Here is a 72089-nt window from a genome sequence, read left to right on the forward strand (position 1 = left end):
ATTTATGCTTTAAACAACTATGCAGACATATACCGTATACTGTATATCACAACAAGATTTAGGTACAGTCCAAGCTAAATTTATAAACACAGTTCTCATTTGTGAGGTTTTCTACTCTATATAGTGTGTTCAGATCAGTTTCTTAAAATTTGTCATTCTCACTGAAATAGCAAAAGTTTGTAAATCTTTCCTACTGGTTATGCAAGGTTTGTTAGCCAAGGATGATGTTTCTTTTGCTGACCACCCGAGAAATAAATCAAAATACTTAAACCATAAAGCAAACAAAGAGCACCTCAAGAAAACAATTAACTTGATTTCTTTCTTTGGATAGGTGATGTATAACAGATTGTAAAGGTTACAAATGAGTATAAGGTAGACAAGCCATGGAATATATAGACTGGGAGTCCTGCCAAAATAAACAGAGCAAAATATTCAAGCGTAAAGGTGTGGTACAGATCGACAGATGGAGACGAGTTAGGATGTGAGCGTAAACAGCCTTATCAAAACAAAATTGAAGTCAGTGACTAATCACACAACAATCAATTGTCAGAGTTACCAAAAAGCTCCTTTTTCTCCATTTGTATACTGCTATGTGATGCTCGGTGTTCTTAAATGTGTACATTTTGGAGAAAAGATGCACTTTAGGTCAGTGCCTGTAGTGGAGACATGTAAGTGTTGGTACTCTGTGTATGGCTGATTTCTTAATAGAATGGGGGGATGTAGTAATATTAGATATTTTTGTTTGTCCCCTTGGAGTTTCTAACATGAACATTTACATACATAAGAGCAGAGATTGGGAAGAGGAAGGTCATGGAGCCTTATGCATCTGGTATGCAGCTGTGAAAAAGTAGACGTACCAGTGCGCACTGGCCCATTTCAAGCTGATTTTGGGCTGTCAGTTTAATGCATGCTAAAAAACAACTTATTATTCAGCAACTGTGTGTTCTCTTAAAAGTGTAGGCAAGATCATTTAAAATCTGGATTAAACCACGGTAAATAGTGAAACACAGAGAATAACATGTGAATGTCCAGGCACCAATGTCCAAACCAATTAAATCAAAATTTAAAACAGCAAACACAACAGTACATTAAAAGTTATTGTAAAGGAACTGCAAAACGCACAGAAAATTGTTTTGGTAGGAAAGACTGGATTTGCTGGACTTCAATTTAGGGCACCCATTGTTTTACCTTTAAAACTTACTAAAAACATCCCAGAAAATGGCCAAACATGTCACACGAGCAGCAGTGCACAATGCTCACACATGCATAATACAACTATAACAAATAAAGCAAATGATGGACAAGGTTCCTCATGGATGCTGGCCTCGCATCCCAGAAATAGGCCATCCAAAGGAAAATGCATAAAATTGTTTGCTATCTGCCGATTTATTGTCCAATATTTCAAAACTATAATTCTTGTGATCTTAATGTTATGTAGTACATGTTACTGCATTTATCACATCTTGAAATCTCGGTATGTCATATTACAATGTAACTTCCTGATATGGCTACATTACTTCTTTATATGTTGTCATTTTCCTCCAGGACTTTTACAAGGAAATTACACACAACATACATAACCACTACACCCTTAAAAATGATGGTTCTTTAATGGCAGTTTGTGGTTCTTTACTGGTTTGTATGGTTCCTTGTGTAACCATTGCTTGAGAAGCAGCACTTAATTCCAGGAATGGTTCTTTGCATATGAAGTTGTTCCTTTGTGCTTTTAAAAGCTTCCTAAAATGTAGAAAAAATGAAATCTTTAATTTTTGGTAGGCAGCCTAGCCGGAAGCTAACATGTTTAGAAAACCTGGACTATGCCTGTGTTATTGCATGCAGCACGACTCCTTACAATATCATAAACCATTGGTATTTCACAAATGTGTTGCCATCTGTTTATGGTTATCTACTGTATGGAACCTATTATAAATCTCTCTAGAACCTTTAAATGGATAGGTCTTTTGGGAAATGAAAATGGTTCCCCTATGGCACCTTTATTTTTAGGAGTGTAGTGTTCTTGGTGTGACTTGTATTGCCAAGACCGTTGTTATTTTTCCAACAGGCCTGTAGAATGGCGCATCTGAGTGACCGTGAAACAATATCATGAAGAATATAGGCACAGTGTCATACTACTGTGGACTCTACCGAATTATGAACGCCAGCATCAGCTGTTGACCATGAAGTTCTGTGCAACCTTAGTCTAAATCAGCCAGATTTTGTATTCCCCAAAAAGAGGTTTTATTTCTCGAGGAACTGTGCCAGCTGGAGCTCTGGCTTTCCTTGCCTTTACTACCAGCTGGCCCTGTCTTGTGTTATTATACTTTAGAATTTTACAGCTATCTTAAAACCATTCAGACAAATTCAGGATCACAGAAAGGGGGTTCTGGACTTACCCTGGCTATTCTAGGCACAAAGCAAAGTACAGCCCAGGACCGGGTGCCAACTCATCACAGGGCACACTGATGTGAACACCTTCGCAGGGGCAACCTAACCTACATGTCTTTGGTAATGTGGAAGGAAAAGCCCTTGGGGAGAATAAGCCTGATGAACGGGCATGTGATTTCAACTAGATGACTGGATCTATGAAGCTGCAGCAATAGCCACTGCACTACCATACTGCCTTATGATTGATTTTGCCTTACATTTCCTCCATTGTAAACAATATAAAAGAATATGGAACTTGATATTTATTAATGTGAACTTATACCTACATATGCAACCACAGATGTATGCATAAATACTGTATATGCATGTGCTATATGTATTGCATATATACAGTACATTATCTATCTATATATAAATTATATACACACACATATATCTGTCTATGTATAGACATACACACACACACACACACATTATATATATATATATGCACACACAAACATACATACATTTGTTGCATGGGGATTTATTTCTATTTTAAATATGTACATTTCTCCTACACTGCCTTCTGATATGTGCGCTTTATACGAATACGTTTTAAAACACGTCCGCATTAGCCTTAAACCACCATTCCTCAACGGACAATATAACAACAAAAAGATCATCAAAATGTGAACCACGTTCCATTATGACTCCGAAGTCTCTCTACCTCTTCCTCTTCCCCAATACCTTGAAAACCAAAGTTACGCCAATATTGTAAGGCAGCCTCTGTTGTTAGCAAGGCACTATATTAAATAAAGATGAATTAATTGAAGCATCACATCCTTGACTTAGAATATATAAAATCTGTAGTTAAAGATTTTAAAAATGTATTTATATTCAGATAATCATTCGCAAGACCGTCATAATAGTCTCTGAAAATAATACCAAAGATTCCGCGCTATTTGAGAATCGTTAAAGAAAAAAAGCAAGTGCTATTTGTTTTATTATTATTGATGCGCGCCTAACGTGGCAGCATTAAACGACTACATGACACTAATTAAAAGTGCAATTTATAGACAGCCAATACGACTAACCACCAGCGAAAAAAGATCAATATTTTCAAGCGGTAAGGGAAGCCAAATCAATTATATCGCAGCGGACCTGTCCATCCACACTGTACAATTAATGGCGCGGCCGAGCTCAAAACAGCCTTGGTGACTGTGGCCGCTGACAAGAAACAAAGTGCCCAGAGAGCAGTAAGCGATCGGGCGATTTTGTAGGTGGATGAACACAAACAGATTACGATTGCCACCCTACCCACACAAGTCTGGCTGGTACACTGCAGCGGCGCCGAGTGCCAGTGCCAGCCCCGCTCCGCGACACAAGCAATTCCGATCGTGAAATAAAGCCAACCAGAACTAGGTAATCCTCCCCGGCGGGTTCATTCAAAGCTTTACTAGAGGAAAGACGCAGAGGGCACTTTGCAACGCATTAATTCGTTTATTTATGATAAACTTTTCATACCGTTTTAGTGCGATATGTGTGCAGAGGGCAAGCATATTTAAATGCCAGCACACCAGAACTCGTGGGACTGCGTGTAATCAATACACAAACTGGAGCATGTACCTGTTAATTGTATAATAATACGTGCGGGAGTATTATTTAAATTTGTCACCAGCCGATCACGCATAAAATACAGTACGTGGGGCGTATCGATGCCGTCTACTGAAATGCACCCCTACTCCTTTTTTTTTTTTAAAGCCTAGAACACCCCCACCCCCTCCAGTTCAGAATGTCAACTAAAGCAATCCAGAGAGCCCTGGCTAAACTCTCGCAGCGATGAAGGCGCCGGGCTACTCTTGTCAGTTCTCAATGAGAAGGCACGGATGCGCCACCTGTTCCATGGAGTTTGTGTGCCCGCGGCTTCTTAACAAAAGAGTCAACAGAGCAAATTGAAAAGACGCCCCAACCCCCTCGAACCAGCCGTATCTCCTTTTTCCTACCTGTTAAAGACTTTCCTCATCCTCTGCAGCAGGGTGGGAGTCGTGCTAATGCTTTCGGCAGGAATGTTTTCGATGGTAGCCACATGATTGTGCTGCTCGGGGATCATTGCTGGCATGAAGCGTGGCGATCAGAAAGATGGGTGCATGGTGCGATGTCCAGACACAGGGCGCAATCCGAAACTGCAGGCAAAGTGCGCGCAACTGCCCCGCTCAATACTCCATGCCACTCGTGCCTGTAAATCCAGTCGATCGATCGACGCGCCTGTATGTCTGTGTTGGGATCAGAAAGAAACACCCACTGCACCTGCTCGTCGCGTCTTCCTAGGCGTGTGTAGCCCCTCACTGCCTGCCTCACACTGCAGCGATTGTTACCAGGCTTTCTGCTTTCCTCTTTTCTTGTCCCCCTTTGAAAGCGTTGCAATTTCCATCAGAGGGAGCCGTTTCCCACGGCACAGTGTCTCACACGGATTCCTGGGAAGTGTAGTGCAGCACTTCCCACAGCCGCAGCTGCCCCAAATCCAGCGCTTTTCGGATCAATGGATCGACAAAATGCAAGCGGCAGCAAATTAATGAGAACGCTGATAAACTATACGAGCACATATAAAAAATTAATGAAATGCTGATCTGATTTACTGTCAAACAAAAGCCATCCCTGGTAGGGCAGATTAAACAGTTCAACAAATAGATATGTCTTTGTTTTTATATATGAATGTAGAGAAACAAAATTAGCGGTTATTTGCAAGAAACTTCAGCAATGATGAAGGCTCCGAAAATGTCTAGTTTGATCGCAAAAATATAGGGTGAAAGTAAAAGTGAACAAACGTCTCTGCTGTGTAACTTGTAAAAATGATGAGGTTTAATGCTGCAGAACGTTTTAAGGAACTTCTGCGTATTCTCCGACTCCGTATAACGTTTAGTAAAAAGCTTGAGAACACGCCTCGTGATTTTTGTTGCACCAATAAAAATACAGATCACACCAAAAAAGTCAGTTTCACGTGTTCACCTCTGAGACTTTTATTATGAAAACTGAGGAGGGGTCATACCAGAATTTTAGTATATTAAATTCAGCTCAGCTTAGTGTATTTTTGTGTCGCGCTCCTACGTGTGAAGACTTAAATAAAGTAAACATTAACTTACCTAACTAATAATATCTACCAATTTTTTTAACTAATGAAGAATATAGGCACAATGTCATACTACTGTGGACTCTACCGAATTATGAACACCAGCATCAGCTGTTGACCATGAAGTTCTGTGCAACCTTAGTCTAAATCAGCCAGACTTTGTATACCTCAAAAAGAGGTTTTATTTATCGAGGAACTGTACCAGCTGGAGCTCTGGTTTTCCTTGCCTTTACTACAAGCTGGCCCTATCTTGTGTTATTATATTTTAGAATTTTACAGCTACCTTAAAACCACTCAGACAAATTCAGGATCACGGAAAGGGGGTTCTGGACTTACCTTGGCAATTCTTGGCACAAGGCAAAGTACAGCCCAGGACCGGGTGCCAGCTCATCACAGGGCACTCTGATGTCAACCCATCACTTTGCAAAAGCAACAGGATACAGATGACCGGTTTGTTTTGATTGGTATCAGACCATTGTCATACCCCCTGAAATCGTCATCACCTGACAAAATACAGTAATAATACGTTATCAATAATAATACGTTATCATATTATAACATCGTTATTTCGCAATAAATATTTCGTTATTTACAATAATATTGTTCGCGTCATATCATCGGGCATGTAGCGTCCAATCATGTAACAAGAACGGCACAGATGTTATAGGCATGTATTGTACATTTAATCCCATATATCCTTAAGGGTACATTTAATCTGCAAGAATTAGTGTCCCTGCAGGAAACCAGTGATTATCGCAGCAACCCTGGGTGTAAAGCAAGAAGCAAACGTGGTTGACAGTATGCCGATTCTTTAGGAGAGTTCATCCACACTGCCAATCGGAAAAGAGTGTGCGGTCTGTATTCCAGAAACCAATAAATAATGTGTTATTCTAGTTTTAGTTGTAATACAGAATTTTGCTATAGGTATTTAGAAACAGAGTGATCTGAAAAAATGTTATGGCTTTTATTTACTTCAAAGCACACGACGGACTAATCATATTTTCTTGATTGAGAAGTATTACTGACACATATCCAGTATTCAAACATGTAATTGTAAACAGTTAAACATTCACTCAGTGTTACTAATCAACATGCAATGCAAAAAACAATGGAGACCCCGGTACTTACTTACAAATTCTAGTTCCGTTCTATAGCTCTGCCTACATGTTAAAACATCTGCAATAAACTTACTGAACTTTAATTTGATGATTAAAACTACACATGTACCCAAAACTTTGTTTACTTCTTGTCACTTGATTGCACGCTACGTGCGTGGTTAATCTCTCAGTCGACAGCCATCACTAGACGACGCACGATGAAAGCTGCAGCAGTAGGCACGATGTTTGAGTACTATATCTTGCGAAATAACTCTTTTTTTTTTTGAGTGACGGCAATAAGCTTTAGTACAATATAGATTTCAACGCTTTGAAAAAAAATCAGATTCTCATCCCTGTTTAGGAAGATACTGTATGTTTGCGAACAACTGTCTAAACTGTAATGGAGGGGGGTTTGAGCAATAAGTGTTATGCAAGTCCTGTGCCACTGGCCCGCAAAAACGTAATACAGTACAGTACAAGCCGTGTCCTAACTCCGTGTTTTGCTACCAAAACGGCAACGACGTTTACAACCTAATGCTTTTGAAGTGAAAAATGTCAAACCAAAATACCACGGAAAGGGCACGCAAGCTACACCGACCGCACAATTAAAGCTGCAACCTGCTCTTCCGATCGCTACATCAGTGCCGGATTAACCAATAGGCACATGTAGCATATGCTACGGGCCCCGCAATTTCAGGGGCCCCCAAATGGTGGACCCAATATTTAATGAAAAAGTGTAGCATTGAAAAACTGGTCTTTAAAAATATTTTCTTTACGTTTTTAAACTGTAAATTTCTTACACAACAAAACTTTAGGGGCCCAACACATAAAATTCACATAAATATTATAAGATTCTTATTATAATCGAGAGTAAAATAATTATTTAGTCCGGTTTGAACTGTTCAGAATCTAAACTTCAGATGATGCAGACCAAAAGGGCCCCCAAATTTGAAATGTGCTACGGGCCCCCAAAGCTCTTAATCTGGCCCTGGCTACACTAATTGCTGTGAGGACAGTCAACGCGAGGCCAGCTAACAATATCAAAACGATTTGCGCGTCACATACCTGCTCCTTTCGTACCAGGATTCTACGCTTCTTTGAAGCAGGAAAATCATACTGCTTGCTTCTTTTCCGCTGAAAGGGAGGCACTGTTGTTGGATTTTTCAATTTAGCGTGGTCCTGCCTTCCGCCGGGGTGAAAACCAAGAGGCAGCGTAATGTCTTGTGATTGAAACATTCCTGATGCTAATCTCCTTTTTTCCAAATTATTGTGACAAATGATACTTAATTTTTCGTACTTTTTCGCTGGAGTAGGCCTATGCTTCATTGCCTGGCTGTTAGAAAGTCAAACCAGAAGTGTTAACACTCAAGCGCAACAGGTGGTCCTCGTTATGCCCTTCAAAATCCGTTGCACATGCCTGCACCCACCGAAAAGTACAGACAAACACTGCAGGGCCATTTGGTCTAGTCCCTTAGCCAGGAACATGCTTACAGCTCCTGGCATGACAACACTTTCACATACTGCAAGAAATGGCATTTTTCTAGTTAAGTAATTATATTGAAAAAAATGTAAAAAGTGTACGAAGACAAAGCTGTGTGTTGTTATAAAAAAATAACAAGATAAATTACTGAGTGAAACTTGTTACTTATTTTGTGCTGCATATTAATACAGAAACACTGCTGATATCTTCTGATATTCATTCAGCTACTCATTAGTTACAGGACAGTTTATATTAAAACTAGTATACAGTAAATGGTTTCTGCATGCAATTTGATTGTTCTCTCTGTATTTGTATAGGATTGTGCTTGGGTTTTGAATTTTGTACTATTGTCAGAAAACATGCTGTTAAGCTAGTTATCAGCACTGAGCTATTCCCTATGAAGAACTAACTTCCCTTCCAGGATTCTTGGATTTGAAGAAGCTCAGTTTTGCCATACACTTAACTAGCAAGCAGGGTGAAAAATGTATTCTTCTTTCGGCTGCTCCCGTTAGGGGTTGCCACAGCAGATCATCTTCTTCCATATGTTTCTGTCCTCTGCATCTTGTTCTGTTACACCCATCACCTGCATGTCCTCTCTCACCACATCCATAAACCTTCGCTTAGGCCTTCCTCTTTTCCTCTTCCTTGGTAGCTCTATCCTTAGCATCCTTCTCCCAATATACCCAGCATCTCTACTCTGCACATGTCCAAACCAACGCAATCTCGCCTCTCTGACTTTGTCTCCCAACCGTCCAACATGAGCCGACCCTCTAATATACTCATTTCTAATCCTATCCATCCTCGTCACACCCAGTGCAAATCTTAGCATCTTTAACTCTGCTACCTCCAGCACTGTCTCCTGCTTTCTGGTCAGTGCCACTGTCTCCAACCCATATAACATAGCTGGTCTCACTACCGTCCTGTAGACCTTCCCTTTCACTCTTGCTGATACCCGTCTGTCACAAATTACTCCTGACACTCTTCTCCACCCATTCCACCCTGCCTGCACTCTCTTTTTCACCTCTCTTCCACAATCCCCATTACTCTATACTGTTGATCCAAAGTATTTAAACTCATCCACCGCCAACTCTACTCCCTGCATCCTCAACATTCCACTGACCTCCCTCTCATTTACACATGTGTATTCTGTCTTGTTCCTACTGACCTTCATTCCTCTCCTCTCTAGAGCATATCTCCACCTCTCCAGGGTCTCCTCAACCTTCTCCCTACTATCGCTACAGATCACAATGTCATCAGCAAACATCATAGTCCACAGGAACTAATCTCGTCTGTCAACCTGTCCATCACCATTGCAAATAAGAAAGGGCTCAGAGCCGATTCCTGATGTAATCTCACCTCCAACTTGAATGCATCCGTCACTCCTACCGCAGACCTCACCTCGGTCACACTTCCCTCATACATATCCTGTACAACTCTTACATACTTCTCTGCCACTCCCGATGTCATCATACAATACCACAGCTCCTCTCGAGGCATCCTGTCACATGCTTTCTCCAGGTCCACAAAGACGCAATGCAACTCCTTCTGGCCTTCTCTAAACTTCTCTATCAACATCCTCAGAGCAAACATTGCAACTGTGGTGCTCTTTCCTGGCATGAAACCACACTGCTGCTCACTAATGATCACCTCACTTCTTACCCTAGCTTCCACTACTCTTTCCCATAACTTCATGCTGTGGCTCATCAATTTTATCCCCCTGTAGTTACTGCAGTACTGTACATCCCCCTTATTCTTAAATATTGGCACCAGTACACTTCTTCTCCACTCCTCAGGCATCCTCTCACTTTCCAAGATTCCATTAAACAATCTGGTTAAAAACTCCACTGCCATCTCTCCTAAACACCTCCATGCTTCCATAGGTATGTCATCTGGACCAACGGCCTATCCATTTTTCATCCTCTTCATAGCTGTCCTTACTTCCTCCTTGCTAATCCGTTGCACTTCGTGATTCACTATCTCTACATCATCCAACCTCTTCTCTCTCTCGTTCTCTTCATTCATCATCCTCTCAAGATACTCTTTCCATCTGCTCAACACACTCTCCTCGCTTGTGAGTATGTTGCCATCTTTATCCTTTATCACCCTAACCTGCTGCACATCTTTCCCAGCTCGGTCCCTCTGTCTAGCCAATCGGTACAGGTCCTTTTCTCCCTCCTTAGTGTCCAACCTCTCATACAACTCATCATACGCCTTTTCTTTAGCCTTCGCCACCTCTCTCTTCACCTTGCGCCTTATCTCCTTGTACTCTTGTCTACTTTCTGCATCTCTCTGACTATCCCACTTCTTCTTTGCCATCCTCTTCCTCTGTATACTCTCCTGTATTTCCTCATTCCACCACCAGGTTTCCTTTTCCTCCTTTCTCTTTCCAGATGTCACGCCAAGCACCCTTCTTGCTTTCACCCTTACTACATCTGCTGTAGTTTCCCAGCTGTCTGGTAACTCTTTACTGCCACCTAGTGCCCGTCTCACCTCCTCCCTAAACTCAACCTTGCAGTCTTCCTTTTTCAACTTCCACCATTTGATCCTTGGCTCTGCCCTCACTCTCTTCCTCTTCTTGATCTCCAACGTCATACTACAGACCACCATTCTATGCTGCTTAACTACACTTTCTCCTGTCACCACTTTGCAGTATTCAATCTCCTTCAGATCAACTCTACTGCATAGAATGTAATCTACCTGTGTGCATCTTCCTCCACTCTTGTACGTAACCCTATGTTCCTCCCTCTTCTTAAAATACATATTCACGACAGCCATGTCCATCCCTTTGGCAAAATCCATTATCCTCTGACCTTCTTCATTCCTCTCCTTGACACCATACCTACCCATCACCTCCTCGTCTCCACTGTTCCCTTCACCAACATGTCCATTGAAATCCGCTAAAATCACCACTTTCTGTACCTGTTCATCACTTCATCCAACTCACTCCAAAATTCTTCTTTCTCACCCATTGCACACCCAACTTGCGGTGCATATGCACTAACAACATTCATCATCACACCTCCAATTTCCAGCTTCATAATCATTACTCTGCCTGACACTCTTTTCACCTCCAAAACACTCTTGACATACTGTTCCTTCAGAATAACTCCTACCCCATTTCTCCTCCCATCCACACCATGATAGAACAATTTGAATTCACCTGGCCTTACTCCTCTTCCAATTAGTCTCTTGCAATAATAATAATAATAATAATTCATTATATATATCAACCTTCCTTCTCACCACCATATCTGCTAACTCTCTCCCCTTACCAGTCATACTGCCAATATACAAAATTCCTACCCTCAGTTCCACTCTCTTTACTTTCCTCCTCTCCTCCTGCCTCCAGACACGTCTCCCCCCTCTTCTTGTCCTTCTTCTTCTTCGGCCAACAATAGCCCAATTTCCACCAGCACCCTGTTGGCTAACAGTACTGGTGGCGGTTGTTGTTAACCTGGGGCTCGACCGATCCAGTATGGAAATTTGTATTGTTTTCCGCATATTGATTTGGCAAAATTTTACACCGGATGCCCTTTCTGACTTAACCCTCCCCATTTATCTGGGCTTGGGACCGGCACGAAGAAACACACTTGGTTGTTCATCCCCTGTGGCTGGGTTAAGGTGAAAAATGTATTAAAGCTAGAAAATGTGCATTAGTTAAACATTTAATCTTCAGAAATGTTATTGAGGTAAAATATAAAATTCCAAACAACTGCTGTCAATCCTTCATCAGCCCAGAGCCTCTTACCTCTGTGGTATATCCACACATATCCAGTAAAGCATTCTGAACAGAGTGCGTAAGTGAGCCAGGTGTTGAGCTGTAGGCCACAAGATTACAGCTTTGTTATAAGTCATGTACTGTGTTTTGCATGTTGAGATGAACCGTTCCGGCAGGCAAAGTTCAGAATTATTTCTGGAAGGTTCTCATAATGCATTTCTTAAATTCTGTGTATTACAATAAAATCAAGCTTTGTAGCACATTGTCCTGTAAGAATATTATTAGATAGATAGATATTAATATTTCCATTACTTTTCTGACAGCATCCTTAAATGAAAACACTAGCACTGAAGATCAAAACAATGTAATTCTCGATCTTGCCATGAGACTGACACTTTATCACTTGTCATCTGAACAATAATATTTAAAAACACAATCTTTTATCATCTTCTCAGTGAGATACTATGGAAAATTTTAGCTGTATTGTCAGATTTTAACTCTGGTGATCACATTCAGCATCTTGATAAATAATTTGAGTTAATACTGATGTTCAAGCAAAGAATTCTCAAAATATAAAATAAACAGAACCATAAGGCTAAATTGATAAAATGTCAGACAACAATGCCCGCTTTCCTGAACAATGCTTTGTACTTGAAGCAGCTGAGAAGGCAAGTGGTTTGCACTGCTGCCTTACCATTTCATTGTCTGGTCAATGTCAATGTGTGTGTTCATGTGTATTTCTTCCAAATACACCATTTTTCTCTGACATCCCAAAGATTTTCACATGTGGGAGTTGATATTTGCATGAGTGGCATTTGGTCCAGGATTGATTTCGACTTTGTGGCCAGTTCTTCATTTTTAGGGTCAGGTTCTCCATTGCTATGTGATGCATTAAGCAAGTTCAGAAAATTAGTGGGTGTATAGATAGATTGTTTAGACTGTAATACCAACCCATATATGTGAATTCTAACCATGATACAATGGTTTACAAGTGTTTTCTCAATCTGCCAAAGCTCAATATCTCTTAAGTTATTTTGTTCATTCAGCATTAATTGCTGCACAATTTTCTCAGTTTACATCCTGATTTGCTGGCTGTGATCAGATGTGAGTCACTTGGATCACAGATTGAGCTGCCAAATATGCCAGCTACCAGGATAACAGTGTTCACCTCATTACTATGAAAAAAATTAAATGAGATTTGCCTAGCAGCATTTGAACATCTGGGTGTATAAAACTAAAGTGGAGAGTAATGGTTGTCTTCTGAGGGTTATGGGTAGTGTTTCACTCTGTGGGAGTGACTGAATGAGTGGGAGCACCACGAAGGAGAAAACAATAGAGTCATTGCCCAGGAGGTGGCAGAAACAGACACAAGGTGGTTGTTATATGTATTTAGAGCTGTAGAGGGATCAGTTTTTTGAGCTAGTGGAGTGGACGAAGAAGAGGTTTATGCTGGGAAGTGGGCACACAGTCACCAGATCAAACAGAACAAATGCAAGAATTACATGAAACAATAAATGGTCATTATTCTTTTGAATTACTTCTATGTGTTCAGTAAGAAGTGATTAGCTACTCACATTGATTGATAGGAAATGCACTGTGTAAAGGTTATTCAGCTAACAGTACTGCCTCAGCCATAATGGCAGCAAAATAACAGCATTAAAAAACAATCATAATACAAACAGTAATTTTATACATGCATGCATTAAAAATAATTCAGTGTACAATCCATATCAGACTATACCAGGAAAAACCTATTGCAAATTGTCAGAGTGATTGCCACTGCAGCAGTTAGAATAATCAATTTCTCTCTCTCTCTCTCTCTCTCTCTCTCTCTCTCTCTCTCTCTCTCTCTCTCTCTCTCTCTCTCTCTCTCTCTCTCTCTCTCTCTAAGGATTTTGCATATAATCAAAAGACCTGTCATGACATCAGGAGTTTGTGTTTTGGATTAGGGGAGTTGATTTCTTGAGTGTTAAGTGTGGATGAGGGTGCTATGTTAGCACTGTCAACACTGGTAAATTGTGATGGGCCATGGACACTATTATTTCCATCACTTGCTGCTTGTCCATCTCTCCTCTTACTATTACAGTTTTCATGTACATCAGTTGCCCTGTTTTCTACGTCATTTGTGTGGTCATTTTCTTCACTAGTCAATCCATCTCTCTGCCTCATCACTTTGCTCTTCTTTGTGCACTTTGTCATTACAGGTAGAAACTTTGAATGTTGGCAGTATGACTAGTAAGGGGAGAGAGCAGATATGATGGAGAGAAGGAAGGTTGATATATATTGCAAGAGACTAAATGGAAGAGGAGTAAGGCCAGGTGGATTGGAGGTGGATTCAAATTGTTCTATCATGGTGTGGATGGGAGGAGAAATGGGGTAGGAGTTATTCTGAAGGAACAGTATGTCAAGAGTGTTTTGGAGGTGAAAAGAGTGTCAGGAAGAGTAATGATTATGAAGCTGGAAATTGGAGGTGTGATGATGAATGTTGTTAGTGCATATGCACCGCAGGTTGGGTGTGCAATGGGTGAGAAAGAAGAATTTTGGAGAGAGTTGGATGAAGTGATGAACAGGTACAGAAAGTGGTGATTTTAGCGGATTTCAATGGACATGTTGGTGAAGGGAACAGTGGAGACGAGGAGGTGATGGGTAGGTATGATGTCAAGGAGAGGAATGAAGAAGGTCAGAGGATAGTGGATTTTGCCAAAAGGATGGACATGGCTGTCGTGAATATGTATTTTAAGAAGAGGGAGGAAAATAGGGTCACGTACAAGAGTGGAGGAAGATGCACACAGGTAGATTACATTCTATGCATTAGAGTTGATCTAAAGGAGATTGAAGACTGCAAAAGTGGTGGCAGGAGAAAGTGTAGTTAAGCAGCATAGAATGGTGGTCTTAAGAAGATCTTTAAATAAATAAATAAATATATAAACAGGTGAATATGATAAAAGAAAGAAAAATTCTGACTTGGCTGTCACAGTCACAGACGCATTGCTGTTGGTAGAAAGGAGCCCCAGTACTATTTCTTGACACAGTTCTGCTGAATAATTCGTTGGCTGAAAGACCTGAGTGTTAGTGTTCTAGAGAGACTCTGGATGGGCAGTATGGTTCATAATGGCACTCAATTTTATTTTAACTGTCTCCTTTGCTACTATTTCTGTAGGAGTGCATCCTATAACTGAGCTTGCCCTTTTAATTAGCTTGTTGATTCAGTGGGCCTCTCTTGAATTGATGTTACTAGCCCTGATCACTACAGCATAGAAAATTGCACTGGCCATCACAGAGTTATAGAAGATGTGAAGGATGTCAATACCCACATTAAAGGAACAAAATCTCCTAAGATAAAAGAGCTTGCTTTGCCCTTTCTTATGTAGTTCCTCTGTTTTCCAAGGCCAGTCCAACCTGTCATTAATGTGAACCCCCAAGTACTTGTAGGAGTGGACCTGTACATCCACTCCCTGAATAGTGATTGAACATAGAGGCTGTTTGGTGCAGCAAAAGTCAATAACCAGCTCTTTGGTTTTGCTGATGTTGAGATGCAGAGAATTTCCTTTGCACCAAGAAACAAAGTTCTCAATGTGAATCCTATACTCTGTCTCATCCTCTTTATCAATAAACCCTATAAGTGCAGAATCATCAGATAATTTCTGCAAGTGACCTAACCTGATGTTATATTAATAGTTAGAGGTGTACAGAGTGAAGAGGGAAGGAGACAGGACTGGTCATTGTGGTGCTCCAGTGTTGCTCACATCCGTAACAGAAACACAGTCCTTGAGTCTCACAAACAGCGGTCTGCCTGACAGTCTATTATCCAGAATACCATGGGCTCATCCAACTGCATATATCTCAGCTTACCCCTTAACAGAGATAGCTGGAATGTACTGAAGGTGCTTGAGAAGTCAAAAATACATTCCCCACAGTGCTGTCAGCTTTGTTCAGATGAGAATAAGCCTTGTGGACCAGATAGATAATTGCATCCTTCACTCCAATCTTTGTCTGATAGACAAACTGCAATGGGTTCAGGTGGTCTAATACAAGTGGACTTGTATCATCCAGGACCAGTCTCTCATAGGTCTTCATGATGTGAAAAATAAGTGCCATTATTCTGCAGTCACTAGATGAAGAACAGGAACAATGCCTGATGTTTTCCAAAGCAGAAGCACCTTCTGAAGCCTTAGGGACAGACTGACAGGTGACAGAGGATAACATTTATCAGCATAGGCCGTAGGAACTCGAGGGTGCTACTCCATATGGTCCCACAGCTTTTCCTGTGTGTAGCTTCTTTAGTTGTCTCCTTACTTGGTCTTCAGTTATGGACCTCCCACACTGAGGTGGACACATTACTGGTCATTCCAGTTGACATGGTAAGAGTTGTTGATGTAAGTAGGGATGGTGTTGGGAGACTGGTAATTGGAAGGAGTTGGCAATGAGAAAGGAAAATCTATTAAAAATGGGTTCAGTGCTTTAGCTTTGTCCATATCCCCTTCTAGCACATCTAGGGGAATAGTCCTGCGGTGATATGATGTGTTGTTTGCGTGATATATATTATTTATATGGGGTGTTACACTGGAATGTACCAGACTGTGGCTAAATAGATTTTTTTCTGTCATGTTTATGGGCCCACCATTAGGGTGGGGCCTGGAGCAAACAGCCCCATCGCACCTGCTGGCTCTGCCTCTGGCCAAAATGCAAATTTCCCAGAATTCCAGTGGCCAAAGAAGAAGAAGGAAAAGAGAGGGGGGAGACATGTCTGGAGGCAGGAGGAGAGGAGGAAAGTAAACATAGTGGAAATGAGGGTAGGAACTTTGAATGTTGGCAGTATGACTGGTAAGGGGAGAGAGTTAGCAGATATGACGGAGAGAAGGAAGGTTGATATATTGTGCATGCAAGAGACTAAATGGAAGGGGAATAAGGCCACGTGGATTAGAGGTGGATTCAAATTGTTCTATCATGGTGTGGATGGGAGGAGAAATGGGGTAGGAGTTATTCTGAAGGAACAGTATGTCAAGAGTGTCTTGGAAGTGAAAAGAGTGTCAGGCAGAGTAATGATTATGAAGCTGGAAATTGGAGATGTGATGACAAATGTTGTTAGTGCATATGCACCGCAGGTTGGGTGTGCAATGGGTGAGAAAGAAGATTTTTGGAGTGAGTTGGATGAAGTGATGAACAGTGTACCCAAGGGACAGAAAGTGGTGATTGGAGCGGATTTCAATGGGCATGTTGGTGAAGGGAACAGTGGAGATGAGGAGGTGATGGGTAGGTATGGTGTCAAGGAGAGGAATGAAGAAGGTCAGAGGATAGTGGATTTTGCCAAATGGATGGACATGGCTGTCGTGAATATGTATTTTAAGAAGAGGGAGGAACATACGGTTACGTACAAGAGTGGAGGAAGATGCACACAGGTAGATTACATCCTATGCAGAAGAGTTGATCTGAAGGAGATTGAAGACTGCAAAGTAGTGGCTGGGGAATGTGTATTTAAGCAGCATAGGATGGTGTGGTCTGTAGGATGACGTTGCAGATCAAGAAGAGGAAGAGAGTGAGGGCAGAGCCAAGGATCAAATGGTGGAAGTTGAAAAAGGAAGACTGCAAGGTTGAGTTTAGGGAGGAGGTGAGACGGGCACTGGGTGGCAGTGAAGAGTTACCAGACAGTTGGGAAACTACAGCAGATGTAGTAAGGGTGACAGCAAGAAGGGTGCTTAGCGTTACATCTGGAAAGAAGAAGGAGGAAAAGGAAACCTGGTGGTGGAATGAGGAAATACAAGAGAGTATACAGAAGAAGAGGATGGCAAAGAAGAAGTGGGATAGTCAGAGAGATGCAGAAAGTAGACAAGAGTACAAGGAGATAAGGTGCAAGGTGAAGAGAGAGGTGGCGAAGGCTAAAGAAAAGGCGTATGATGAGTTGTATGAGAGGTTGGACACTAAGGAGGGAGAAAAGGACCTGTACTGATTGGCTAGACAGAGGGACCGAGCTGGGAAAAATGTACAGCAGGTTAGGGTGATAAAGGATAAAGATGGAAACATACTCACAAGTTAGGAGAGTGTGTTGAGCAGATGGAAAGAGTACTTTGAGAGGATGATGAATGAAGAGAACGAGAGAGAGAAGAGGTTGGATGATGTGGAGATAGTGAATCAGGAAGTGCAAACGGATTAGCAAGGAGGAAGTCAGGACAGCTATGAAGAGGATGAAAAATGGAAAGGCCGTTGGTCCAGATGACATACCTATGGAAGCATGGAGGTGTTTAGGAGAGATGGCAGTGGAGTTTTTAACCAGATTGTTTAATGGAATCTTGGAAAGTGAGAGGATGCCTGAGGAGTGGAGAAGAAGTGCACTGGTGCCGATATTTAAGAATAAGGGGGATGTGCAGGACTGCAGTAATTACAGTGGAATAAAATTGAGTTATGGTTAAGTTATGGGAAAGAGTAGTGGAAGCTAGGTTAAGAAGTGAGGTGATGATTAGTGAGAAGCATTATGGTTTCATGCCAAGAAAGAGAACCACAGTTGCAATGTTTGCTCTGAGGATGTTGATGGAGAAGTTTAGAGAAGGCCAGAAGGAGTTGCATTGTGTCTTTGTGGACCTGGAGAAAGCATATGACAGGGTGCCTCAAGTGGAGCTGTAGTATTGTATGAGGACATTGGGAGTGGCAGAGAGGTATGTAAGAGTTGAGGAATGAAGGTCAGTAGGAACAAGACAGAATACATGTGTGTAAATGAGAGGGAGGTCAGTGGAATGGTGAGGATGCAGGGAGTAGAGTTGGCGAAGGTGGATGAGTTTAAATACTTGGGATAAACAGTACAGAGTAATGGGGATTGTGGAAGAGAGGTGAAAAAGAGAGTGCAGGCAGGGTGGAATGGGTGGAGAAGAGTATCAGGAGTAATTTTTGACAGGCAGGTATCAGCAAGAGTGAAAGGGAAGGTCTACAGGACGGTAGTGAGACCAGCTATGTTACATGGGTTGGAGACGGTGGCACTGACCAGAAAGCAGGAGACAGAGCTGGAGGTTGTAGAGTTAAAGATATTAAGATTTGAATTGGGTGTGACGAAGATGGACAGGATTAGAAAAGAGTACATTAGAGAGTCAGCTCAGGTTGGATGGTTTGGAGACAAAGTCAGAGAGGCGAGATTCCGTTGGTTTGGACATGTGCAGTGGAGAGATGCTGGGTATATTGGAAGAAGGATGCTAAGGATAGAGCTACCAGGGAAGAGGAAAAGAGGAAGGCCTAAGCAAAGGTTTTTGGATGTGATGAGAGAGGACATGCAGTTAATGGGTGTAACAGAACAAGATACAGAGGACAGAAAGATTTGGAAGAAGATGATCTGCTGTGGCAACCCCTAATGGGAGTGGCCGAAAGAAGTAGAAGTCCAGTGTCCAGAGGTTATGGGTTTTGTCAGGTGCCAGAGTGAGGTAATGCTTCTTTATAATTTTAAGATAACATTGTTTTGGTACATTAAACTAATCAGAGTGTCTTAACTTTTTGTAAGAAATCTCTTTAAATAAACTAATACAGTACAAAAATGGAGACAGAAGTCAAGGATGTAGAAAAAATGAAAATGCAAGCAATATAACATGCTGATGATAATAAGTACAAATAACAAATGCAGTTTATATGAAAAATAATATTTAGCTACTGCATATACCTGTTTTCCAATATAGTAATCCATCCATTCCACCATCTGTTCTCTGAACCAGCTAGTCCAATTTTGAATCCTGGAGATCCAGAGTCTATCCCAGCAGCACTGGGCACAGAGCAGGAACTGGTCCTGGGCAAGGCACAAGTCTAGACCAGGACATACTAAAAAAAGAGTCTATTGGGGCCATTTAGAGACACCACTCTTTCGTCTGCATGTCTTACGGATACTGAAGAAAGACAAGACTAACACAAATTGGGAAATATGCATTTATTACACACAGTTACTAACTAGGCTGATGATCCATGAAGTATGGAGCTTTGAAGATGTAGCATTGACAATTGTAATATTGTGTCACATGCAGTATTACAATTTAAAATTATTTTATTTTCCAAATGTTATATACATTTTTTGTATTGTTCTTTACAATTTTATTCTTACTCAGTTAGAAACAAATTTAGTACAGGATGCTTAGCAAATTGTGGCACAAAAGCCATCCATTTTCAAACCAAACCAGCAGCAAAGGAGTAAAATAGAAACTAACTGCAGAAGTGATGCTAGTCCACCATAAAAATCCATAAAAGATGCAAATGATTAATGCAGAAATAAGTCAGCAAATCTAAAAACAATCAGAAAAATGTCTATGTTCTAATTTATTCTGCACCTTGTTAGACTTATTATACTACTTTGCAAAAAAAAAAAAGGCATTAAACATTCAATGATGATGGCAGCAATGTGTGATCAGAATTAATAAAACTTGGTAGGCCTACAATGGTTGACATTAAGAGCTCCTTGATGCATCATGAAACTGCTCCTCACAGGTAATGTAGCCAGCTTCTTGTCAATGCATTTGTCACTGAGGTGTTTCAAAGTAAACTCAGGTTCCACATTCAACCTTTTATAGTTTGTTCTATAAATCTTTTGAAAACACAGAAATAGGCCTATCCTGGTTCTGCTTGGTTCCAAGTTCAATTGGAAAAACAGCATTAAGTATGACTAAAATTGTTCATGTAAGCATACAGTATACAGCAGTTTTGGGTGAAACATTTTTGATAAAGGATTACTTAATTAAATAAATGGTAAATATAATCATCCTCTGCGGTGGGTTGGCACCCTGCCCGGGATTGATTCCTGCCTTGTGCCCTGTGTTGGCTGGGATTGGCTCCAGCAGACCCCCGTGACCCTGTGTTTGGATTCAGCGGGTTGGAAAATGGATGGATGGATGGATGTATGATACATTGCCCTGAGTTGGCTGGGATTGGCTCCAGCAGACCCCCCGTGACCCAGTAGTTAGGATATAGCGGGTTAGTCAATGGATGGATGGATTGACGTACGATACTACATTTCTTGATGGTGTCTCTGTAGAGTTCTCTGGCTTGATTCCATTGTTGATCTTGCTTGTCCCCCATGTGTGGAATTTATCCAGTAATTCAGTGTTCCTCTAACTATCCACAGATATGGTACCAGATTTATTGCTTACTCTGAGTTAACCCGCTGCAAGTCCTTTCTGTTCCAGTTTTGGTTTCAGCCCCGCAGGCACTGATGCTCAAAAAGCCCATGTCAGTAGGAGATAGGGGACTTAAAGCATGGAAAGAATGGTGGATTAGCTGCAGACTACACTGCATATAGTATATATAGTATTGTAGCAACCTCCACATCAGGCTTGAAAAAAGAAAAGGTTAAAAAAAAAAAAAAACAGACAGACATCTCACAAAAGTCTCACAAAAGTTTTACTTGGACAATCAAGAAAAAGAACGCAGATTTTGTAACCCCAAACACAACATTCTAGCACCCTTTCCAACCCATCTTCCTGTCCCGGGTACCCGCCAATTTACCACATCAATCAATACCCCGCTGTCAGTCATCTGTGCTGTACTCTGCCCTCCCTCAATCAGAACTAACAGTCACTCAAAAAAAAAGGCTTCAACCTGGCTGGGACACTACAGTATACTACATACAGTATATACTGCTATATTTCTGTCTTTATTTTGTAAGTGCCTCCTTTTAATTGTAAGACCCAATTAGAAAGGCCCAGAAACAATGAAGATCCCAAAGGGGCAATTTTTCTACAGCCTGATGAATTCAATTTCGATTCATTTATCATCCTCTATTATGTCCTAGTAATTGATCTACAAATAGAAACCCCAAAATAAATATCAGCACCTGATTATGTTCTGAAATTTGTTCAGTCTTTGGATAATGCTATGAGTTGCTGAATATTTATAACTTTAAACACATTGAAAATGATTGCTTAGAATATTTGCCCTATAGAAATATTTCTGTTCTCAAAGAGGCTAAAATTAGAAAATTTGCTACTCTGTAGTGAATGGTGCTATGACCCTCTTCAGGGACTTTAGCAATTTCTGACAGAGCTCCTCTACAAGCTGCTACTGGAAGTGAACTGCTGCTACTTTATATGGTATCGGGGACACATGGTGATTCTCTCCTTGGAGACCTTAAGGGACGTGTTTCCTTCCCTTCACTTCCATAGACTTTTTTTGTACCTCCTTTGCTTGTCCTGAATACAAAGCAAAGCACACTTTGAGTCATCCTGAGATTTTTTACATTATCTCTAGTTTCAGACCTTATGTGAAGACTGAATGATCTGACAGCAGATGATAAAAGAAAAAGTCACTCTAAAAAGGGCAGTGGGAAAATTACTAAAGTCCATATTAATTTCAATCAGAATACCCAGAATCGTATTAAAATAAAACAAAAAAGTTTGTGAAGATATTCTGTGTTCAAATAGACTATAATTAAAGGAAAATGAAAAATAAATGAGTAAAAAAATGAAACAAATAAACATAACTTTTGTGCTCCTGTTTCTCAAAATACAAAATTCCATAAGCAAAGAAACATGGCTGAAAATTTCAAAAGACACTGAAAGATATTGAAAGGATTTGGTTTGGTGAAGCCCCGCATAGAGTATAATGACCATGTCTTTTAATAGCACATGCATTGACTCTACAATATGTTAACTCTGATGTGATTTTGTGACATTCTGTTGCGTAACAATGTGAAATCTTAAAGCGTTTCATTATTAATAACTCTGTAATGTCAAAGTGAAACACAATTCGACCCACTCTGCTGAATTAGTTGTAGTGGACTTGACACTATCAATATGCAGACAATGTTCAGAAGCCATTAAGAAGGCTAACAGAATTTTAGGATATATAGCACAGTGTGTAGAGTACAAGTCCAAGGAGGTTATGCTCAGGCTTTATAACGCACTGGTGAGGCCTCATCTGGAGTATTGTGTGCATAGGCTACAAAAAAAAAAGGCACAGGAAAAAATCCAGAGAAGAGCAACTAGGCTGATTCCAGGGCTACAGGGGATGAATTATGAAGAAAGATTAAAAGAGCTGAGCCTTTTCAGTTTTAGCAAAAGAAGATTAAGAGGTGACATGACTGAAGTGTTTAAAATTATGAATGGTGTAAGTACAGCTCGATCAAGACTGTTGTTTTAAAATGAGTTCATCAAGAACACAGGGACACAGTTGGAAACTTGTTAAGGGTAAATTTCTCACAAACATTAGGAAGGTTTTCTTTACACAGAGAACCATAGGCAAATGGAAGAAGTTACCAAGTAGTGTGGTAGACAGTCGGACTTTAGCAACTTTCAAAACTCAACTTGACGATATTTTGGAAGAATTAAGTGGATAGGACTGGCAAGCTTTATTGGGCTGGATGGACTGTTCTCGTATAGATTGTTCCTAATTGTAAGTTAAAACCAATATGACTGATTCTGTAGGTATTTACCTTCTCTGCTATAAAATGCCTAAAATGGTTATCATGCAAGGTACAGCGTTCAGAAGCCAAATAATGTGTACCTACCTACCAAAAAAGATATTTCATGAGAAATACGGCTATATGTCACTACACCAAGCCAGCATCAAAATACCGTACTGCTCCTCACACCTTTTTGGGCACCTATCATTTGCTTTTGGTAAGTATGAATCGTTTGTATCAGAAGAAGGCAAAAGATTTGCTAGAAATTTTGCTTAAAGGTAGATTTAAAGATGAGGCATAAGCTCACCCAGGTAGGTGAAAAAATGCTTAAGTAAAGGTGAAAAGTCAAACACACAGGTCAGTCAAGACCAGCTGGAAAAAGTCTAGACAAAAAGGCCAAAAACACTGCATGCAATGTATCTCTTTTCAATTGTAAAATTCTACTTTAATTGGGTGTTTGGGGGTGGAAAAGAACGAATATTTCTCCCTAAGAATTATTTTGCAGACAAAATATTTTGTTCATTTTCTTGTTAAAAAGGCAAGTAAATATACATATAAGATTAACCTATGTGATCATTTATTTTGTACTATCAGCTACACCTGGCGTTGCCTGGGTAAGTAATTTTAAGGCAGAACCATCTAACATCTATAAATAGCATTTCTTAAATTGTATTCTCCCAGAGACAATTTCATTTCATTTCATTTATTCCAGGGCTCAAAATCCGGGAAAAGGCATTGACCTTAAAACTCATTGTAGTAAAGGAACTCTGCCTTCCAGGTATCTCCCAGGGTCAAACTTTTGGATTCCAAAGTAGTCCACAATCTGTTACTGACAAAGTGGGTTATGTATGGAAAAAGTTTGTTGAGACTGGACCAAAGATTTGGAATTGTAACACAGAGCTTTTTTTTTTTGCAAGATTAAATGTATTCCGTAGCATTTTCTCTAATTCTAATTCCTAAAATAGTAACACATTATTGTTAATTTCAAAAGAAAAATGCAGTCACTGCTTTTATTTATAATTGAACCAAGTAAATCAATAAACCCCGAAAAAAAGCTGTAAAAGAAAATGTAATACTGTCATTCTTTTTAACATGTAAAGCAGCAGAAGCAACAGCAAAAAAACCCTAAACTGTATTATAAGCAACTAGCCTTATTATCAGTCAAAGACAAGTAATAGAATGAATTTAAATATATTTGATATATGTTGCACTACATTTATCTTTAGATTCTTTGATCTCTTGACTGGCGCTACCTTTGTTAAGTTTGTTCCCGTAAAGCACCATGCACACCTCCTGTCCACTTTAATGCTTCACCATCTTCGAAGACAACTCTCTTGCATACATCCTACACTTTTATTCCATCTCATTTGTCTCACGCTCACACTTCCACCTTTGTTTGCATTAACCAATTACAAAAAATGTGAAACTGACCAATCAGATTGGACCGGACACACAGACCTCAGTGTTTTATTATACTGTACAATAGATTAACAGTAAAGCTGCATTTTTCAGCTTTATTTTCATGTGTTATTTCAAAATTTCATCATGACTGGCCAGTTATCTCTTTTAAAATGGGAAATTCACCTGTTACCTCTAAGTTCACTGAACTGCATATCGATCACAACAGAGCACTGTCTCTGACACTGATTTTAGTAGATGTACATGGTGTTCATTTTCTGTCCAACATGACTTTCACCTGACTGTTTGGCTTTTCAGTAGACTGAGTACAAACTTTGGCTCTTTTGTATGCAGCTTAATGACTAGTTTTGTGTTCATGCTTGCCTAACTTAACAAATGGAGAACTGATTAATACTCCCATGTGCATCCTGTCACTTTCACTTGCAAAGAGCACGACTGACACAAAAGCACCTTCAAATTTTGTGCTCTACATCAACCAGAAGCCATATTTTCCAAGCCAACTGAATCTGAACAACCACCTTCAGTAGAGTTGCCTAAAATAGATAAGTTGATAAGTGCATAATTTGTGCTGACTGCTAAGTATGTAGCCAGTGCCGGTGCTAGCTGCTTTTGCTCCTTAGGCCAAGCTTTTTAATGCACACGCCAACTGTTCGGTAGCTAAACCCGTGCAGCTGGGTTTCCCCCCTTAAGATGTGTGCCTTGGGCGAATGCCTATTTTTCCTTAATGGTGGCACAAGCCCTGTATGTAGTGTGACAAGGATGAGACTTCAGACATTATAAAAGTTTGGGGCAGCCACCCGTATATTATACCCCGGCTGCAAAAAGTCTGAAAAAGTTTAACAGAGATGTTCGCACAACTGAGTCCAAAACAGAACTGATGAGGTGGAGATAAGATGGCGGATATAAAGGCCCAGAGAGGAAGTGATGTCATCGGGGTCGGAACCGGAAGTGACGTCATCAAAAGTACCGGAAGCGATGTCATCAGTGGCACCAGAACCTGATGGGATTTCCTGGGAACGGTCTGCAAGGAACTGAGAAAGACAGTCAGCACACTCTGTCGCCCCCTGGTCTGATATGGCATTACCAATACTTAAGCCCTTTAGCTGCCTCCTACTTGCACGTGTGTGACAGTAGCCATATCAACTGTACCAGAAGCTTACTCAGAGCATTATCTGCATAAACCCACCTGACATCATCTTGCCAGGCAGGAATTGACTGATTATTAGATTCATGAGTGTCTGAAAACATGATTAAGCGTGAAGTTCATATTTTACCTTAATCACATTCCTGTGGTATTTTTGTTTATTCAGTATTTAAAAATACAAATGTAACAGCAATGTTGCAATAGACCTATTAGGTCAAATAATAACTTCTCCTTCTCTATTTACTTGATTATTCAACTGTATCAGTAGCATTGCCTTACAATTCAGACGAATTTCCTATTGCACAGCTGCCCAAAGCTGCTCCTGTTTCAATTATGAAATAAATAATCACAGGAAAAGCTGCTGTCATATATACAAACAAATTAACTTTTGAAAAACTGCAACATTATATACAAAAAATTTATTAAAGTGTGAAAAATGCATGAATAAAAAAGTTGCCTACACTCTTAAAAATAAAAGTGCCAGAGTGATTCTTCCATAAAGCGTCTGTTAGTGTCCTGCTTGGTAAACTACCGTGCATTAAAGATTTCAGCTTTTTTTCATATTGTCAAGCACTGGTGCTAAAAGGAACCACACAACCCATTAAAGAACCATAAAGTGCCATTAAATTACCACTATTTTTAAGAGTGCACTTATCACGAAATGCTATATCAGCATTGCATTCAGTTTCAGTAATGTACTTTTGGTTTCACAAAAAAAATTGGTTAACCAACTGATGCAGCAACATATTTTTCCGGCATTTGGTATGTGCAGTGACTTCAATTTGTATGTTTTGTATTTTTTAATAGTAGGTCAAATGACCTTCCCGAAGTCCTAGTGACTATGCCCCTGTTTTTTTAGTTGGACTTGTTGGCCATCCAACTTATCTTCCTCAAATCAACATCTGGTATTGGCCTCATTCTTCTGGAATGAAGATGTGAACCAAGGTTAAGCTGAAAACAAATGTTACTTTCACCTGCCTTTTCACTTGTTTTATTTATGAAATATCTGTAGCTCACCTTGTCTAATCTTGTCAGCTTGCCTATCAGTGTGCAACTATAGCCGCTGTAAATTATAATAGAAAATGATCTAACAAGATGATATCATGAAATGTAACGTGGCTATTCTGCTTTAAGAAATTGAGATTTGGGGTGGCTTTTCCTACTGTATCCAACCTCCACGTGTTTTTGTACTGCAAATAGAATTGAGCCACATGGCATTTTTCATAGTGAAATGTGGCCTAATTTCAAGAACACATAATTGAACATAACAAAGTCATCCAGATTTTAACTCAAAGAAGAATTGACTTGCCTAGTGGAATGAATACTGTAAGTCTTTCCTATCCTGAGCTCACTCAACCTCTTCTTCTTTCGGCTGGTCTTGTTAGGGGTTACCACAGCAGATCATCTTTTTCCATAATCTCCTGTCCTCTGTATTTTGCTCCTACCACCTGCATGTCTTCTCTTACCCCATCCATAAACCTCCACTTAGGCCTTCCTCTTTTCCCCTTACCTGGCAGCTCCATTATTAGCATCATTTTCCCAATATATCCAACATCTCTTGTCTGCACATGTCCAAATTAAAGCAATCTCATAATCTCTGACTGTCTCCAAACCATCCAACCTGAGCTGACTCTTTAATGTACTCTTTTCTAATACTGTCCATCTTCGTCACACCCAATTCAAATCTTAATATCTTTAACTCTACAACCTCCAGCTCTCTCTCCTGTTTTTTGGTCAGTGCCACTGTGTCCAACCCATGTAACATAGCTGATTTCACTACCGTCCTGTAAACCTTCACTTTCACTCTTGCTGATTCCCATCTGTCACAAATCACTCCTGACACTCTTCTCCACCCACTCCACCCTGCCTTCACTCTCTTCTTCACCTCTCTTCCACACTCCCCATTATTCTGTACTGTTGATCCCAGGTACTTAAAATCATCCACCATCACCAAACTCTACTTCCTGCATCTTCACCATTTCCGTGACCTCCCTCTCATTTACACAAAAGTGTTCTGTCTTGTTCCTACTGACCTTCATTCCTCTCCTCTTAAGAGCATATTTTCACCTCTCCAGGGTCTCCTCAACCTGCTCCCTACTCTCACTACAGATCACAATGTCATCAGCAAACATCATAATCCACAGGGACTCCTGTCTGATCTCATCTGTCAACCTGTCCACCACCATTGCAAATAAGAGGGCTCGGTGCCGATCCCTGATGTAATTCCACCTCCATCATGAATACATCTATCACTCCTACCACAGACCTCACCACTGTCACACTTTCCTTGTACATATCCTGTATAGCTCTTACATACTTTTCTGCCACTCCCGACTTCCTCATACAATACCACAACTTCTCTCTAGGCACCCTGTCATATTCTTTCCCTGAGTCCACAAAGACACAATGTTAATCCTTCTGACATTCTCTATACTGTACTTCTCTATCAACACCCTCAGAGCAAATATTGCATCTGTGGTGCTCTTTCCTGGCATGAAACCATACTGCTGCTCGCTAATCATCACTTCCCTTCTTAACCTAGCTTCCATTACTCTTTCCCATAACTTCATGCTGTGGTTCATCAATCTTATCCCCTTGTAGTTACTACAGCTGTGCACATCCCCCTTATTAAAAATTGGTACCAGTACACTTCTTCTCCACTCCTCAGGCATCCTCTCACTTTCCAAGATTGCATTAAACAATCTGGTTAAAAACTCATCTGCCATCACTGCTAAACTCCTGTATGCTTTCACAGTTATGTCATCTGAACCAATGGCCTTTCCATTCTTCATCCTCTTCATAGCTGTCCTTACTTCCTCCTTGCTAATCTGTTGCACTTCCTGATTCACTATCTCCCCATCATCCAACCTCTTCTCTCTCTCATTCTCTTCATTCAACAGCCTCTCAAAGTACTCTTTCCATCTGATCAACACACTCTCCTCGCTTGTGAGTACGTTTCCATCTTTATCCTCCTGCTGCACATCTTTCCCAGCTCGGTCTCTCTGCCAGCCAATTGGTACAGGTTCTTTTCTCCCTCCTTAGTGTCCATCCTCTCATACAGTTCATCATATTCCTTTTCTTTAGCCTTCATTACCCCTCTCTTCACCTTACGCCTTATCTCCTTGTACTCCTGTCTACTTTCTGCATCTATCTGACTGTCCCTCTACGTCTTCATCAATCTCTTCCTCTGTATACTCTCCAATTTCCGTCAGCACCCTGTTGGCTAACAGTACTGGTAGTGGTCATTGTTAACCTGGGCCTTGACCGATCCGCTATGGAAATCTGTATTGTTGTCTGCATATTGATCTGGCAAAATTTTACACCAGATGCCCTTCTGGACGTAACCCTCCTCATTTATCCAGGCCTGGGACCAGCACAAAGAAACATACTGGTTTGTGGATCCCCTGTGGCTAGGTTCAGATTCATCAATATGAGTTAAAGTGTCCTGAACTAATCACAGCCATTTACAAATGTGTGCCATATAGGCTGAGTCTGTTGAAACATTACCTTACTGCTCTATATAGCACTCTAAAACTCACATTTAGTCTTAAACCTCTATTTAATAAATACATTTTCTGAAATTGTTTTAATTTGGAGTAGCATTGTACAAATTTAAAACAAAGAAAATCTAATCACCAATGACCCTATAGCCTGTACATCTTTGGGATTTGAGTGGAAAATGAACTGAGTGGAAAATGAAAATGAAAGGTAATGGGGAGAGCTGGACTCTGGAACAGTGAGGTGGCAGCACTATTCTGTGCCACCATGCCGTCCCCAATGTTCAACATGAAGATCAGAAGGAATTTGCCTAATTAGTGTTCAGTCTTGTGTTGTTCATCTTGAATTTAAACATAAAATACCTCTTTCTACAAGGTTTAATTCGTAACTCTTTAAACATAAAAGTTATGCAACAAATTGTGGTTTGCTTTCAACACAGTATAATAATAATGGAAGATGAAATAAATGGAAAAAGTGATTCTTGAAAGACAATACTACAGAATGTGAATGTCAGTATTGAAGGAAAAAAAACAAGAAGGGGGTCCAATAATTTGAAATGTCAGGTTCTGCTGTGCAAAATTTTAAAAATGAAGGCTTCTTTTCACTGCTGAAAAATTGTCACTTACAGTATTTGACAAAGCCAGACTATTGACAAAATACAGCAGATGACTTCTGTAACCCTGTTGTCTTATATTCCTCTTAACAAGAGTCCTTAAAATGTACCAGTTCAATAAAGCCTCTGAAACAGAAACCTCTCTTTGGCAGCCAACAATTGATACATTTTCCCCAGCTTACTTTAAGCAAAGAAATCAATACTAAGTAATAATACTTTTGGTTAGTTTTTAACTATTTAACTTCACAGACAAAAAATGTTTTGTGCCCAAATATCGATTGCAAGAGGACACCCATACTTCTCTATGATAGTTGTGATTTCATCCAGAACTTTGTTCCCGTAGGTTCTGCTCCCTTTCACCCACATGTCATTATATTGATTGACAATTATAGCTGCTCTGTTAACCAAGTTCATCATAAATACAGTAAAACCTTTGCTCATTCTTTGATTGTTTAATTTTTAGGTAACTTGACACTTTTGTGTTTGTAGCAAACATCTTAGTTTAGTTTCTCCTTTAACACTGCATGAGTGACGTCTTAGACCTGAGATGCCTGACCTCATAGTACTGCTTAAATGTACAAACAGGTATCACAGCAAGAAAATAACAGATGATCTAAATTCTCATCAACCACCACAAAAAATTCCATGTTACAGATTTTACATTGGTTATTTTACTGGCTTTAAAAGTCCTTCCAAAATTACTGATATTTATTTTAGCTCCCTTAGTCAGAACACAGCTTCACAGTAAATATATGACAGGAACATTTCCGTATGTAGGCCACCTATAGAATATGCTGTAACATTTATTTAACAACTGAAAAAAGAAACACTTTTAAGGAGAAATTATTCCTTGACCATCTGCTCCAAGATGCAAAACTAAAATTATTACAGAATTAGAATTAAGTTTGGTCTCAATGGACTATCGCAGGAATGCAGACATCTATTAGGGACCCTTCTAGATTTCACAAAGAGTATTGAATGTTTTTGCCCTTATAGTGTTATTTCCAGGTCCCCATGCAAATTTCAGCACCAGCTAGCTCTCTCTTTTTCACTTGTCCTCATCTACACTAATGCTTTTTCTCTTAAAAGCGTACACATTAGTCTTCGTTTGGCCTTTCATCCATACTTCAACCAGCATTTTCAACCCTCTAAAACTTAGAGTTTTGAAAATGCTCTCCAAAACCACATACTTCTGAAAACTCAGCCTCAATATTGTAATGTGGATGGGCAAAAAAATGCATAATTTTGAAAATACTGTATGGTCTATAATCACATTCTGATTGGTTTGTGCTCATTATATGACCCTTCCCTGATTGGATCCTTCTTATTTCAATGTCTCATTCCCTGACTGGTCATCCATCATGGAAGAAAACCATACAGCAACATAGTGGACACAAAAGTGCTTTCCATGGCACTTGTTGTGTTGGTTTCCTGTATGCACCTTAATTGCGCTCTGTTCTGTTTAATTGCTGTACGCATGCACAAAAGGCAAAAAATTCACTGGTCACTACAGTTTTGTGATACATCCCATGGCCAGCAGAGTGACAGCCCCATCAGGGATTATTCTGCTGATGCACACATGGCCAGCATGGTTGAATGTCTATGTTATATGCGTTTTAGTGAGGCTGGAGATACTTTGGTAAATAATGTGAAGTATGCTAATATGGAGATAGTTTTTGTTTAAAAATGCTTTCAACTTGAAAACAGTAGTGCGGACATAGACTTACTCTCTGTTAGCATGAGGTTGCCTGTAACTGTTTTCCTAGGTAACACTTTACTATGCATACTGTAAAGCCCTGGGCATGTACTGCTGCCCTAACCCGACACAGACAGGCAGGACACAAGTTCAGCACACAACACATGTTTTATTCCTCCATGGGGAAGCATTTTCTATTGCTCCCCACTTCTCAGTACAGTACATAAAGAGCTAACAAACACAGCACAGTCCCTTCGCATCTAGTCCTCCATACAGGCTTTGTTCTTCTTCCTCCCAACTCTGGCTCCCCGAATGGTGTGTACCTGGTGGCTCATTAATCGAACCTGGAATCATTGCCAGGAGTGGTGAGAGCCCAATGTAGTGCTCTGCAGCTCCTCCTTGTGGCCCCCATGGAACCCAACAAAGCTGTGCCAAACTCCAACTCCCAGCATAACCTGCGGGAATCCATGGTGCCACAGCTGCCCAGGAGAGCTGTCCTCTAGCATCCCAGGAAAGGTATTGCCTGCTGATGCTCTCTCCCCTGGTTCATGCAGTTGGTGTTCTGGCCAGGTAATGGCCATGGCCACTCATCACAATACATACATTTTCACAATGCTGACTTGATATATTCAGGAAATCATTGTATTTGCCTGTGTGGCACCCAATAATATACATATATAATAGTGCTGGGCAGCGATTAAAATTTTTCATCGCGATTAATCACAAACAATCACAACAATCACATGGTTATGTGCAAAATTCATTAATGAACTCCAAAGTAGTGTATTGCATGTATTTGGTTTGCAGACACTTTAAACAAATAAGGTGTTTTTTAACAGCAGTATTCCCTTTACATAGTAGCAGTTAAAATATTTCTTGTAAATCTCAACTTAAACATTAATGTAATCAAATCAAATATAAAACCAAAGCTATTTGCTACTGCCAGGGCCGTGACGTTTTATCTAGTTTGTTAAAGAAAAACAAGTTACCCTCAGAGTACAGGGCCACGATCATAACATTATAACAGGTACCTTCCGAGCAACAGCAAGTTAACATTTCTAAATCTGTTTTTTTTTTAATTTGAACAGATACCAGCAGAAACATTTTCTTTTATCAGGGAGCAGCATAAACAGTCTATGTTCAGTAGCAGCTCTTTGAGGGCTAATATTTTTTCCAAAAACGCTTCTGAAAAGAGCACAAAGCAATGGTTTCACACATAAATCAACATAAAACATCTGTTGCTGCCTGTTGTGCCTGCTGTCTGCGCCTGTTTGCAGTTTGCAGCAGCAGCGACTGAGCGGGATGGTGGCTCGACGGCCAGCAGGAATGAACGGTGGGCTGGCTGCCTGGCTGTCTTTGTGAGACAGGTGTGTGGGGTGGCAGTTGCAGTGAGACACAATACGGTTTGTACCTTCTGTCATTGTAAGTGTCTGTCCTTCCAGGTGAACGTTGCCATAGGTGTATCAGCTACACAAACATGTTCAGCACAACGATCAGCTGGGGACCAATCAGCCGATGCCGGTACTTGCATCAAAATCAGAGTCTGACAAATCATAGTCCGATTCAGCGATCATATGAAAAAATCATCCATGGATTAATTTGCTTTGAGCATTCACTTTGGTATCTCTAGCTCTGAGCTCATGGCTGCCTGATAAGACTTTGTCTCCACCCCATTGTATGTATGTACTTAGTCTATTCCAGATGTGAAATACAAGAAAAAAAGAACAACAACAAGATAAATAAATAAATAAACTACACTTCTGTGTGTCAACTGCAACTGAAGGCAGAATAAGATGTGTGAAATGCAACACAATAACCCCAGTCTAGTGTAGAATGTATACATTTTTTTGCTGTTTCTAATGGTAAACAGAAATTGTTTTCAGGACTAACACGAAAAATAATTTTGAAAGTAAAGGTATGGATGAGTCTGTAATTATACTTGCCTAGTTACAAACTGTTTGCTTTAGGGTGATACTATGCAGTATAGCGTATATGTGTTTGTGTGTCTATACAAAATAAAATAACTATAATATTCCAAAACGGGACACAAGGTTTCCATAAAGGAGGACACCTTGTGCCAAACAGTTTAACTTTGCAATGCTATGGGACACGACATCTGAACCTGGTACTATGATAATTGACTGGGGGACAAAAGAAACTTGATTCCAGGTTTGGGCATTATAAAATACCTTGGTTATGTACTGTAAAATACAGTGTTTTGAAAGGAAATCTCTAAAGCACAATTTGTTGTGTGTTTTATTTAGTTGATATTGGTGTAAACAAAGGTTTTTAATAATATAAATACTTTTCTTTTAAAAATCTGAAGTGTTGTACTCACTTCAGCCATTTGCAGCTCCTTTATTACATAAGCACAGTAATAGCCGTTTATTTTTGGGTTTGTAATTTAGGCTCAATAATGGCAAAAACCCTTTATTGCATAAGGGCTTGATATAGCACTTAGTACTTTATGATTTACTGTTTTATTATTGTGTTGCCTTTTTTGTTTTGAGTGTTTAACCTTTTAATATTTTTTAATGGGTATTATTCAGTGTATTGAACCAAATACAATAATCACTTATGTTATATTTTATAATCATCATCAATGCTATGTGAAAAGATACTTAAATAAAAGTAAGATCATTAATATTAGGCCTCTGCTCTTCCCACTGTTTTATATTTTTCTCATTTGTAGTAATCTGCTGACTTCAGCCATTTTAGGATGTTCTTGATATTGTAGCTTGGTGATTTTACAAATTCCCACTCTATTCTTCTCCCATATCCTTATCTCTTAACAGCAGCACTGAACACAATGAAGTGAAATCTCCGTTTTGCAACAAGTGCTTTTGATCACAATCTAATAACGGAAAATGAAAACAACAAGAAGAATATCCGCCAGTCTGTAACAACATCTGCTGTGTTTTTTCTTTTCATTTTTAACTTGAATTTCATCTGTGCTCCAATTAGATTGGTCGCAATGCATTCTTAAAGGGAAAGCTTTAAAATAAGTCTTCCCAAAGCTTCAGAAAACTATTTTAGAATTGCATAAACAATATTATATTGAATATTCACAGAGCATAAATTTTTCAATATTTGCAATACAGGCAAAATGGAATGATTTTTTAAGTGCACGGTCCTAGAAAATGACATGTTGTGAGTATTGTATTGTAGAAATATTATGCTAGCACAATCCACCTCCCATGGCTTATTTTTTATCTTAAATTTGCTCAAACAGTTTTTTTTTTGGTATCCATTTAAGTTTAATTTTCACAACATTCTATTGAATCTGATTGAGTTTGAACCCATTTTTATGCAGATCTAGTGGGTGGTAGCAGCTGCAGATTGTTTAATCACAGGCTCTTTCATGTCTGCTGTCACAGGTCATTCTGCCTCCTTGTGTGAAACATACTGGAAGAACAATTACAGAAAATGAGGTTGAGAACTCTGAGTGTCTCAGTGCCTGTTCTGTTCTCTTTAAAGGAAGGAACTGGACAATTGTTACTTAAGAAAAAACCCAGAAAGGAGGCCGGACATTGCATGGAGTCAACCCACCCAAGAAGGTCTCAGAGGATTAATGAGGATAGCTACTCAAGTCATAACTCCCATGGAGTGGATATTTAAAGGAGCTAAACTAAGAAATATATTTAATTGTGTAAAAGGTAACTGTTAAAGTAAAAGAGTGCCACTCTGCTAACCAATCAACATTAATAAATGAGCCAGGGAGACTGGTCTCCAAACTATATTGAGACATCTTGAGAATTTGTTCCCTGAGCTCCCTGTAGTGGTCACAGTGTACACTAACCTGGTACTTACCGCAAAGTGTTTCAGAATAGGACACCTTTTAGATGGATACATTTTAAAGGTAAATTGCAAAACAATTTGGGGTGCAACACAGGCTCTTACCAATGTGGTACAAAGTAACACATCCCTGCAATCTATTTACATCTCCCAATAACAAAGTAGTGTAATGAATTAAAGTTCAGGTTAGGTGAGGTTGGGGGAGCATGCACTGGTACAACATGTTGCCACCCCCCACCACATGACAAAACACCTCGGGAACCTGGTTGGTAACCCCACAGGCAGACACGTGGTCCAGGCCCACCTCCTGGAGCCAGGTGTTACATGGGCCCCCCTTGGCCTGGTACAGCTGCTCAGATCCTCAATAATGAGGATTCTATGAGCCGAATCACCCTCAGGGAATTGCGCCACATGGTCATATTGCTGTAACTATTTGATTCAATTCAGTTAATTTTTATGTAGCGCTCTTCACTTATTGTGTGCCAAGTTCTCAGTTAAAATGCAAATTACTAAATACAGAAATTGTACATATAAAGACACTGATTTGTTTAAACACGCAGGAAAACAAAACAGAAACGGATTACCATAAATGTCCTGCTGAAGCTGTAATCTAGGTATGGTTACAGACTTTCATTACTTGCATTACACATATGTTTCTAAGTAAATAACATGCAAATGTCATAAAAGGGCAGGCATTCCATCACACATAACATTTGAGAAGGAAAGTGTGGCTTCTCAATGTGCATGTCCAGCTTGCACTGCACATGCTCACTATTGTCACACAGGCATCATGCATTTGTACCAGAGATGTTTGTTATTTTGTGACATTACATGATAGTTTGTTTTACTTCAGTGTTGTATTGAGATCAGCTTAGTCTTTGTTAAGAAATAAAAATTTTGAGTTTTTCTTTAAAAGATAACAACATTTCAGTCTTGCATCACATTTAAAGAAGATGATTAACAGAGAGAGAGAGAGTTTAATTCTAGGTTGAAGCGGAATGAACTGCAGTGTATGTCTGGGAACTATTATAATTAAATGTATGGTAGTGTAAGAAGGACACAAGCAGAGATCATAAAGGTTTGGAGCACCTAGGTCATCCCCATATAATTGAAAATTGCATAGAGCAAATAGAAACCAAAAGAAACATGAGTATGTCTTCTCAGATGCGAGTCAAAAGATAGATTGAAGTCATTATGGTGGTGGAGCCAATTACCACAATGACAAGGCAGAAAACGGAGGTGACGTCATACATAGTATGTCCGGCGATCATTTTCTGCAGAGGGCAGAAAAGAAAAGGTATTAAAGAACAGCGTCAACTTCTGGCTCAGAGTGTTACTACCATTAGATCAATCTTGAAGTTTTCTCAGATGTGCACGTGTGACAATAGCTATATTCATACATTATCTATTTAGATTACCTTACACTACCTTACACTACTACAAAATACAGCAATAAGAATACAGCCTAAGGTCAAGGTTATGTACATGTGATTTCTCAGTTTTTTTATTTTTAATAAATTTGCAAAAATCTCAGGTAAACGTTTTTCACGTTGTCATTATGGGGTTCTGTGTGTAGAATTCTGAGGAAAAAAATGAATTTAATCCATTTTGGAATAAGTCTGTAACATAACAAAATGTGGAAAAAGTGATGCGCTGTGAATACTTTCCGGATGCACAGTATATGTATGTGTACATGCATGTTTTTGTTGGTTTAATGATTTTATTATGATTTTATTTATTTATTTATTTATTTATTTATGATGTTTGCTGATGACATTGTGATTTGTAGCGATGGTAGGGAGCAGGTTAAGGAGACCCTGGAGAGGTGGAGATATGCTCTAGAGAAGAGAGGAATGAAGGTCAGTAGGAACAAGACAGAATACATGTGTGTAAATGAGAGGGAGGTCAGTGGAATGGTGAGGATGCAGGGAGTAGAGTTGGCGAAGGTGGATGAGTTTAAATACTTTGGATCAACAGTATAGAGTAATGGGGATTGTGGAAGAGAGGTGAAAAAGAGAGTGCAGGCAGGGTGGAATGGGTGGAGAAGAGTGTCAGGAGTAATTTGTGACAGGCAGGTATCAGCAAGAGTGAAAGGGAAGGTCTACAGGACGGTAGTGAGACCAGCTATGTTATATGGGTTGGAGACGGTGGCACTGACCAGAAAGCAGGAGACAGAGCTGGAGGTAGCAGAGTTAAAGATGCTAAGATTTGCACTGGGTGTGACGAGGATGAATAGGATTAGAAATGGGTACATTAGAAGATCAGCTCAAGTTGGACGGTTGGGAGACAACGTCAGAGGCGAGATTGCGTTGGTTTGGACATGTGCAGAGAAGAGATGCTGGGTATATTAGGAGAAGGATGCTAAGGATAGAGCTGCCAGGGAAGAGGAAAAGAGGAAGGCCTAAGCGAAGATTTATGGATGTGGTGAGAGAGGACATGCAGGTGATGGATGTAACAGAGCAAGAAGCAGAGGACAGAAAGATATGGAAAAAGATGATCCGCTGTGGCAACCCCTAATGGGAGCAGCCGAAAGAAGAAGAAGAATGATTTTATTAAATTGTACGGTGTTCTTGGAAATTTAGAAAGGTGCCTTGAATTAAAATGTATTATTATTCATATTTTTCTTCCTTGTGATGTACAACATCTTGATCAAAGAGCTATATAAGGAATTATATTTACAGAGGCAAAAAGTTTTCAATATCCAGTTAAATGAAAAATGTCATGAAATGTTGTGCCAGACCTTACCATATCCTTTAACATTTCCATGAGAATAAAGAAGTTTGTTTCCAAGCAAGATAGCTATATTCTTTACCATAACTGTTGGTGAATGAATGATGGTTACTTATAAAATGTAAAACTTTCTTTTTGATCTTTTTTGGGACTTGTTTGCTTTGGATTGCCTTTGCCTTTTCAGGCAATTCTTTTTTTTTACTTTTTGTGCTCCAAGAAGCTTACATTTTGTTCGGAGCATTTTTTTAAGAAAACATCTTTGATTTTAGTAAGATCCTGTGCTTTTGCTTTTGTTATTAGTCAGATTTTGATGATCTCCCCTTCTGTTCCACATTTTGAACAAGTATTAGGACTTTCATGTGGGGGAACTCTTGAGATCATTACAGAGATGGGGCAAAGAACAAAAACATACATTAGTAGCTGAAAGCTGAATAGGAAAATAATTAATACACAATATGATAATCCATAAATTAAACACAGAAAATTAAAGCAGCAACATATTCAATAACAAAAAAAATACTAATACAATTTAAAAGACATAAAAAATTTCAAAAAAAGAGAAAATTTACTTGAGCCAGTGATGAGACCCTGGCTAAAACATAACAGCTATGGCTTTGAGGTAGCACGGTAACTGGAATGAATTGCCACAGTGTAATTTACATCATTGCACCCAGGTCCATCTGAAGGAGCTAGTTCTCCCTGCTGGGCATATACTCTATGCTCTAAAATAATCTGTCATGATATTTCCCCATTAGATAATTTAAGTATTGTCATTAGATCATAGCTCCTCACAGGGTAATGAAGTAAATATACTTCTAGATGATTTTATTTGCTCTAATTGAAGGTGAGAACTGTTAGAAATCAGAGTTCAAATCCCTTACCCAATCTCTATCACTCGGTTGCCATGGATAGCTTTCAGAATTACTGCTCTGACACAGACAATATCCATCCATTATCCAACCTGCTATATCCTAACTACAGGGTCACAGGAGTCTGCTGGAGCCAATCCCAGCCAACACAGGGTGCAAGGCAGGAACAAACCCCGGGCAGGGCGCCAGCCCACCGCAGGGCCCACACACACACCAAGCACACACTAGGGACAATTTAGGATCGCCAATGCACTGTAATAAATGAGACCACCCGTCATAAAGGTTTGGGGTTTTTTAAGCCCCGTATACTGTAATAAAAAAGGTCTTGGCATCCTCAAAACAAAAGAGAAAATACATTAGACATAGAGTGATGGTTGGAGGGACATTATAAAGAGCCGGACCGGAAATTAGTGACGTGGAATGCTGGGAAGGCATGGTGGTGGATGGGTGGTGGACGTCATCAACAGGGGACCAGAGGGAAGAAAGGAACCCAGAAGTGATGGTGCTTTGTTTATGTGTAATGGATCATGGCGGCAGTGCTTTGTCCTTTCTATGGAAAAAGAGAGAGAGAGGTTAGTACCCCGCCTTTGTCCCTTGGCGCGAGTTGTCACGATGTGCGTCAGTCCCTTCAGCTGTTCCCCATGCGCTCATGCTTGACATGACCCCCCCTTCAGCCCAAACCCGACGGGTTGGGTGGCCCGAACCAAGAGGTTGTGTGCCCAGGAGAGGGCATCAGCGTTGGCCTGAAGGTTACCCCGGCGATAAGTGACAGTAAACTTGTAGGGCTGCGAGTCCTAAAACCACCTGGTGACCCGAGGATTTGACTCCAAGTGCAGAGCCATCCACTAGAGGGTGGCATGGTCCATCACCAGTGTGAACTCTCGGCCCAACAGGTAGTACCGCAGATACGTTACTGCCCACTTGATGGCCATGTCTCCCAGTCAAACAGTTTCCGGCTGAGGTATATCGCAGGGTGTTTGACACCTTCGATGCTCTGGCTCAACACGGCACCGAGACCTGTGTCCGAAGCATCGGTCTGGAGGAGAAAAGGAAGAGTAAAATCAGGGGTTCTCAAAACAAGTGCCGTCATCAGGACCAACTTTAGGTCACTGAATGCCTGTTCTGTCGCGCTATTCCACACCACTTGGAAAGGGGCCCGTTTCTTTGTCAGGTCGGTCAAGGGTGTGGCTCTCTCAGAGAAATGAGGTACAAACCGGCGATAATAACCCGCTAACCCCAAGAAGGCTTGCACCTGCTTCTTGACTATCGGACGGGGCCATTCAAGGATGTCTTTGATCTTTGAGCACTGTGGTTTCACCAGTCGTCCCCCCACCAGGTAGCTCAAGTATTTGGCTTTGTTCAACCCAAAAAAGCATTTCTGGTGGTTTATACGCTAGTGCCAGGAGGACGGCGTATACCATGCAGTACATGTTCCTCCCTCGTCATCCAGGTAGGCGACACAGTAGGAAAGTTGCTGGCGCCCCGTGCAGCCCAAATGGGAGTACCTTGTACTGCCAGTGCCCGCTAGGGGTGCTAAAAGCCGTTGTCTCTTTTGCAGATGCCGTTAAGGGAATTTGCCAGTATCCCTTTGTCATGTCAAGGGTAGTCAAATACCTGGCCAACCCCAGCCTCTCAAGGAGTTTGTCCATGTGGGGCATGGGATAGGCATTAAACTTGGAGACCTGATTAAGACGTCTGAAGTCATTACAGAACCTCCAGGAGCCATCCAGCTTGGACACAAGGACGATAGGAATGGACCAGGGGCTATGGCTTTCTTTGATGATGTCCATGTCCAACATACATTGTACCTCTAGCTCCACCTCAGCACGTTTTGCCTCCGGGAGGCAATAGGGTCACTCCCTGACTACCACCCCTGGGTCCATTACAATGTCGTGCTGAATCAGCGCAGTCCGACCTGGTGCTTCACTGACCACTTCTGGGACCAACCGGATGGCTCCTTCGAGCTCCCGTCTCTGGTGGGAGTTCAAATTGGGTTAGAGGTTAAGGTTGATTTTCTTCAAAAAAAGGGAGAGGGCCGGTCCGGAGGGGTCTGGATCCTCCCTATCCCTCCAGGGATTGAGCAGGTTCACATGGTAGACCCTCTCACTCGGTCGACGATTCGGCTGGAGAACCAAATAGTCAATGAGCCCTTTTCTCTCTTTAACCTCGTACGGGCCCTGCCAATGGGCCAATAATTTAGAGTGGGAAGTGGGCATGAGCACCATTACACGATCCCCTGGTTGGAACTCGCATAAAGAGGAGTTCCTATTGTAATTCCGGGCTTGCACTGCTTGAGCCCTGGACATATGTTCTTTTAGAAGGGGCCGTATTTTCTCCAATCTATCGCATAACTGCGCAATATGTTCTAAGATGTTGGTGGAGGGAAGCACCTCCCCTTCCCAACCTTCTTTTAAGACATCTAATATGTCCCAGGGCTGGCATCAATATAGGAGTTCAAAGGGGGAGAACCCAGTGGAGGCTTGTGGCACCTCCCGTATGCGAAAAGCACCAGCGGTAAAAGTTGGTCCCAGTTCCTACCATCCGCGCTGACTACCTTGCGGAGCATCTGTTTCAGGGTCTGGTTAAAATGTTCCACCAAGCCGTCTGTCTGGGGGTGGTACACCAACGTCCTGAGATGCTTAATGCGGAGTAACTTGGCTACCTCCCTGAACGTATCCGAAATAAAGGGCGTACCTTGATCTGTCAGGACTTCTTTAGGTATGCCCATTCTGGAAAAAAGACCTATCAGTTCCCATGCGATATTTTTTGAGTTGGCAGCTCACAGGGGAACTGCTTCAGGGTATCAGGTTGCGTAATCGACCATCACCAAAATATATTTATGGCCTCGCGTCGAAGGCTCTAGGGGTCCCATGAGATCGACACCGATCCGTTCAAATGGTACATCAATAAGGGGAATCAGGATGAGAGGATCGTGGTCCCTCCTAGGTATCTGACGCAGCTGACAGACCAGGCAGGACTGACAGAAGCATCGGACCTCCTCGTTGATCCTGGGCCAGTAAAACCGGAGCTTCAATCTCTCCAGCGTTTTTTCGGCCCCGAGATGGGAGCCTAAGAGGTGGGCATGTGCTAGTTCACACACTTTCCGCTGGTAGGTCTTTGGGACTAGCAACAACTTCCACACCTCGCCTTCATGTTCCGCAACTCGATATAACAACTCATTGTCTAGCACAAAGTGGGATCCCGGTGGTGTGGAATCAGCTAATGAAATGTTGTTCGTGGACACGACAGCATTCCGGGCAAACTTCAGGGAATCATCATTCCACTGTTCTCTTTTAAACGATGCCGGTGTGAATCAAAATTGATATTCCACACCGGCAAGCAGGTCGGGGATAGCTTCATCTCGACCCAGAACCTCCTCTGGTGGCACTTCCGGGTGGAGGTCCGTCTCTGAAAACAGCTCCCCCGGCCCGGTTGCATCATCAACAGTCGCTGCGGAGCACGGCATGGGAGCAGCTGGGAGGGGCCCTAGCCCATCCATAACCAGGCCCCACTTGGGTTTTGGAGTGGCAACAGTTTTACCGTGGTTACTTTTTGACTAATCTTGTCCTAGTATAACCGGGAAGGGAGGTTCGGGTAACACCACCACAAACATCTCTTTAGGTTTCCCTTCCCAGGTTATGAAGCACTTTGCGGACTTGTATGTCTTGGTCACCCCGTGTATACATGTAACTTTCGAGTTATGTGCCCGCCACTGTCGCGGTAAAACATAACGATGAGCAACAATGGTAATGTTACTCCCGGAGTCAAAAAGAGCCACCACCGAGTGCCCATTTACCAGTACCACTCCCGTATTGCGGACCGCCAGAGGATTAGACAGAGCACAGTACCTTTCACCCCTGATCCAGCTGCAGTCCATTGGTTCCAGGTTGAGGGACAGGAGTTGACGATATGCCCCACCTCGCCACACTTGAAACAACGCAGTGGGGTGGGCAGCCTGTCCCTTGGTCTAGTCGAAGCCTCTGCGGTGCGGTGGGTGAGCTCTGGGGTGGCCACCCATCCCTGTTGGACCCCACGAGTTGGTTCACTGCCAGTTGTTTCTCGAGTACCTCCAAAAGGCCGTTCATGTCCTTAAAAGGATGCCTCTGGACCTGCTGAGCAAGATAATCAGGCATGGTGTATATAAATACCTCGCATACGACCTGTTCCACCACCTGTCGAGCCTGGTTGACATCTGGCCGTAGCCAGCATCCGATTTTTCCCCAGAACTTGAAGGCCTGGGCTCTTGTCGGACCGCTGGGGTCAAACCTCCAGTGTCACCATTCCCTTGCCTGCTGGCTGGAGGTCAAGCCGTAGCGCTTGAAGATTTCGGCCCTAAGGAGGTCGTATTGGGCGGCTTCCTCCTCGGGGAGGTCTTGATAGGCCCGCTGTGCCGGGCTCTTCAAGTACGGGGCCAGTATGGAAGCCCACTCTTCCCGTGGCCACTGGTTGCGGCTAGCCGTCCTCTCGAATATCGAGAGGTACGACTCGATATCGTCCACCTCCGAGAGGGGAATAATAGGAGGAGGCGGGGGTCGTGCGGGTTCCAGTCTTACTGCTTCTGCCACTGCCAGCCGTCTCCGTGCTTCAGCGAGTTCCGCCATCATAGTCGCCTGTTCCAGCTCCAATGCTTGGAGTCTGCTGGCCATGGCGTTGAGGACTGCGTTCAAGTCCTGCCCTTCTGACATCTTTTACGGGCTTTTTGTATCCTGCTGACTACGCCAGTTGTAATAAATGAGACCACTCGTCATAAAGGTTTGGGGTTTTTTAGGACCCGTATACTGTAACAAAAAAGGTCTTGGCTTCCTCAAAACAAAAGAGAAAATACATTAGACATAGAGGGATTGTTGGAGGGACATTATAAAGAGCCGGACCAGAAATTAGTGATGTGGAATGCTGGGAAGGCGTGGTGGTGGATGGGTAGTGGACGTCATCAACAGGGGACCAGAGGGAAGAAAGGAACACAGAAGTGATGGTGCTTTGTTTATGTGGGATAGATCATGACGGCGGCACTTCGTCCTTTCTAAGGAAAAAGAGAGAGAGAGGTTAGTACCCCGCCTTTGTCCCCTGGTTGTCGCAATGCGCGTTGGTCCCTTCAACTGCTCCCCATGCGCTCGTGCGTGACAGCACCTAACCTGCATGTCTTTGGACTGTGGGAGGAAACCGGAGCACCCGGAGGAAACCCACACAGACACGGGGAGCACAGACAATATAACTTTGTCAAACCTGTTTTATCCAATTCAGTGTCACGGGGAGCCAGAGCCTACACTAGCTGCATTAGACACAAGGCAGGAATGAGCTGTGGATGGGGCAACATCTTTCCCCAGAGCCCACTTATGCGCACCCTATACAAGAACAGTTTAGAATCGCAAACTAACCTTTGAGATGTAAGAGAAAAACTTCATACAGACATAGAAAAAAAGTGCAAACTCCACACAAACAGCAACCAGGAACAGTAAACCACTTTGCAACCATCAAAGCTGCTGGGTCCTCGTGATACCACATTGTGATACATTTGATAAGGTGCCACATGAGAGGTTGGGCATCAAATTAAAAGAAGTGGGAGTTCAGGGTGATGTTTTTAGATGGGTGCACAATTGGCTCAGACATAGGAAGCAGAAGGTGATGGTGCGAGGAACCTCATCAGAACTGGCCGATGTTAAGAGTGGTGTTCCATAGGGGTCAGTGCTAGGGCCGCTGCTATTTTTAATATATATAAATGATTTAGATAGGAATATAAGTAACAAGCTGGTTAAGTTTACAGGTGATAACAAGATAGGTGGATTAGCAGATAATTTGGAATCCGTTATATCACTACAGAAGGACTTGGATATCATACAGGCTTGGGCAGATTTGTGGCAGATGAAATTTAATGTCAGTAAATGTAAAGTATTACACATTGGAAGTAAAAATGTTAGGTTTGAATACACAATGGGCGGTCAGAAAATCGAGAGTACACCTTATGAGAAGGATTTAGGAGTCATAATGGACTCTAAGCTATCGACTTCCCGACAGTGTTCAGAAGCCATTAAGAAGGCTAACAGAATGTTAGGATATATACAGTAGCACGATGTGTGTAGTACAAGTCACAGGAGGTTATGCTCAACCTTTATAATGCACTGGTGAGGCCTCATCTGGAGTACTGTGTGCAGTTTTGGTCTCCAGGCTACAAAAAGGACATAGCAGCACTAGAAAAGGTCCAGAGAAAAGTGACTAGGCTGATTCCAGGGCTACAGGGGTTGAATTATGAGGAAAGATTAAAAGAGCCAAGCCTATACAGTTTAAGCAAAAGAAGATTAAGAGGTGACATGATTGAAGTGTTTAAAATTATGAAGGGAATTAGTACAGCGAATCGAGACTGTTATTTTAAAATGAGTTCATCAAGAACACTGGGACACAGTTGAAAACTTGTTAAGGGTAAATTTCACACAAATATTAGGAAGTTTTTCTTTACACAAAGAACGATAGACACTTAGAATAAGCTACCAAGTAGTGTGGTAGACAGTAAGACGTTGGGGACTTTCATAACTCGACTTGATGTTTTTTTGGAAGAAATAAGTGGATAGGACTGGCGAGCTTTGTTGGGCTGAATGGCCTGTTCTTGTATAGAATGTTGTAATGTTCTAATGTTCTACCACACAGTCTATTAGAGCAAGATTATCTTTAAAATGGAAGAAAAATTTAAATAAAATGCTTACACTAATTCTATACTTTTTTTGGAATTGCTGCAAAAAACCATTATGCTGTTAAAAAATGTGATCTCATTAAAACATCTAATAGCAGTTTACAGTTGGCAGCCCACATAAGCAGTAAGGCTCAAAATGTCCTAAGTATCCATCCATCCATTTTCCAACCCGCTGAATCCGAACACAGGGTCACGGGGGTCTGCTGGAGCCAATCCCAGCCAACACAGGGCACAAGGCAGGAAACAATCCTGGGCAGGGTGCCAACCCACCGCAGTGTCCTAAGTATTCTGGCACTAATTGGAGTTTAGTGAATAAGACATGTTGGTATAAGGCTTCAATTAATGCTTGTGGATTAAAGAGTCACAGGTCTTCTTACATTGCACAAAATGCACCAGTTCAGGGTAAAATATACACAGTATAACAAACTATGGGGCAAGAATAACACTAAAGCAGAAATTTTGACAGCTCTTAAAAAGAATCCGGATAAGACATTGGGACAATTTAGCTGTTAGATAACCAAAGAAGCTTGATGAACTGAATGATCTCTTGTTGTTAGTCAGACTTGTTATGTTCTTATGTTAAAATTAGACACTTTGGTGTCCTACAGAAGCCTGCACATCTGCAACACTGCAGAGGATGGCATTACTGAAGAAATGAAAGGAATTATAGGTGAAAGTTTGTATATGGATCGCAAACTTTGGATTTATGGAAGTGCACTGTAGACGCTGTCCCCATGGCTGAAAGGGAAAGGAGGTACAGGGTTTCCATTTTGTAGAAGACCCTCCAAGGGGTCCTCAACGTTTAGCACTTCTGTTATGTTTTGCCAAAGTCACCAGAAATGCTACAAAACCTGTGGGAAGAGGTCCTTCCTGTTCAATATTGTTTGTGTGGGTCAGAGTGAATGCAAAGAGTGAGGCGTCTAAAATGAAATATTTTAGGATGTAGCCATGCTTTCCAAAGTAGCCTAAGACAAAAACTACTGGCCTCTTTCCTTTCAAGGGTAATACATGTAGGCTCCACAGAGTGTTTCCCATGAGTCTTGAAAAATTGTAGTGAAGTCACAACAGTCTAAATATGGAGCAGCAAAGAAATATGTGGGCCAGAGAAGAAGGATTGGGCAGACTTGGAGAGACATGGTGGTATTCATTTGTTAGAATTCTTTCTGTAGTCCCATGACTTATTTAGCAGTGAAAAAAGAAATCTTTAAATTCAACTTAAGGTCAGCTTTTACATTAAAGGGTGTCTTTCATATTTGGTATCTCAAAGTGAAATACTGCATTGCAATTTCAAAGGAATTCATTACTGGCTTATGAAATGAAATGATCAATCAACTTTGAAATTCCATCTAGCAATTCACTGAGGGACAGAAAAATACACATAAGTTAGTTTACACAGCAAAGATTCCTGATTCCAGAAGTTACAGGCCATTAGAGATGTACATGAAACTTAAGTAATTTAGTAAGTATGAATAGCTGATTATTAAATCTCAGAAGGTGTAGCTCCATGTCTCACCCTTAGCATGCTTGAATATTGTCTATGTATTCTGTTTTTCTCCCAAAGCCATATTGTTAATCTAACTGGAGGCTTTGAATTAGTTGTAATTTTGCCATGTAATGGACAGGTGCCATGAGAAGGGTTGGTTCCTGCCTTACATCTGATGCTGACTCTGTTGCTGGAGCTTAAAGTAGAACTGCTGCATTTCCAGGTTATGATGACCCACATAAGATGGTTTGTACATGTAGTACAGTTGTCTACTGGTTGTCTCCCAAGAGGGATTGATTTAGTCACAGCCCACTGGGAGAAGCCCAAGTAAGCAGACCCAGAACATTCTGGAGGCATCATATCTGTCAACAATCCTTGGAATGGCTGGGTATTCCCCAGAAAGAGCTAGATGTAGATGATGGGGATAGGAAGGCCATGTTGGTCCAGTGCAACATGTTGCTACTGTGACTCTCACTTGGACTCTCACTTGGAAAAGTGGAAAGAAACATGATGTTGTGATGATTAGTATTTTCTTATAAGAGGATTTTGAAGGTCAAGGAACCTTGTGGTCACATTTGTTTTTGTGCTTTATGTTTTTTGCACAATAATGAAAATTACTAATGTTTCTTCACCTACACCATTTTGTTTTCATATGATGTTGCCATTTTGTGCATTTTTGTTGATTGGCTGTTATGCCATTTCTACACAGTGTCAAGCAGAAGTGTGCGACGTGTGACTGCATTGGGTCATAGCTATAAAGGCTAGTGTCACACATTTCCCATTTGTACATGATTGAATTCTCAAAAACACATTTCTCTGCATTTAACTTTATTTTTTAGTCTCTGGTTTCAAAAATTCTTGTTCTGCTTTTTTACTACAGTTAATGTTTAATGATGTGGCTCTAGTTTATAGGATTCCTTTTTTGATTTTCACTCTTCTTCACTCTTTTCTTACTATGAATCTTGCTGGTGATCTAAGTTAATTTTTCTGATCGTTCATCTTTATAAAATGTAATAATATTTTGTCCTAAGTGATAGCATATAGTTTATCTATAATGAAAAGTTAAGTGTTTCACATGGCCAGGTTGTGGTTTAAACTTGCAGGTCTGCCCTTTCAGGCTTTGGGAGGCAGAACATGATAGGCATAGTTTAGATTATGAAGCAACAAAGATAAAAAAAATGTATATGGGACATAGACAGATGAAGACTGAAGCAAACATTCATGAATTAATAAAATGGTAATGATGTATGGACATATTATTCTCACACATTTAGCAGTCAGACAAGTGTGACCATTTATCAGATTTCCAGTATCCATTCATGCATTTTTTAAAACTTGATTATTTCCATTTGGCATCTTCTTAGGGTAACAGTTTATTCTGCTGTTTCATCCAGTTGTGCTGTCTTTTGAGCGGTATTATAGCAACAAAGGTGTTTTTAATATGACCCTTGTCACACAGGCATGCAACAAAGGGTTCCGTTAAGCTGAACTATCGCACAAACTGTATCTCTGGTTTCCTCCTCAGTGTAAACCCATTGCCCGAAGATGATGCCTAGCTGTGAACCTGCTGGAGGTTGCAAGCACTGCCCCTTCCAGAAGAATACAAGCGGGGCGCCTATTAAGGAAGTTGTCTTTTGACCCTATAGAAACCCTGAGATGGAGAGCTCAAGGAGTGTTTGGAGGTACAAGAAGCACAAACCTTTTGTTACTTTAGAACATTTTTTTTTTAATTTGTTCTTCTTTTTTTATTAAATTGGTATGGCTGGGTTGGTACACCAGAGATTTCCGAAGCCTCTTTGTTTCACGCCCTGTAAACAACTCAGTGCTTGTTATACAGGTAGATGATACCTTATAAACTGACCTCTTGGGCTCTTTGTTTTAATGTAGAACTTGCATGCCCCCCATGTTAAATAAAGTATGTGTGCTTTCATAATGGTTCTCTGATGATCACAACAACAAAATATTTTATTTCTTAAAGCTCACAGCACTCATCACAGATGATCTAATGCACAATACTACTTTTCAAGTAGTGACCATTTGCATTACTACTGGTGCAGGTTGGCTAAGCTGAGTGTAGCTCATGAGTTAATTCATTTTTGACCCATGAGATGGCCACATATGAAAATACAGTAAATATAAATCTGCTTGTCATCCACAGTAGGATGTGTTATAAGCCATGAAAGACAGATGAAAAATACACACAGAATGGCAATAAAATTTGCAAACAAAATCTCTGAGTCCTGCCAGTCTGGTCCTCATGTATGAAACTGAAAAATCAATGAGCCTTACCATATCTATTTAACATTAGAAATGAAATGGAATAAATATATGGCTCACCAATGAAAATGCCCTTCACTTAACTTTTGTGAGTGAAATACAAAAAATAGAGTTCTGGGGCCTCATGTATAACGCCGTGCATAGAATTCACACTCTAACATGGTGTACAGACAAAAGCGGAAATGTGCTTATGCACAAAAAAATCCAGATACATAAATCTGTGCGTTCACCAACTTCCACGTTCTTCTGCTTCATAAATCCCGGTCAGCGTGAAAAGTATCACACGTGCACGCGACTGCTGTCCCGCCCCAACTCCTCCCAGAATTACGCCTCTTTGAATATGCAAATCAATATAAATAGCCCTTAAGCGCAGCCTTCTGTGAAAAGACAATGACAAAAGCATGGGGGAAAATAGAAGAATTTCAGCGAATACCAAGTGGAGGCAAGGAAAAATTTACTATTTGTTGGTTTAAACAGTGATATAATCAACAAAAGGAAGTTGATTGAGTGACAAAGTGTTGGAGAAGCTCAAAAACTCATGTTCACAAAGTTGAACAGTGCCGAAATAAAAAAGAAGTTGTCAGATATTAAAGTCACCACGAAAAGGCGACTCACAGCCCACCGTCTGAGTGTCATATGAAAGCTTATTAGGGTACAGAGAAAAAAAAATAGGCACACAGTGGGAAAAAAGCACAAAATGTCAACTTTCATCTCGAAATTTCCACTTTAATCACATAGTTTATTTTGTCATTAAAGTAGAACATCATAAACTTCATCTTAAAATCGTTTAATTTACTAGTTTCTCAAATCCCATCCTAACTAAAGTAGCATGTTAAATGCTCTATTTTGTATGTGTTCTTCTATGTGCTCTATGTGTGTGAATCACTACGTGTTTCTTAAACGGGCTTCCTCTTCCTCCGATGGGACACAGAATCCATTACATTCATGATATTACAGATCTCTGAATAATTAAAATACTGACATGTATACTTGATATCATTTTCATGATGATAGGAGTTAAAGCATGTTATTAAACATGGGAACACGGTGGCGCAGTGATTGTTCCTGCCTCATGCAAGATGCTTGCTGCGCCATGCGCGACCTTCGATGAAATTATCTATTGTAGCAGTACTGTCTCTTTCAAACATACTAACCTCCAATTCTTGTCCTTACTTTTCTTTCTCCAAATACCCAATCACCACACAATCAGCTATGTAATAGATGTTAAGCCATGTGTAAGCTTAGAATGGCGATTCTTCAAAACTTTTAAGGAACATTGAAATATCTTCGTAGTACATGTTTAATTATTCTATCCATCTATCCTTCCAGTGTCACGCCAACCCCAGCAAGAATACAGCGTGAGGCAGGAACAATCCGTGAATGGAGCGCCAGCACCTCGCTAGCGCTGCGTCACCGTGTCCTCACAGGTTTAATTATTAACAATATAAATTATTTAAATGATGTTAACATTTTATCTGTATAATGTAATAAACATATTTTCCTGCATTTCATCTTAAAATGATATTGTCATCATATGTAAATACGCGCGTCATATAGTGGCTCAGGTTGTGCAATATTATAACAGTATCGCAAGTCTACAGTGAGGTAATTAAACTTATAAGTACAAAGCGTTCTACAAGGAGCACTTGATGGACTGATTGAGTGCATTTAGAGTTCTTGGGATGAAACTGTTTCTGTACCGCGAGGAAAGGTTCTGAAGCGTTTGCCATGTGAGAGCAGTTCAATAGAGAGCATGGCTGAGGCAGCGTGTGCTTGATGCTGTATACCGGGAATCTCTTTCCAATCATCTGCTGTAGAGCTGTGATTCCCCACTCAGATACAGTGATAAAAATACTCTGAGTGGTGCAGTGAGAGTAATATGGAAAAAGGTGATCCGCTGTGGCAACCCCTAACGGGAGCAGCTGAAAGAAAAAGAAGAAGGTGCAGTGAGAGTAACAACGCTAAAGCAGCTATGGTATTTAGAATAGTTTGACCATTCTGTGGACCATTATATTGTTACAGGTGAATTACAATCAGATGCATTAAACTAATAAATAATATGAGGTTATTTTCAGTGTATTTATAAAGCCGCATCAGGGATGTGGATCTAAAAAAGAAAGGGAAACCACACTGGAACATTAGCACTGCTTTGACACTGGGTGCCGCCAGTCTGCAAAACCAGGCGGAGAACTTGTGTACGCCAGAGTTGGAGCTACCGTGAAAATGTGCGTGGCTTTATGCCAAGTTTAGGTTTTATACATCGTGATTTGAGCGTGGAAACGGGAGTACGCAACATTTTTGTTCATATGCACCGTTTATACATGAGGCCCCTGACTAGGGAATCCATTCTCGGACGGGTTTATCCATTCCCAGGAATTCGGGAATCCCACATGTCATTCCCGGGAGTCTCAGGCTCCTGGGAATGACACAGTGCACGGGCATCTCACATGTAAACAGTTTTAGAACGAGCGACACTTATTTTTAATAAAACTACTGCAATATGTTGACACTAATAAAAGACTAACCTTAACTATAAGCAGTTCATTCTGTCATATAAGTACATGTATCTACATGTAGTTAGTTGCGGTAATAAGAGTGTAGAAAGCACAACGTGTCAAGCGTGCGGTCGTCCAGGCGATAGCGCTCCTTCGTGCAGAGTATGCCAGCCGCTGAGAAAGCATGCTCTGCCTCCACTGAAGTAGGCGGCACAGTCATCAGATACTGATACACTTGTTCTAAACATCGCCCGCACTTGCCGTTGCTCTGAAACACCGCCATTTCAGCTTTTACTGATGCATCCAGTTTCTTGTCATCATTCTGTGATGGCAAGTTTCTTGGCACAGATAACTCGGCCATTCGTACGAGGCTTTCAACACAAACAACTGATGTTCCGACTGCCAACTTCACCCGAGCTGTGCTCCAGTTGGAAACTTGACACCAGCCTGTACTGTCAACAGCATAGACGTCAATGAACTCTGCCCCGTCCCGACATTCGTGAGCTGCAGAGTGCAGACACCTTCCAGTCCACTATGCTCAGTCTTAGTGGGAGCCGGGAGACTGACTGCTGCTGGTCTGTTGTTGACTGAATTAATGAGCAACACACTACACCGTGGGCCACAAAACCGCGCCACTTAATTATTTTCAACTGTAACTCTGTTATTTCTTGATCAATTTTTACACTTTTACACGCTATATATGCGAGCTTGGCCGTTCCCATTCAGTCGGGAATTCCAGCAGTTTCATTCCCAGGAATGTGAGAAAGAGAAACGTCCAGGAATCCCAGGCTCCCGGTAATCGGGAGCCCAGGAATGGATTCCCTAACCCTGATGTCTAACTAGCTAACCAAACCTGATCATCTAATTTATCCAGTGAAGCATTAAGTTGAGGTTTGAAATGGGAAGCACATTCAAGAGAACACACCTAAATTATCTATTTACTAAGATAATAAGTGCTGATTGTTTTTTGTCTAAGTTACATCTTTAGTAATAAAATAAAATTTCAGCCAGTAGTAACATCTGAGAAAGCAAACCGTAAGTAAAAGAATTGCAATAATACATCCAAAAAGGCAGTTTTCTCTTCTTTGGTGGAGAAGTTCCAATTAGTTTCCTGTAGTCTTCAATGGGAAACAGATAGATGATTGATGTCAAGGATGACTCAAAGATTGGTGAGTAAAGATGATGAGCTAATTTTGCAGAAATTCAGTGAGGAGTTGAACTGAAGGTCCCAGAAGAAAAAAAAATCTACTTTCTCTGTATTCAGATATGGACATTTAACAAATTTCAATGTTAGTGTTTGACATTAAACATTTGATATGCATCTTGAAGTTATGTTTTTATAAAGCATACAGAAAACCTGGTATCCGACTAAATGTGAACAGGTTGATATTGAGTAGGAGCAAAAGAGGACCAGAGATTGAAGCTCACCACAATGGGATGTTGGGTGTTGGCACTTGGAGAGGCTTATTTATGGCCAAACATAACAAACTACATGTATCAGAGCTGAATGGGAAAGTTAAAGTCACCATATAAACAAGTATTGCCTCAGGCTGTGATGAGGCCAGATTCCAGTTTCGATGACTATTTCAATAAACATTCTATTCTTGATAAGTTTCAGACAGGTTTTAGAACAAATCATAGTACAGAGACTGCACTGCTTTGAGTAGTAAATGACTTACAGGTTAGTGCAGACAGACACTACATATCTGTTGCTGTTCTACTAGACCTAAGTGCAGTATTTGACACCATAGGCCGTAGTATTCTAATAAATCGCCTAATAATAATAATAATAATTCACTAAGTCAATGGGAGAGCCTCTCCGGCAGTGTCTTAAATTGGTTTCAGTCTTATTTAACAGAAAATTCTTTATTAGCTGTGGTGATTATAGTTCAAGGGTCCATGATATTATATATGACAAACAACAAGGATCTATTCTGGGCCTATTGTTATTTTCAATCTACATGCTCTCATTAAGCCACATTATCTCAAAACACAAAGTGAACTACCACAGTTTCTGTATCACCCGATGACCCTGACATTCTGGGATCTCTGACCCAATATCTTTCTTTTTTTTCTGAATGAATGATTAGTAATTTCTTTGAAATAAATAAAGAAAAAACTGATATATTATCCTCATTTTTTCCTTTTTTACTAAATTCTATTAGAAGTAAAGTTGATCCCTTAGAATTAAAAGTCAAGGTGAAAGTAAAGAATTTAGGTGTAATCATGGACTCTGACCTAACCTTTAAGTTGTACATTCACCAGATTACTAGGACTGCTTTTTTCATTTAAGAAACATTGCAAAAGTTAGTTCTCTTATAATATTACAAGATGCTGAGAAATTAATTCACAGTTTTGTTTTTAGTTGACTAGATTACTGTAATGCACTCCTAAAAGGACTACCTAAAAAAGACATCAATCAGTTGCAATTAGTGCAGAATGCAGCAGCAAGAATCTAAACTACAAAAAGAAAATCTGAGCAGATCTCACCAGTTTAAAGGCATTACTTGTGACATTTCAAATTAGTTTCAAAGTACTACTAATGGTGCATAAAGCTCCTTGCTATATTTTTGAGTGCCTGTCAACCTAAATTCACAGTTATACCCTTTGATCTTCTAATAGTTGTCTGCTTATAATTCCAACAGCCAAGCATAAAGAAGTGGTGAGGCTACCTTTTGCTATTATGCACCAAAAATCTAGAAAATGTTATCAATAGGGATAAGGCAGGTTAATACTATGGAACATTTAAAAAAACTCCTAAAATACACTTTTTCTAACTTGGGCTTTTCATAGCTAAAAGTTAGTTCTACCCTTAATAAACTAGATATACATAGAATTATCAAATTCTTCAATGAATCTGCAATCTTTTTTAATTTTTACTTTTCTTTGAGTTATTTTCCGGTTCTTCTCTGATGCCATTCAACACCACCTCTATCTAATCAAAGTCTTGTGCGCCATCTATGATGTTTGAATGAAAGAGGATACCCCAACCTGCCCCAGACCCACTGCTTTGAATACTCTATGACAAAGTCTAACAAAGGGCTTGGACTCTTCCTTATAAGGAAAAGTAGACTTCTAGTTTTAAATATAATACATTTCATTCTTATAAAGGATGGGTTAAAATGCTGAACAAAATCCATTTTGATCTTGTGAGTTTGATTTGAGTTTAAAACTCAATAATTACCTTGATGCATTAAAAATACACTTTGATCTTGTGATATTATATAAGAAAGCATATTCTTTTAGTTAAAATGTTTGATAGGATCTTAATATTATCATTCAGCAGTGAGATAAGTCTGTAGGATGCTGCTCAAGAAGTATGTTTATTCTTTTTTGGGGACACAGCAATTGTGACCAGAGTTTGTCTTTTTAATAAAATTATATCTTCTCTAGCTAAATTTAGCTGTCATTCTTCTTCTTCTTCTTCTTTCGGCTACTCCCGTTAGGGGTTGCCACAGCGGATCATCTTCTTCCATGTCTTTCTGTCCTCTGCATCTTGTTCTGTAAAAGAGCTAATTTATCAGAGAGCTCTTTATACTATTCAGCTGGACAGCCATTTGAACAGGAGCCTGGTCTATACTTTTTGTGACCAAAAGATTAAATTCTGTTTGCAAAGACTGTAGTGATTCTGATGTTTCTTCACTTTGGTACTTAAAGTATAAGTCCAGTATTTTTAAGTCAAATACATTTTTTCACAAGTATGGCATATATTAAATTGCCACATTAACCCTAACCCTATCCTGGTCTTGCTTTTTAAAATAGAGGGGAAGGAGCCGGGATCCAATCATGAAAATAAAACCCATAACACTTATACTATAGATAGATAGATAGATAGATAGATAGATAGATAGATAGATAGATAGATAGATAGATAGATAGATAGATAGATAGATAGATAGATAGATAGATAGATAGATAGATAGATAGATAGATAGATAGATAGATAGATAGATAGATAGATAGATAGATAGATAGATAGATAGATACTTTATTAATCCCAAGGGGAAATTCACATACTCCAGCAGCACCTTACTGATACAAAAAACAATATTAAATTAAAGATTGATAATAATGCAGGTAAAAACAGACAATAACTTTATATAATGTTCACGTTTACCCTCCCGGGTGGAGTTGAAGAGTCGCATAGTTTGGGGGAGGAACGATCTTCTCAGTCTGTCAGTGGAGCAGGACAGTGACAGCAGTCTGTCGCTGAAGCTGCTCTTCTGTCTGGACTAGAAGAGTAATCAATAAATAAAAATAGAAAAATAAAAGTAGAAAAGTACACATACACATACAGTCATACACGGAGCTGCTGAAAAGGCTGCCACTCTCAGCGGCGCCGGAACTATTATTACTATATATCCACTTTGAAGCAGAAAAGGTTTTGATTTAAGAAAAATGTGCCTTCCTTATTTCTGAGGCATGTTTGCGACAACAATAGTAAACTGGAAGTATTACATTATATCACAGATTCTTGGTATGATCTTCTTAAAGTTGGGGTACATTTCCTGTTCACTAAACTGCTTTCAGTGGGTTGGATTCATATTTTCCATAGATGCACCTCCCATTCACCAAATTTCTGTAGCTTGCGACTACTTATTATCCTACTTTTGTCTGTGCATTTCTGTATTTTCAGTTATTATATTCTGCATTGGCTTGTAACATCCATCCATTATCCAACTCGCTATATGCTAACTACAGGGTCACAGGGGTCTGCTGGAGTCAATCCCAGCCAACACAGGGTGCAAGGCAGGAAACAAACCCCGGGCAGGGTGCCAGCCCACCGCAGGGCACACCCACACACACACACACACACACCCACACACCAAGCACATACTAGGGACAATTTAGGATCGCCAATGCACCTAACCTGCATGTCTTTGAAATGTGAGAGGAAACCGGAGCACCCGGAGACACAGGGAGAACATACAAACTCCACGCAGGGAGGACCTGGGAAGCGAACCCGGGTCTCCTAACTGCAGGTCAAGATGTGACACTCCTAAATACCATTGCGTTGATGAAGTCAAAGGTCACGTAACCCCAGCAGAACATGGGTAGGATTGTAATAGGACTGAGCACTCTATAATGGCAAAGCAAAATGCCATTGCATAATGACAAAAAAATGTTCAACTTTTAACGATTACAGAAATAAAATAGTAATCAACAGAAATAAATTCCTTGAGGTAAAAAAATAGAAATAACACCAAAATCATCCAGAAAGGCCAAAGAAAATTAAGCATAATTTAAAGAAGAATGTGAGTCATAACAAGTATGCCATGAAATCATCTAATTTTAAATTTGAAAATATTCTGAAACATGAGCAAGTATGATGGCACATGCATGCTCAAGTCATGTTATTTTCGTATTCTATGTTTACTCAAATCATATATTTTCATAGGAAATGCTTACACTGAAACACATACAGGTACAAAGGCTTAATGACAGATTTTTTCCTAAATGGAGACTAGTTTTCACCTATTACATTCTATGTTGTGAATTTACATAGTCTATTGAGTGAAATTCATGCCAAGTGCCAGTTTGATATATGTTTGTGAAGGACGCACATAAGACTTTCATTGCACTCTGTGCATATGAAATGAAGATCTGAAGTGAACTGATTACGCCAAGCAGTGTATATTTTATAAAAGCCTTGGATTTTTTTGAAAGAGCCAAGCAACCTGCAGGTTGATATTAAGTTCACAGTGCCAATCAACGCTCAGCATTACACACTTTCTGTGGTGTGTTAAGTGAAAGTTAGAGGCAGATTATGTAATAGAGCTAAGCCATCATGAAACAGATTTAAATGTCAAAAGCCATTTATTGAATTTTATTGCACTTGCTGAATTGCTCTTGCTGAGGATATGGTAATAAAATAACAAAAGACAAAGTTTTGAAGTGGAAAATATGATTAGTTAATTTCACTGTTCCTCCTAGTAGACATTACTCAAGCTCATAATATGATGATGTCATTGTAAATTGTGATTCTTGTAGCAATCTGAAAGGTTGCCACAGAGGTAGACAATCAGTAAAGTGAAGCTGATCTCCTTTTAAAATGGCTATATTTCACAAAATGTTTTGTTTTTTTCCTGGCAGAAATGACATAGATATGCTGTTTTGAAGTTTGTGTACAATCTCAAGACGCAGAGCAATACTCAGTAATGCTCTTAACTTGACAAATGGGCATATTTGGTAAGTTTTAAGGTTTCATTTTCATGTTTGGACCTCAGCCCTATTACATAAATTTATTAATGCAAAAACAGGCTGGGTATTTTTCAAAATTATAAAAAAATACTTTGACTTTTAAGCACAGTTTTATGTGGCAACTAAATGCATACCATAATTTTTAAAGAATGCAGTGTGATTATGCAAGTATTTAATTACTGGATCACTTTCTAAAATGTCTTTATTTTTCCTTTAGTAGCAGAAGTTAAAGGAGCTTTCAAGGAGATCTTAAAATTAGGACCTGTTTTTTATTTATTTATTTTATTTTTTTATCGTTTTTCTATATTGTGTTCGGATGATTGTTTTTCCTGTCCAAAACAATATCTTTCTGATCTCTCCCTGATCGCACCTTTTCCCAACACTACCTTAGGGTGTTCTAATTTGTAACATGAGCCTTTTTTATAAAGAGTGTCATTAGATCACCTTTAAAAATGTCTATAATTAGTTTTAATGCAAAATATATGAAATGATGTTCTTTCTTTCTGATTTGTATATTCTTGTGCAGTACTTCTATCTTTACCTACAATGGCACTTTTGATGGCTCCTACCTCTTCCCTTTGGTATGTGACTGAGTAGCTAAATGAGACTATAGGATCATTATGTGTAGACTAAAAGATAGTTGAATTTGAAAGAAAACAAATTGGAAAAAATGTATTGTGACATTTAAATGGTGGTGTATTTTTCTACGAGAATATCTCCACAGAGAAAGCCAAGGACATTCATTGAGATGCTGTGAACCCAGTGTGCTCCAGCTGTGTCCCTGGAAGCTGCCAAATCTCTAAAGTAAATCCTGGCAAGCTAGCAGTAAAAAAACAGAGGGGCATATTTATTTGAAAATTGCATTAGTAAACATTTGTATCCCTTCATTTCCTTTCTTTCTGTTATAATTCATGCATCAATTGTGAGATCTGGTTTGGTTGGTTATTTTTCTGCGGGTATTATTACATTTGTCTTGGCAAGACACCACTAGTTCTCATGTAAATGAAAGGCAATGCCCTATTAGCATCAACTGCTATTTATTGCACAAAACTGTATTCCATATTTAATGCACTCAGAGGTTCAACATTTGGCAGCACCTTCATAAATATGCTTGAATGTTATGGAAAAAGAATCACTGAGGCGTATAAACACATCTGACGTTAAAAAAACAATAACTGTAGCGAGAGTGATAGTGAAAAATAAAGGTCTGTGGGGTGGTCCTGATACTTTAGTCCTCTGTGACAGGATACTCTACAGACAAGAATTAACAATTCATTTATTAATAAAACAGCAATCCTCTCCATCCTTAGTAACAAATGGCACACTGTCAGTAGAGCTAATGGTGAGAACTATTCCTTTGACATGAGAGAGTGCCTTGTTGATCTATTAGCCCATCAGTATCTACTGTACATTTGGTAAAAATCTCCAGTATTTTGAACCTATCCAATCTAATTATAGGATTACAAGGGGCAATAATTTATCCCAGCAACATTAGGCAGAAACAGCCTAGGATGGGGCACTGACCTATCACACCACACACTCATAAACACACTCAGTTTCATGCAAACTGGACCATTTTGGAGTCACCAGTTTGCCCTTTTACATATGTGTAGGCCTTTGTATAAAATACAAGGTTCAAGAGGTTATTCTGGTAATCAGAACTGTTAAGTGTGACTCACAGATTATACATGCCGTACTGTATCTGGCTAAAGATGAAGGAGGTTAGCTAGTAATGCAAGGAATGCTAATGAACAGAGCCGGGCCTAGAGGTATTTTCACCTGAGGCAGGAGGATAAATTTGCGCCCCTATTTACATATATAGTTTTTTTATTACTAATACATATCAAATAAAAATAAATAAATAAATGATTTTGAGAACGGGGTGGCACAGTGGTAGCGCTGCTGCCTCGCAGTTAGGAGACCTGGGCTTGCTTCCCGGGTCCTCCCTGCGTGGAGTTTGCATGTTCTCCCCGTGTCTGCGTGGGTTTCCTCCGGGCGCTCCGGTTTCCTCCCACAGTCCAAAGACATGCACGTTAGGTGCATTGGTAATTCTAAATTGTCCCTAGTGTGTGCTTGGTGTGTGGGTGTGTGTGTGTGCCCTGCGGTGGGCTGGTGCCCTGCCCGGGATTTGTTCCTGCCTTGCGCCCTGTGCTGGCTGGGATTGGCTCCAACAGACCCATGTGACCCTGTTTTAGGATATAGCGGGTTAGAAAATGACTGACTGATTTTAAGAACAAAATAAATGTATTAATTATTAAATAAAAAAATCACAGAATGCAGTAATAGTACAATACTAATAGGAACATAAAACTGCACATATTAAAAATAAAATCACACAAACCTTAACAAAAGAAAAACAAAATAAGTATTACACATGAGATGAATCAGAATATTACAAATTTTTCAGTAATGTAATAATAGAGACAAAATAATATCAATAATACTTTAGACAAAACAAAATTGAATATAATTACAATGAATAAATAATTAAATAAATGCCCAACATAAAATCTTTTTTTAAAGTTTTACTTTTCTTGCTTTTAATGAAGCAAAGTCATCAATTATTTTATCAAAATAAATTTGTTTTGTCAATTCCTGTTCAATTGATAAAATTGCCATATTTGACCATTTTTCCTGAGCAAGTGACGATCTTAAATATGTTTTGATAATTTTTAGTTTACTAAAGCTTCTTTCACTAGAAGCTACAGTAACGGGTAGTGTTAGGAATATTCTCAATGCAACTTCTAAATTTGGATAGGACTGAACTAAACTATATTCATTAATTGTTTTTAAAAGATCTAAACTTGTAGCTGCTTTAAGGTCTGGAATTAACATTATTGCCTGATTTTTGAAACTGATTATTTCTGATAAGAATTCTACAGAATTTATATCATTTGGATATTTAAAGGATAAATCACAAGCTGCTTTTTTAAAATTTTCTGTATCCATTGACTTTAATTTTAACACAGGGTCATGGGGCAAAATCTCATATAGTTTTTCATATCTCCATTTAGGTTGTGATAATAAAATATCTATTACTCCTTTTATTTCTACTGCAAATAAATATTTACCATTATAAGGAACTGAATTGGCTCCAGCAGACCCCCGTGACCCTGTGTTCGGATTCAGCGGGTTGGATAATGGATGGATGGAACTGATTGCTGAGACTGATCATCTAATTTAATGATTTTTCTTCGATCTTTTTCAAAATCTGTAGACAATTCCTTTTCTGAAGCCAAAAACAAGTGTATCGAGCGAGAGTGTCCGATGCAGATTGTCAGTTTGCTTAAGGTATTTGACGAGCATACATTTGGCTTTTTTCTTTTTTTTTCTTTTGCAACTTATTAATTTTCATTTTTCATCAATTTGGCGCCCTTTCCCATTGTTCACCCGAGGCAAGTGCCTTGTTTGCCTCACCCTTGTCCCAGCCCTGCTAGCAAAGTTAAAAAAAAAAAATGTGTTGCCATGGACGGACCTGCATAACCAAGAACCTATTGTGGCTTCTTTTAAAACTCAAGAAAAGGTTACTGATAAGGTTTCCCAGATGAATTTTCCCAATAAATTATAGAGGCTGTATTATTACCAAAATTTTGCAGAATATAAAACCCTTTACAAGGCTCAGACATGTTGAATGAATCATGGCATGAATCAACATGGTGCCACCTCTTGGCACCCTTCTTGCGCTGTCCCCCTGGAGTGTATTCTTTAGAGGTTTTACCTATCTTAGTCTATGTTGCAAATGAGATGCATGCATGTAATTCCAGACCATGCATGTGAGGATCTGGTCTTTACAGCAGGGACTGAAACATCAAGCATTGTACTGAATTGTGTAATGTGAGCATTTGGCCTGTTTTCAGCTCTGTTTTTCATTTATGCTTTTAAAGCTGCAATGAGACCACTAGCCTACTACTGAAATTAAACCATTTTGTTCTAGTGAACACAGATAACTTTATAGCTGCAAGTATTCACTGGTGGTGATTAATGGATATGCAGCAGGGGTGATCAGTGTTGGTCCTAGAGGGCTGCAGCAGCTGCAGAGTTTTGTCCCAACCCAGTTGCTTAATTAGAAAACAATCCTTGCCAATAAGAGATCTTATTTAATTTCACAGCTTGTTAGTGTTTAACTCTGCAATGCCAGGTCATTCTTATATTGTAGGATTTTACCTGCCTAAGGATATCATCCAAACAATTTGAAGCCTAAAACAGATGGGCAATTTTCAGTTTTTCACGTCCTCTTCAGTTTCCTTTTGAGTATTTTATTAAACCAAATAGTGCATGATGAATACTTATGGGTGGAAATAGAGACAAGCTAGATGGAGAACTGCTGAATATTGCTAATAAGGAGCTATTAAAACAGTTAATGCATATGTTTAAAACTATAATATGCAATTAAGGGTTTGGGAACACTATAGTTTGGATACTGCAAAAATGTCCAAATGTATTTACTCTTATGTAACAAGACCTTAACAAAGGCTTATTTTGGATTTATGTTGGATTATTCATCTCTGTGCATTACAACAAATTGGCATGAAGATAAAATGACTTGTTAATTTGAAGGATTCACAGGTCTTATATAAATATGTAATATAAAATGTGTCTCTGTTTTGTTAGTAGGCCACATTGCAGAGATGAATAAACACTTTAGTGTTATTTTCTAAGTGTTATGAAGGCCCAAAGAAATGTTTGTTAAGGTCTTGCTACATGGTAGAAAACAAGTAACAGATGCATATTTCCAGTATCCAAACTAAAGTGTTATCAGGGTTTGAAATGTTAACAAGCAAGACAACTAAAAGGAAGCAGATAAATGCCACTTCAGCAATAAGCACTTTATCAGCAATAATTGATTTCTTATTAAACAATTTGGTTGTAACCCCCAGGCCCTTCAGAGATGATATTGCTCACCAGTGCCCTACAGGATTACTGAAAAGCAAAAAATCATACACAGAAAGGTGATCTTTAATAGAATAATAATTTTCAGACATCACAGCACTATGTCTTATTGATACTCAGTCATAAGCTTGAATCCTGCTCCCAGTCTTTTCTTGTATGGTGTTTGATTGTTCTCTCCATGTCTGTATGCTTATTCCTCTGCTCTCCAAAAACGTACCAAACGTGTTGGTGTTAGGGTAATTTGCAACTCTAAACTTGTTGTAGTGAGTGTAAGTGTGGTCTGTGATAGACTGGTATCCTGCACTGGGTTGGTTCCTACCTTGCACTGAGATTGGTACCAAGTTGAAATTACTCTAAAGTGAACAGATGGATGATTAATAATTCCTATGTATGTGTTTTATAATGTTTATTTTATTTTGCTTTCTTGAAAGTCATATTTTGTTTATTTTTATTTTTTGTAACATGAGGTGACACCCTTATACTGCCTTCCCAGATGGGAATGATGCCAAGGGGACTAACGTATTCAAAAAGAATTTGTTTTTCAAGTAATAACACAAAGGAGATATAAAGAGTGGGCAAAGATAACAAATTCACAGAATAAAAACAGCATAGCTATAGTCACCACTAGCTATACCTATATGGGTGTTTCTCCCAATCGCCTGAGAAAAGGTGACCTGTCCACTTGCTCAAAATCACAAAGACCAGATAACATTTCCTCAAGTGTTTAAAGAAGTTAGTTAGTACATAAATCCTTGGCACATGTATTATGTTTCTACACATTGGGAAAATTCCTAAAGACTGGAGGATTGAAAATATTATCCCACTAGATAAAAAAGGTTGATTGAGCTGATCCAAGTAATTGTAAGCCAGTAAGTTTAAAATGCATCACAGGTACATTAATGAAATGAATTATCAAGAAAAAGATTGAATAGCACATATCTATAACAGGAGTATTAGCAAGTATTCAACGTGTGTTCAGAAAAAGAATGTCATGTTTCACTAATATGCTGGAATTCTATGAGGAAGCAACAAAAGAATACAAACTGAGAAGTTCATATGATCTTATTTATCTTGATTTTCAGAAGGCTTTGGATAAGGTACCACATGAAAGCTTAGTGATCTAACTAAACAAATGGCAAACCAGGGCATGGTCTGTAGGAGGGTATAAAATTAGCTCAGACACAGGCAGTAAAGGGTTATGGAGATAGGACTGTTTTCAGAATTGGGCAATATTAAAAGTGTTGGGGCCACAGCCCTTTTTAATATACATAAACAATCAGGACAAGAATATAATCAATAAGCTGGTTAAGTTTGCAGAGAGATAAGTTGGACAACATACAAACATAGACAAATTGGTGGAATTGAATGTAAATAAATTATTACATGTACCATTCTATACCACTTTTCAAGCCCGCTCAATCCTGGGTTGCAGGGTGCATTTCATGTAGGAATTAAAAATGTTAGATTTGAATACACAAAGAAAAGTCTAAAACTTCAAAGTGTTCTTTATGAGAAGGACTTAAGAGTCAAAGTGGACTTATAACTATCTATATCCAGACAGTGTATAGAAGCAATCAAGGAATCTAATAGCATGTTAGCTAATATAGTATATCACAATGTGTGAAGTACAAGTCAAAGAAGGTTATTGTTAAGGTTTATAATGCACTAGTGAGACCTAACCTGGAGTTGAGTAACTGTGTTGAGTTTTGGCTTCCATATTACAAAACAGACATAACAGCACAAGAGAAAGTCAAGAGGAGAGCGATTAGGCTGACCCTACTACTGAGATGTATGAGCTGTGAGGAACAATTGAAAAGTTGAAACTTTTTCAGATTAAGCAAAAGAAGATTAAAAGGTGACATGAGTGAAGTGCTTAAAATTAATACAGTGGATCGCAGTCGTTACTTTAAAATACGTTCTGTAATAAGAACATGGGGACACGAACGTGTCTGTTAAAGGCAGATTTTGTAGCAATGTTAAAAAGTTTTTCTTCACAAAAAGAACCGTAGACACATGAAATGTGGTGTGGTGGACAGCAGAACTTTAGGGACCTCCAAATCTCAACTTGATGTTATTTTGGACAATCTAGATGAATAGGGGGCGGCACGGTGGCGCAGTGGGTAGCGCTGCTGCCTCGCAGTTGGGAGACCTGGGGACCTGTGTTCACTTCCCGGGTCCTCCCTGCGTGGAGTTTGCATGTTCTCCCCGTGTCTGCGTGGGTTTCCTCCGGGTGCTCCGGTTTCCTCCCACAGTCCAAAGACATGCAGGTTAGGTGGATTGGCAATTCTAAATTGGCCCTAGTGTGTGGGTGTGTTTGTGTGTGTCCTGCAGTGGGTTGGCTCCCTGCCCGGGATTGGTTCCTGCCTTGTGCCCTGTGTTGTCTGGGATTGGCTCCAGCAAACCCCCGTGACCCTGTGTTCGGATTCAGCGGGTTGGAAAATGGATGGATGGATGGATAGATGAATAGGCTAAACAAGCTTGTTGGGCCAAGTGACATATTGTTGTAACAGTGTTCTAATGTCCTAACATTTGCCGCAAATATCACAACCTAAATACTGAAAATACCGTCTCTCTCTCTCTCTGTTTCTCTCTTTCTTTCTGTCATTACTCTGTCCTCTGTTCATCCTGCTAACTTACCCTTTAGCTGTAAAAGCATTGGACTTTTCATCTGAACTCCTTTCCAGGATCACTTTTACTGTTGGTAATGGCAGACAAAATAAAATGGTGGGTTTCAAAATGGTGGCTGTTACAAAGGCACAAAGAAGTCAATGCCAGAACAATGCCATCATCCACTTCCTCCATTGTGTGGATGACAGATAATTAATGTTGCATAAGAACAGATCCAAATAGTTAGGTGGGCAAGGTCAGGGATAAATTAGGGTGTAAAAATAAGGGCTAGTAGTAGAGAACCCCCAATTCTTGACATCAACACATTGGTTGTTGAGAGACCTCACCATGCCAAAAAATGAGGAGAAATACTCCTGCAGATGAATATTTTACATAATAGAAGTACAAACTAATGTTTTAATAACAATGACAATCAGTTTACTGTCTACTATTACTTACTTAAGAAAACTGTATTGCGTTGGAGCCCACCATGGTTAAACAGTTAACATTATCTTATAAATAACTGCTGTAAGCTCATGGCCAACAATGCTGAAAGGATAAAGCAGAATGTTTAAAAGCCATCTTCACAAGCAAGCACTTTAATATCATCTTACAATTCCTTTAAATGTGTGACCTTCCTTTCAAAATTGAGAAGAATAAGTGGTGTCAACAACCAATTGAGCAGCCAGAAATAGCCAAATTAAAAAAAACATTCATTTTTTTCTATTATTATTCTATAGTATGTGTCAGCGAAGCAATGTAATTGCGAGACCCCCTGGTATTGCTTTGTCAACATGGCATTAAAGGATGCATTAAAAGATTTTTAGCTAGGGGCAACTTATTTTAGTTTTCAAAAAGGAGGATGAAGGTATAACCGGTCTAGAGAGTGGGAAATCAACATTCGTCACATGCCTCCAAATCATAAATCTTTTATGATTTCCAAATAAAAACATTCAGTCAGTTAAAATTTAAAAGTTTGTTTTTAATTTGCCGGTAAGCTTAGCTAATATTAGTCTTCCATTAAACAGGAAAAAACAAAATGGTAACACTTTAGTATGGGTACTGAAAAAATGATGATTCTTCTAAGTGAAAGCCTTTTTGAGTAAAACACCGTGCTCTATATCCTTTGGGGTCATGTCTTTTCTTAAATTCTCCAGAGGAATAAGCACTAAAGGGATTAAATTAGACATTCTGTCTCTTCTCTTCTCTCTTCTTGGCTATGGAAGACGGTCATCAAGAATCAGCAATGTGTACTGTATGTAGTATGGCTTTGGAGTAGATTTACAGATATATCTGCAAAACAAATAAATCAGTAAGTTTTCATTAAGATGAAGCCTTATTACTCATCTGAATCACCTGTAGTCAGGCTGAATTGACAATATTTTGTTCACATTATGAGTAATGAACATTACTTGTAAAGCTGTGTATAAAATACAAATAAGCAGAAAGAAACAAATCTGATGGATTACATAATGGAATTTGCTTAAATGTAACACTAATAAGAAAAAAAAATTCTGTGATGGAAGACTTTGGGATAATATCATCCATTAGGCCAGAAGTAGTCAGAAATAATAACATTTGCTGCTATCATGTTATTTTCTAATCTGCTTAATCCAGACCAGGGTCGAGGGAGGTGCTAGATGATGACTCAGGCGCCGCCGCCAGTGGCAGCCTTTCCAGCAGCTCCGTGTATGACTTTATCTTTTACCTTTGTCTCTATTTTTCTCTATTTCACTGTTAACTCCTACCACTTTCTTTTATGTGGTCTCGTTCCCTGGACACTTTTTACTACTTTAACATGGATTTTTACAATGTGAATTTCCCCTTGGGATTAATAAAGTATCTATCTATCTATCTATCTATCTATCTATCTATCTATCTATCTATCTATCTATCTATCTATCTATCTATCTATCTATCTATCTATCTATCTATCTATCTATCTATCTATCTATCTATCTATCTATCTAGAGCCTATCCCAGCTAACATAGGGCGCAAGGCAGGAATAAATCTTAGACAGGGCGCCAGCTCTTTCCTCTATATGTTTTAGGACTTCCTTCTAGTTTCTACTTTTTGAATGAATTTTTCCAATTCTCTATCCAATATTTTCTCTGTTAATATCCCCCTTTTGTCTTTCATATTTCTCCTCCTTAACCTCTTCTTTTACCTTCACTTTTATCCAGAGGAAGTTTATGTGTTAGTGTATCATCTCTGCTAAACTAATCTTAGTCTTTTACTGGAAATCTAATTTAATCTTACTTGGACTTTCAGTGGTGTGGATCAATGGATCATTTGGCTCCAATTTAGAGAAATGGCAAGCCACAGTGAATTGGTTGGCAGTTGGTTGACTGGAGATCAATGTCATGCCACTAATATTAATCCTTAATTTTCCCCTTTTCTCATTCTCCTCTCCTTTGCGGCTCACTGCATCTATCTGACTCCTCTCACTGGTCTACACAGGCCACAGTAAATTTTAATCCTATAAGGGACCCTTTTACAGGACAATTTTGGGACCGTCAGTGTGCTGTGGGTGCTTCTTATTGTTTAACTACTGTTGTTACAGTTTCTTTTCTATGATTGCCAATTGTTGTTTCTACTGGTTGAACTCAAACTAAAAATTCTGATCACAAATAAAAAAATAAAAACATCAAGAGTTACCTCTGGAACAATACTAAGTTGGATAAAACATGCAAAGACAAAGTATAAGTTTGTTTGCTATTTTGCTTACCACTAGAGGGCAGCAGCTCTTGCTTTTAATTTATTGCAATCGAAAACATGTTAACAGTAGAGTAGAGCTGCCAAAATGGGCTTAAGGTGGAGCACAAGTTCTGCATGCAGCTATGTGCCAACCACGAGGTGAACACCTGCCAGTCCACTACTTTCTGTTTGTTGCAATAACACTATGACTGTTTTACACTAATTTGATGGATACTGTACATCTGCAGCAAGTGCTTTTACAGTTGTTCTTAAACTATATTATTGCATTTATGTTTTATTTATAGAACCTTCACCAGGTTGTATCTATTTAATATATGGAATCAAGACAATAATGTAGAATAAGCTAGAGTGAAAAAGGGACAAATGGCTGGTGAAATCTCTACATAGCCCCAGACTCAGTCCCAAAGGTGCTCAGAATCAAATATCTTGTTTTGCTAAACAATTAAGCAGGGCATTGACACAGAAACCAGAAACAAAATATAACAACAATGTAAACCATTGTCGAGTGACATGCTGACCATTTTGTTCCTCCTAAGTCTCATTTCTCTTCCTCAGACCTGCCAAATGGGTTTTAGTCACAGTCCTCCTGAAAATATTGAACTAAAGTTGCACAGCTGGAAGGAACAAGTTGAACATTTCATGGATAGTTTAATAACTGAAGTAAAAGGAAGGATAGGCAACAAAACAAGCGACAAGCAAACATTGTGTGTAGAGAAATATAAACAGTGAAAACCACAGAATATACTGTATGTAAAAATATGGCTAATGTCTATGGGCCAGTCGAGTACAAAATGCAAGCTTAAATCCATCCCTGAATTTATTTTTTAATCACTGGAAAACAACACGGGGTTAAATTAGCATCAGGATAGTCTGCAACGCTAAATGGGTACAATGAATGTGGCTTTATGTGAAGCTGGCACATTGCAATCTTTGGGTTCAGGCTGCATGATTCCTTACAATGGATGGTGTACATTTTGGTCTCAGCTATACTAATGGTTAAAAGATGAATGAATAAATAGATGGAAATGTTATACGCAATGCATATATTCTGTTAAACTCACTATAGACACTTCAGCTTATATGGTATCGCAGTAATGGACATCTAGGTGGAATGTATATTTTTTTTAGCTTGCAAATTGCTACAGTCTCAAAAAGCTAGAATGGAAAGCTGCCTGTCTCAAGCTGAGAAACAGCATATGTTTCACAGAAAGTGACAAGTCCCCACTTATTTTGTATTTTTCATGCCATATGTCATTCTAAAAGCATGGCAAATAAGACAAGTTACCTAAATAGTTTTCATGTTTGAATAATGATCAAGAAATGTTCTTATTATAAAGAATGCTTCCACTGAAACAAACTAAAAAGGAGAGAGAGAGAGTGAAAATGAGAGACACAGCTCTGGCTCCTCATTGTGCTGCAGAATTGTTTCTATACATTTTGAACAGATGCCAAAGACGTGTTATCTATTTTATATACTCAGCACAGTCATTAATTCCTTGTTTCCTGCTATATTTTTGGAGATTCTTTGCTGCAGAAGATGAGCTGATAAGTAAGTCATTCTATTTTAATAAAGCCTCCGTTATTGGGTGTACTGGATTAAAAAAAAAAGCTTTAAGTACAAAAGGACAAAAATATTCTCTCAAGAAAATGTGCAGCATTCTCAAGGGGCGTACTTCAGTATGCAAAGCACAGATCAGTCTGCTGAGCAGCTGAGTCCATCAGCTGAATATAACACGTTTCATTATCTACCAAACTACTGTGCCACCAGCATCTAAACACTAAAATGAAGAAGAACAAGATAATGCCAATAACAAGCAGCAGGATTAAACCAAATTACAAAAAATGTCAAAAACCATTTTAGAAATTGCTGTCGTACACAAATGAATGAAGGCTAAATGTGTTAATACACCTTATGGGTATCAAATATTCTGAATGTGTCAAACAAAATCCTTTATTGTGTAAAGTGTGGATGCCATTAGTAGAGGAGAGATTCTCTGCTTAACAATGAGCAAACAGGGCTCCGGCTATAACCGATGTTGGACCCATGCAGGTCAGGTTATTAGGTTTTCATATTGTGCCTTAAAAGTATTCAGAGTCCCAAACCAATTTTTCATTTAAATGGCTATCACAATGTGGGATTTCAAACAATTTGTCTGGGAATTTTTACTTGTAAATCAAATTTTCACACTTCTGGCAAAAAAGATCACAATTGTAAAGCATTAAAAAATTGGCATGGCAATAATTAATAAGTATTCAGGCTGGCCCACCTCTCACAGTTATTAAAACAAGTGGTCTTGTTGGGCAAGTTTTGTACTTTCTCATGGAGCAAAATGTACCTATTTCTCCTCGCAAAATCACTTGAGCTGTGCCAGGCTGTTTGGGGAGCTGGAGGTGGACAATAATTTTTACGTTTAAGCACAGATGTTTGATGGGGTTAAGTTCAAGACTCTGACTGGGCCACAAACGAACATCAACATTTTTCATTTTAAGCCACTCCATAGTTGCTCTAGCAGTGTGCCTTAGGTCAATGACCTCCTCAGTTTAAACGTTCTGCCCAAGGAGAGTTGGATCTCTCTATGTTGTGCGGCATTTATCTTCCCATTGTAGGAGAGAGTATGATATTTTGGGCCCACCCAAGGGCACCATAATAATGTAGGAAAGGATAAGGGAATTTTAACTGGCCCACCCAGGTACAGTCATTATAATGTGAGAAGGAGGTGAAACTTAACTCATTTAATCAACTATTGGATTTGGCAATACTGGTAATTGATTAAATAATTTGGCAAAACTACAACTTTATTTACCGTTCCTCTCTTTTTTGTAGTTATTTTTTATTTACTTATTTATTTTTAATTTTATTGAAATCACACGACATTCCATACAAATAGATCAATTTTACAAGAATAGGATTGAAAAAAAATCAACCCCCACCCCTGAGAAAGAGAGCATGGGCAGCAGAATAAAACTTAAACCTCATAAAAATAAGTAAATAGATAAATTAATAAGTGAATATAGAAAAATAGAGACAAAAAAAAAAAAAAAGAGAATAGGGAGAGAATCTGCTTCCTCGGTGCTTTAAAAGCTTGTTCTAAAATGTTATTGATTAGATTCTGCCAGGTTTTGAAAAATTCCTACACAGATCCTCTAAGTGAGAATTTTATTTTTTCCAATTTCAAATAATATATAACATTAGTTACCCACTGACTTAAAAGGGGAGAGTTAGGATTCTTCTAGTTGAGCAAGATAAGTCTACGTGCCAATAGTGTAGTAAAGCCAATTACAGTTTGTTTGTCCTTCTCCACTTTAAGCCCCTCTGGAAGGACACCAAACACATCTGTTAGTGGATTAGGAGGGATTGTGACACCAAGGCTGTCTGAAAGGCATTTAAAAATGTTGGTCCAAAATGATGTTAATGTGGCACAGGCCTCAAAACATGTGACCCAGTGAGGCTAGAACTTGATTGCAGCGTTCACAGGTTGGATCTTGCTCTGAAAACATTTTGGACAATTTTAAGCAAGACACATGTGCTCGATATATAATTTTTAGTTGAATAATTGTATGCTTTGCACATATGGAGCTTGAGTGAACTCTCTGCATTGCTACCTTCCACTCCTTTTCTGATATGTTGAGGGAGAGATCCTTTTCCCATTGTCATATTGGATCTTTGAAAGGGAGGGACTGTAAAATGGTTTTATATATTGCAGAGATGCTGTCTAAGTCCTTGAAACTGATGAATACATTTTCCAGCATAGAGGGAGGTGGGGCGTTAGGAAAATTGGGCAGGTTCTGTTTAACAAAGTTTCTAATTTGAAGATAGTGAAAGAAA

The 72089-nt window shown here is 39.7% G+C and overlaps 2 protein-coding genes and 1 pseudogene across 2 annotated transcripts in view; 2 read left to right on the forward strand and 1 right to left on the reverse strand.

The window, feature by feature from the left end:
* slc35f1 (solute carrier family 35 member F1) overlaps positions 1–4849 on the reverse strand; it is a 411129-nt gene extending 406280 nt beyond the window's left edge. The window contains exon 1 of the mRNA XM_028797802.2: positions 4371–4849. Within this exon, the coding sequence (XP_028653635.1) occupies positions 4371–4486 (116 nt within the window). The 5' untranslated portion in view covers positions 4487–4849. The remainder of the gene's footprint in view (positions 1–4370) is intronic.
* A 9254-nt stretch (positions 4850–14103) lies between these two features.
* Positions 14104–40723, forward strand: LOC127527102 (craniofacial development protein 2-like). Its single transcript, XM_051924735.1, has 3 exons — positions 14104–14297; positions 16895–17260; positions 40511–40723. Exons 1-3 carry the CDS (start codon positions 14235–14237, stop codon positions 40721–40723), a joined length of 642 nt encoding a protein of 213 aa, XP_051780695.1. The 5' UTR covers positions 14104–14234.
* Positions 40724–53000: 12277 nt separating this feature from the next.
* Positions 53001–72089, forward strand: part of LOC114649419 (diacylglycerol O-acyltransferase 2-like) — a 22959-nt pseudogene continuing 3870 nt past the window's right edge.

Source organism: Erpetoichthys calabaricus, chromosome 3 (genome assembly GCF_900747795.2).
Source record: "Erpetoichthys calabaricus chromosome 3, fErpCal1.3, whole genome shotgun sequence".
NCBI classification, from domain to species: domain Eukaryota; kingdom Metazoa; phylum Chordata; class Cladistia; order Polypteriformes; family Polypteridae; genus Erpetoichthys; species Erpetoichthys calabaricus.

Bases quoted from the DNA above. Each gene is read 5' to 3' on its own strand.
- LOC127527102 (XM_051924735.1), top strand. From the start codon at position 14,235: ATGATTATGAAGCTGGAAATTGGAGGTGTGATGATGAATGTTGTTAGT. The intron at 14,298-16,894 runs GTTGGGTGTGCA...TATGCACCGCAG, and splicing joins TTAGTGCATATGCACCGCAG to GTTGGGTGTGCAATGGGTGA. The intron at 17,261-40,510 runs GTATTTAAGCAG...TGTCATGTCAAG, and splicing joins AAGTAGTGGCTGGGGAATGT to GGTAGTCAAATACCTGGCCA.